The 52095-nt window shown below is 38.0% G+C and overlaps 3 protein-coding genes across 3 annotated transcripts; 1 reads left to right on the top strand and 2 right to left on the bottom strand.

The window, feature by feature from the left end:
- Positions 1-207: 207 nt before the first annotated feature.
- Positions 208-17838, bottom strand: LOC133516847 (uncharacterized). Its single transcript, XM_061849839.1, has 10 exons — positions 17635-17838; positions 17351-17542; positions 15476-15580; positions 11006-11261; positions 9880-10007; positions 8237-8431; positions 7872-8152; positions 4430-4520; positions 3364-3531; positions 208-461 (listed from the first exon to the last, which is right to left on the bottom strand). The coding sequence occupies exons 1-10, from the start codon at positions 17665-17667 to the stop codon at positions 294-296; spliced, it is 1617 nt and encodes a 538-aa protein (XP_061705823.1). The 5' UTR covers positions 17668-17838; the 3' UTR covers positions 208-293.
- Positions 17839-19568: 1730 nt separating this feature from the next.
- LOC133516850 (proteasome maturation protein) lies at positions 19569-22858 on the top strand. The gene is made up of 4 exons (XM_061849843.1): positions 19569-19740; positions 19851-20009; positions 20410-20511; positions 22450-22858. The coding sequence occupies exons 1-4, from the start codon at positions 19738-19740 to the stop codon at positions 22609-22611; spliced, it is 426 nt and encodes a 141-aa protein (XP_061705827.1). The 5' UTR covers positions 19569-19737; the 3' UTR covers positions 22612-22858.
- Positions 22859-22907: 49 nt separating this feature from the next.
- LOC133516849 (2-oxo-4-hydroxy-4-carboxy-5-ureidoimidazoline decarboxylase-like) lies at positions 22908-28199 on the bottom strand. The gene is made up of 3 exons (XM_061849841.1): positions 27664-28199; positions 27097-27250; positions 22908-24135 (listed from the first exon to the last, which is right to left on the bottom strand). Exons 1-3 carry the CDS (start codon positions 27848-27850, stop codon positions 23955-23957), a joined length of 522 nt encoding a protein of 173 aa, XP_061705825.1. The 5' UTR covers positions 27851-28199; the 3' UTR covers positions 22908-23954.
- Positions 28200-52095: the final 23896 nt, after the last annotated feature.

The raw sequence follows: 52095 nt of genomic DNA, 5'->3' as shown, positions 1-52095 counted from the left end.
CTCCCAAGTTTGAGGTCAAATATTTCCGCCATTTTAATTTTAGAGAAAATAAATTCGTACAATACAGCTTATTTTAGCTTATTATCTACGATAAAGTCATCAAAAATATGTGTCATAATAACATCACACGGATTACAAGTGATGAAGTCCTGCACCCCCTTTTGCACAAGTCCAACCCAGGCACGTGCGAATGAAACGTGACTCAAGTACAACTTAATACCATTTATTCGAAAATTAACTAAAATAAAATTACATTACCAAACAAGTTACACAATTTCACTTAAAAAAAAACCTTAAATATCGAGCATCTCCTCCATGCGTATCGAGTAAGGCACGTCGTGCACAGTGGTGAAGTTGACAGCACTGGAGCGCGCCACCACGTCCGACACTACTTGGTCGCGGAACTCCCGCCAGCGGCGCGCTGTCACGAACTCTTTGAACAGCTTATGCTTCGTGGGGATCTGCGAAACAAATTTATACACTGTCACGCTATTGTCCTTCCTTTACCCACAGCTTTACGTTTACGGTCGTAGACTGTGAAATTATCTCTGGAAAACCCTTGGTGTTTCAGCTGTAGTGGGATACGCTCTTTATACGAAGGTAGCACATGCAGGGTGGTCCATGAAAAAGAGCTTGGAGCGCCGATACATATATCAGCCAGAGTAAGGCAAGGATGCCTTCTATCACCGCTTTTATTTGTGATTCTCTTGGATGACGTCATGCGTAATGTGGTATCGACACCAAGAGGTATACCATGGGAGAAGAACGTTTTAGAGGACTTGGACTACGCGGACGACATCGTGTTGATTTCGCCTACTCTTGCTCGGCTAGAAGCCAATCTTGAAAGTCTTAAAGAAGAGGCTTATCAGCCTGCGGATCAACAGACGTAAGACAGTTAGCATGCGCGTTAAGTCAAGTATAACGGATCCGCTGTCACTGGGGGGGTGAGAACCTAGACTCAGTGTCAAAGTTTGTGTACCTGGGGAGCGTACTACGAGTATGCTGCAAAGGTGGAGCGGATACACGTTTGTATATATGTCAAAATTAATATTCGCACGGTAACGTTTATTTGTTTTTTTGAGCTAGAACGCTATGATAGGCATTACAACTAGTGGTTCTGTGAGCTACAGACTTCGCGCTAGTCGCGATAAGCTTCATTAAGCTTGAACAATTTAAAAATTAAAATACTTAATTGAATCATTGTCACAAGTCAACGACCTTTAAGTGCGTTAGACCCAACTGGCACTTAAATCCTTTATGCCAATTTCTACCATTTTGAAAATTTCCGAGAAACGAAACGACAGAAAAATTCTATCCATCAACTAGGTACCGAACCTGATCACAAAATCAGTTGAAAAATATGACCTGCAGAGAACATCCGGAGTATCCGGACATACGAAAGCGTTTTGCACAAGCAGAAAGGGAGACTTTCGCTGACGCTCGGTCAATGAGGTAGGTAGAGAAATTCCATCATAAAATGCTCAAAATATTGTATGGAAATCGCTTATTTTCTACTCGTCTACTGTAATGGTTAAATTAATATTTCATATACCAAAATGTAATTGCATACTTTTCATGTATGGGCTCCCAACTCAACTATAATATTCATTTTGACACGGTACCAATCATACTTGATGTGCTATAAGTATCAATTTAATTGATTAAATATTGAAAATACTATATTTAAATAACAAAATGGTATGAAATAATTTATAAATATCATTCGATAATTGTTTCTGCTATAGGTACATGACTAATATGACCATATTTAACGGATCCGTAATATCCGGATCCAATAACTCGTTGGATCCGGATCTTATGATAGACAGATATCCGGATATTTCAGATATTACATTAATTATTTAGGTTTTATAGTGAAAAAGTATTACCCGTTTTAGATGACTCGTACAAGTGTACAATAGTGCGCTGCGCCGCGACGCTCCGAAGGGTGCGCGACAGCCGCCACAGTCTCCTGGCCGTCGTGGCAGGGAGATGGGACAGTGCATTAATTAGGCACTGGACCTCCCAACATCTTAGTTTAGGTACTAACATAGTAATTTAAGTATATTTGAACTAACAAAATATGGATTGTGTCGTCCGAAATAAATGATTTTTATTTTTATTTTATTTTTATTTTTATTTTTTATTTATTTTAATAGTGATATAATTAAGCTTTTAAATACTACTCAGAAAGCTTTGCTGCCTAATCACGGTACTCGACTGAAAAGCTCTCTATTATATCACGATTGTACTAAAAACATGACACTTACATAAATACTTTGTTAACGGCACCAATCATGGAACATTTAAGATAAAATTTTAGTATTTTGATATTTCACCGACACCTGTAAAATTTCTGCCCCCTTATGCGTTAAAAGTTGAATGTCCTATAGGCGAGGGCAACCGGGGCTACCGCCCCGGGACCTCCACAATAGAAAATTCGGAAAATTTACCATTTTATTTGGAAAAAGTTGGGGCCAGGGGGCCTCCACTCCTTTATTGCCCGAGGCCTCCAGACCTCTAAATCCGGCATTGTTGGTTGCAAATATTATAAACAAAATAATATTTTTTTCTTCTGCCATGGGATGTACGGCGCTATTAATTTTCCAACTAATAAATGTCAATGAAAAATTATACAGCTCTCTGCTCTATGGCTCTTGTTTATGGTAAAATGTTGCCAGGAATAGGGTTCTTTCCAATTTTTTGAAACGCTTGTATTACGTTCTATATCAACTAAAACTGGCCCTAAAATTCAACTTTTATACTGAAAACGGCTTTAAATATGTTAAATTAACAAAATACATTTTGACAGATGCTTTAGCGCCCAAAACGCTCTTTGAAAACTGTGTGACGTCACAGTTTACGGTTTGACACATAACTACATAGACACGTAGAAGATACGAACTGTCAACTGACATTTGTCATTTGTTGTTTATCGCCTAACTGTCAACAGTGTCAATCCGAGAGTTGTGACGTCATCAGAATCTTCAAAGACGTTTCGAGTTTGGTCACGTGACGTGTGCCAAAAGATATTTTAAATTCAATATTTACAAAAATATAGTCATTACAGGTCCCCTAAAAGTAGTTTAACATGTTCTTATAGTCCAAAAGAATTTATTGGGATACAATTCTGCCCTAAGATTTGTAGATGGAAACAACCCTATTGTCTATACCATCCCATTACTGGTGCCAGACCCATCATAGGGGTGTTTACTATATAGATGCACGCAGCGTCTGTATGCTCGAAATTATGTGATTGCTATATTTTTGTCGTTCACAATTCAGACAAAATAGGTAATGCAAATATACTTGTGAAACGGCTTCCTAGAACAGATGGTTAATATTATAGTGAAATAAAGACACCTTCTTCTCAAGGTAGTGCTGTATGCGAGTCCAGATGTTGGCAGTGTTCCGCTGCAGCAGCCAGACCTTGGGCAGCAGCATGCAGTCGACGGGCGTGAGCGCGACGATGCGCCGGTCCCGCATGTTCTCACCGAAACCAAACGTGGACCCAGGGTTGAAGATAGCCACCTGCAGAATTACTTACTGATAGATAAACATTGCTCCTAGATCTCATTCATTGATGTCGGTATGTCAATACTAACTCCTTTATTCATAAAACTTTACAAGCATCAAATAAATTTATGATTTATCCCTTTCTTACAAATACATAAGTCAAAATGACAGGTTAAGATATGAAAAAAACCGTTAAACAAAAGCTTAATAAATACTTTCAATGAAAACTCTAGCGACCATAATCAGTCCAGTAGTTTTCGAGTTATTGCAAAAAATCTTCTCTTCTTAAAAGTAAAAAGACATACAAATCAATGCAAAGGTACTCCCTTATACTTGTAATTTGCATTATATCTACTTACTAATTAACTTTAGCCTACTTTTACAGAATGGTAACTATGAAACCCTACACTGAATATGGCCCGACATGCTCTTAGCCGATTTTTTTAGGGGTGGGTTTGCCAAATGAGTGGTTATGTCATCAATCATTATTAATGCAATTTTTATGACATTATGACGTTTATAACGACATTCCTTAACTTTAAATATTTTAAATTTTATATTTAAGGATAAAATGAAAAATTACGCTTCCGGCAACAACAACAACACAACAAACAACAACAACCAGGGATCGGAACCGGTTTTTTGGAAAAACTTTGAAATAAACATATATTTCGGTTAATTTTATACTCCAAATATAAGACTCGGTTGTGTTTTTAGATAACGACTTCGTTTTATTAGATTGCCCAGTTAGAAATGAAATAATTAACAAAGAACGAAAAAATACCGTTTTCGTTCCCATAGAAAAAATACCGGTTTCCGATCCCTGACAACAACATCACACAAGAACACAACACGCAAGAACAACAACACAATTGTGCTTCTGAAATATGAATTACAGCGGAGCTTGGCTAACCTGCATGAAATATGTTTTCAAATCAGCTGATTCCTGCTTTTCGGTGTTATTCGTATCCTCTTGAGAATCGACGGGGATTGCCACGCTTAATCTGAAATATGATGATGATTTCCATAGTCAATAAAGGTGTTTCAAAATAGAGAACTGCTTGATCTCCTCCAGAGCACCTACTCTAACGTCTAAAAACGAAATGAATACAAATAATAAAAAACCGGCCAAGTGCGAGTCGGACTCGCACAGGAAGGGTTCCGTACCAATCAGTGCCGGATTAAGAAATTTTGATGCCCTAAGCATTTCTAGATCTTGGTGCCCCCTCTGCCTAGGCTCATCCAGATTACATAGACAACATTGATTTTTTTTTTGTAAACTAAGTGACGTTCTTGGTCGCATTACTGCTGCAATTTGTATTTTCAATCCATTACTTATTTTATCAAGGAAATTAACAGTGCTGCAGCAGTAACGTTGCAACAGTAATGCTGGTGCAGTCGCCATCCTAATGTCACCTTTATCAAAGCATGCGTGAACTAAATGACTGAAATTACCTATATCTATGATTGTGTACTTGCCTTTCCGGCTAACTATGCTATGTGATTAAAACCTGCTTTGGTTCACTTCACAAATAAACCCTAGAAGTAACATGACCAAAAGTAAGTAGGAAAGTTACATAAGGACTGAGGCCCAGAGGCAATTGTAAATTCGTATGTGCGACAGGGAGACAACACGTCGAACGTGGTTCACGGTTGACACTCAGTTGTTTCTACCGTGGCGGGCAATCGTGCGAGGCCGAAGGCCGAACTGTAGGATAGCAGTGCTTGGAATTGAACCAATGGTGGAAATAGTCAAAAAACGAATCCAACGGCCATACTCATAAGGTTGAAGATCCGGAGTGGCCACTTGGCGCTTCCGAGCAAGACCTAAAGGCGGAGTTGCGAGAGAGCTGGGTTTTGTGACTGAAAAGATACCCAGTGTAAGCGAGGACTAAGGTCGAGCTCCACACAGGGTTGAAAAGAGAGCTTTTCTGAGAAGCGCATTCATGTGAGGCCAAAGGTCGAGCTTCAGCAGGGCCGAACTCTGGCAAGAATCTATGGCCAAGTGTCTTAAAAAACTAAGTCGAAAGCTGAGCTCTTCATAAGGCTGAAAGCGCGGTCCGATCGGCGCTTTTATGTATGAGGCCAAAGGCCACGCTGCAAGAAAGCAGAACTTGGAATTGACAAATTGTGTGAATGAGGCCGAAGGCTGAGGTCCTCATAAGGTTAGACGCCTGGGGAGTCTGATGGCGGCGCGCTATAAAAAAAAACCAATGGCGAATTGTAAATAAGGCATAATGCCCAGCCGCGAGAGACGAAAGCCTGGATTTGGACACATGGCCAAAATGTGAGGCTTAAGGCTAACTTTTGCATAAAGTAAAAAGCCGAGTATGAATAAGACCTAACGAAATCGAACCAATTTGATCATGGCTCTCCTGCTGCTCGGAATTTGGCCTCGCTCAAAAGGGCACTTGATTAGAGTTAGTTGCAGCCGATGAAATAGGCGTTTCGAACCGAAGATTTCCTTTGGCAGGATTGGCCCCTAGGAGTTAGGACCCAAGGGTTGATTTAGTTAAAAAGTGGAGCCACCAAGTTTTGTAGTGTACATTTTTAGAGGAGGGGGTGGGCTCTCAACTTTACCTTGATATCTACATCAGTTAAGCTACTAGGCTATGTTTGGTATCGTTTTCGTATAAATCGGGAATGCCGAACTCATTTACGATCACATTGACTCCATTCCGAAGTGAAACATGTAAAATTTTCATTTTTTTTAAATATTCCTCTTCACGCTTCAACCGCTGAACCAATTTAGTTGAAATGAAATTTGGTATAGAGATAATTAGTTTAGACCCAAAAATATAATCAAGAGTTTACAGTTTAGTCCCAAGAAAGGACAGGATAGTTTTACTTAATCTAAAAAAATCATCGCTAAGGATGTGTAAAGAAGGGTGGAAGTTTATGTGGGGAATCAATAACCGCTGCACCTATTTGAATGAAATGTGGTATGATCTACATTTTAGATTTTGTCGAAAATGAGAACAAACGTAACTTAGAACCTAAACTTAAACAGTTATTGACCTCCGACTTACCGACTTCGCCGAAGCTAAAATAAACCTGAATCAAAAATCTGGGTGGCATCACTTTTTAATTACATCTTAGGAAACCAAAGATTAATTCTGCTAAAGGAAACCTTTGGTTCAAATAAAACCGTATGCTTTTGGTTTTCGACCTTCGTGGGAAACGAAGCCCCGAACCTGCACTTTAGCCTTTGATTCCGTCATCAGTTTTTTTATAATAAAACTTTGACAATTAGTTCGCACGAGCTTGGCCGTGTGCAATACGTCGTAAACCAATCTGGTGTGCAAGAGCTCGGGCAGCATGAGTGACAAATTCCGATCCTCGAAAATTTGTTAAGACTTCGGTGCGAATCCGAAGGCCGAGTTGCAAGAGAGCGAAATTCGGACACGACATAATTATAAATTAAGACGAAAGTGTAGATCTACTATTAAATTCGACACTCCGAGAAGGCTGAAGAAAAAGCTCCACGTAGGGTTGAAGACAAGTAGATTTCTAAAACTGAGCTCTACGTTGGGTGTAAGGCCCTTTGGCCCAAAGGCTGACAGATTTGCAGAATGCTGGAAATCAAAAATCAACCACGAACCAATAGGTAAAGTATGATGAAAAAATCAGCATATTGCAAGCCTGATGGAATGGGCCCTCGTAGGGGCAAAGGCTTGCGTTGGAGACGCACTTACGTGCCCTATACACGACGCACAAAGTTTCATGTACTTACAAATTACCCGTTTTTTCCCACGATTTTGGTGCCCCCCTAGACGTGGTGCCCTAAGCAAGTGCTTATTTTGCTTAATGGTTAATCCGGCACTGGTACCAATTATGTATAAAAACGGTCACCCATCCAAGTACTGATCCCACCCGACGTTGCTTAACTTCGGTGATTGGATGAGAAACTCGAGGTTGGAAAGAAATATTTATTTTATTCTGTTTTTAGTATTTGTTGTTATATCGGCAACAGAAATACATAATCTGCAGAAATTTCAACTGGCTAACTATCACGGTTCATGAGATACAGCCTGGTGACAGACGGACGGACGGACGGGCGGACAGCGGAGTCTCAGTAATAGGGTCCCGTTTGACCCTTTGGGTACGGAACCCTAAAAATAGAAGTAATCTACGACGTCATCAAAACTGTTGTAGTTTTTAACGTGAAGTAATAAAATCGATACCGCCTAATAGGGCTCAGTTAGTCGTGATGTATGTAACCGAATGTGTTGTGTGTGTGTGTGTGTGTGTGTGTGTGTGTGTGTGTGTGTGTGTGTGTGTGTGTGTGTGTGTGTATAATTTTTTGTTTGTTCTAATAACTATGGGTTGAAAAGTGTGAAAGGTAAGAAACTAACCTGACAGATTGTCTGTGTTCACTAGGATGCAGAAAATCTTGAGTGCTTCTCTCACAAGTCGACTTGCTCGGTGCCACGTCCATGAGTGTTACCGATTGCTCTCGCTTATTCTCACTTCCTGTCTTCAACAAGCGGCTGCTTCTCAAAACCCCTTTGCTTGATCTATATTGAGATGTGGCTGCATCTATTTCAGATTTATCTTCAAAAGTACTTCTTCTCCTATTTTTATACGCCGCAAACCATTTTTCCTCTAAATCTTTTTCACTTTCCTCTTCAGGTATCTTAAAATATGGTTAACATTTTGATAAGTTTGGTTCGACCGAAAACACGGTTCAAGTGTCCAAAACAGGTACATAGATACTTACATAGGGATCGTACAACGTATAGTGGCTGCGTCTGAGGTGCTGAGTGACGATAACCTGGAGCGACTCAATCATCTGGCAGCGCCCGGACAGTACGAAATACACGAAATTCGACACTCCTATTCCATCTCCCAGCACGGTCTCGTTCCGTGCGTATGACTTCATTTTCGCTACTATACAGCCTTCGCGCCGGGCTACCTGATAAAATAACAACTTTTTTAGTACAATTAGTGTTGTGAGTTGGAGCTAATTTCGAGGCTGTTGCGAATGCAACTTATTATTCTATAAAAATAAATGCAGTAGCTAAACGCAGCCGTTGGGCTCGGCTAGTATTCGGAGGCTTTTTAAAAGCACCAATAGGAGCGCTCCACATACTCTGTATCGCGGCCAATTAGAAGAATCTAAATTTAAATTACCTTTTTGTACTGATCATATATTGCAAATCACTCTTTCATCATCCTCCATACTATCAACACCCACTTCTCTACATTGAACCGTTTTGACAAGAACCCTTGTAAACCAGTACCCTTTGGAAGATTATACTTCGCTTCATTATAAATCGAAGTTTTATTTAAGTCGTCGAGATCCTGACCTGCACGACGGCTACAGAGGCTTAAAGACTCGCGAATCTTTATGACTCCAAGGCCGTGAGGCTGTGTTTTCACCAAAGATGTGCGAGGATACGAAACGACGGATGTGTTTATTAAGAACCAATAGAATTACTTTATGTACCTGTACTCGCTTAGCGCAGAATAGGGGACAACATTATATTGGCAGAAACGCAGCCTCAAGGTGAATTCTCGCAAAACTATACACCTTGTTAAGAAAACACAAAAAAAGCTTGCATATGATAATATCTTAAAGTCTTTGCGCCTCGAGCTTTTAAGACTCGAAATTAGCTATTAACCTAAGTTCACTATAATTGATTTTCTTGGACTTGTTTCCAATCCGGTCATTATACCTATACAACATTAGCTCTTATACATATAATTACCTAGCTGAGCTTAGGTCATGTAGAGTTACAGGTTTAAAATAGAAAAACAAATGTGTATTTTTGTTTCAATACTTAGAAGCGCTGGTGGCCTAGCGGTAAGAGCGTGCGACTTGCAATCCGGAGGTCGCGGGTTCAAACCCCGGCTCGTACCAATGAGTTTTTCGGAATTTATGTACGAAATATCATTTGATATTTACCAGTCGCTTTTCGGTGAAGGAAAACATCGTGAGGAAACCGGACTACTCCCAACAAGGCCTAGTTTATCCTCTGGGTTGGAAGGTCAGATGGCAATCGCTTTCGTAAAAACTAGTGCCTACGCCACATCTTGGGATTAGTTGTCAAGCGGACCCCAGGCTCCCATGAGCCGTGGCAAAATGCCGGGACAACGCGAGGAAGAAGAAGACTTGGACGTGCCTTTGCAGTCATCTTTCGACAAGATTTTCCTATTAGCCGATCATAGTTAAAATACTACTAAACAAACTTTACACACCCAGCCTCCTAAGACCAATGATATAAGAAACACTGGCAATTAAATTTCTTTTGTTTTGAAATCGAACAAACCAAAAGAATAGCGACCCAGTTACAATAAAAAAAAAAATTTACATTTATTGAGGTAATTAGTACTATGATCCAGGAGGACCAGTCATCTCACCTCATCGAGACTATCGAAGTAAGTAAACGCCGACATGGCACGCCGCACCTCCTCCCATTGCTTCTGCACTGACTCCTGCAGCACATTCTTGAAGTCTTCCTTCATCAACGCCAACAACTCACAGTGACCTAGAGTTCAGGACAACGAATATCGATGAGATGGAAATGGTCGCCCGTGAATAACGAGACCATCAAGCGGAATTATCCCTGAAGGAACCTCACATTATTAGCACCAAAATTAGTTTTGTAACTTTAACGATATACAAAATCAAAATTGTATGTAACATTTATTATGATGTATTGGGATAAAACCGAAGTATAGTGTAAACCCAGTGAACCAACACATTTGGTTACTTGGTAACGGCAAACAAATATTGACCGCCAAGTCTCTGTCGACTTGCAGTTATCTTTTAAGGAAATGTGTTCACTGCAATTAACTGACTTTTGTTTTCTACTGCTCTTGTTAAAGTTAGATACCTAAGTATAAGAAGTACGAGTACGTATACAAAATTTCACGTATAGTAAGGATCAAATGAAGGCCAATGATAGGGGCAGAACAGCTATCGGTTAAATTCCCATGTATCTGTGCTCAGCGTAAATTAATGGTTTCGGATACACCGAAATTTGTCTACATACTTTGATAACCATTGTAGTTTCCTAAGCATTATTTTGTAAGGTATATTCGACTTATATTGATACTTTTTGAAATAATCAAGTTAAAAAAAATAAGGTTAGCGCGTAGGTATAAATATTTTAATGATTTCTCCGAAGCCATTAATTTTCGCCGAATATACTTTCTCTCCTACATGAGTAGGTAGTGAAATCGGTAACTCTAATGGTTTTGTTCCATGCTGAACTCGACACAGAGGGAAGTATGCACCTTATTTAATGACACGAATCTCAGCAAGAAGCTGTAAACACTACCAAAAAAATTAGGAAAAGGCTGCCTGTCCACTAGGGCGGAAACGAAAGAAGATGTGGCGAATCAACCAATGCTATTGGTTGTATTTTCCGCGCCGCAATTGATTGTAATCCAACGGAGCGGAGGTTACGACCAATGCCATTGGTTGATTCCCCACATCTCCGCTAGTCTTCTCTTCTCCTCAGCCTAAGACAAAACGCCTTACCGTTGGTAGTGACAGTAGCGGTCCTCGGTATATTATGGAGCAGAGACACCTCCCCGAACATGTCTCCGGCGGCCATGGTGCCGACGTCGACGGACACGTGCTGCTGCAGCAGGTCATCGTACACCAGCTGGCTTACGGTGACGTCTCCGGTCACTATGAAGTACATGGCGTGGGCCTCGTGGTGCTGCCGCACGATCACGCGGTTCGGACCGTAGTACTTGAAGTATGTCGCCGCCGCGAGTTTTCTCTTCACGTTCTTTTGAATAAAATCAAAATATCGGTGGAAGTTAATGTTGAATTATACAGGAATATAACAATGCTTAATATTTTTTTATATATACCCGTAACCCGTTACCCCGTTAGACCCGTGTGGAGTCAAGTTAAGAGGCTGTCAACACCCAATGTCCTTGAAATTGATGTTACTTAAACAGTTTTTTAAGAAAGACTATTTGTTTTAGTCAAGTAAGAAAAATATATGTTCATATTAATTATATTTCAAAGACCGTGGTTGTACTCGATACATGATTGAACGAAATCGGCTCGATAGAAAATAATTGCAAAGATGGGTCTTAAAATCACAATTAAACGGTTCTATGTCTTTATTGTTTTGACTTAGGTATGGGTCTGCAATTAAAATCACAATTTCAAAACATTTATATCTAAACCGCTGTTGAGTAAAATATTACACTAATAATCCACTTTTTTTATTTAAATATTTTTCTTATTATTCCCTTGCCCAGGCCCAGTAACATGCGACAGTGCTATCTCATTTACTCCGATACAAATAGACAGTGTGCGCGCTTTAGGTATTGACAGCCTCTTAAGAATTCCACCACGCCCTTTCCTCCCCTGGGTGTCGTATAGAAGTCGACTGTGGGATATGGTTTCAAGTGAGTTGTGAGCGATGGGCTGGCAAACTCACACACTGTCACATTGTGCAATATCACAGTTTTTTTTAAACCCCTTTATGGCTAGAAGTAGCATTGAAACTAGCAGTTTGCGTGCGTGCGTGCGTGCGTGCGTGCGTTTAAAACAATGTAATTCTATAGACAGAGGCGTAGCGAGGGGGGGGCTAGGGGGGCCATGGCCCCGGGCGGCACATAAGAGGGGGCGGCAAAAACGGTATTTAAAAATATAAAATTAAGATATCAATATTTTCAAATCAAGCCACGAAATGAACTAACGCACCGCGAGAGCGAACGGCATGGGGCGGGTGTGCGGGGGCGGTCAATCGCTACCGGAGTGCGGCGTTCCAAACCACCGACGAGCTTACTCGCTTGTCCGCTGGTTATAGGTATAACCTATAACACGCCTATAACCCTATATGACGTCACATCAAATTTAACACGGCGCCTTCTGCGCGCGATCTACAGCCGGGCGCCCTCGGCGCCATCATTCGTTCAAAAATAGTTGGGCGCAGCCCGATAAACGTGGCGCGATACGCACGATTCAATGCCGGGCGCCTTCGGTGCCCTCATATTGAAAGAGTCGGGCGTAGCTCGACGTAAGTGTCGCGCTGCGGGCGATCGAATAACGGGCGCTTTTCGGCGCCCTCATGCAAAAGCATCGGGCGTAACCTAATGCATTGGGCGCTTTGCTGCTGTAGGTACAGAAGGCGCCCGCCCAGCCACAAAAATAATGTAAAATTACTTTAATAGTTATTTTCTGCCCTCCGGGCGGAAAGCGTTAAATTTGCTCCCGCTGCGCTAAACGAAGTTGCCGCTTTCCGCCTCCGTAAAATAATTAAATACGAAATTATAACCCCATAATTAATAATTAAATGTAAGGCAGACGACTACTGAAAATCGCGCTCTAAAACGTATGAAATAAGAAAACATTCTCACCTGAAATAATCATTTACCTTTACATGAAGAGGGAAGAATAGCTTTGCGATCCTAGCGAAATAACGGTATTTTATCTATGAAATTACATTTCGGGAGAAAACGTTTTCCACTAACTAAATCTTAACAAATCACTTTGATTTTGATGTCCATCCTTCAGCATAGTTTATTATAGGTTTATAGGTTTCGCTTTTTTTAAGAATTATTTATGTGTTTATTGTTTTTAAATTTTGAAAAAAAGGAAAACCTATAAACTTAGTTTTTTCATTGTGTCAATAACATACTAAAAAATAATGGAGAAGAGAAAATATTTAGAAGTGGAAAAACGTTTTCTCTTTTTGTATGGACGATCCCGTGCTATATACTTCCCTCTTAAAGCTTATGACCGTAGCACACAACCACGGCTATCCTTTGAATATTTTTGTGAATATTGAATATATACAATGGGAATCCGACAGATGTTAAAAGTGTATTCTTGATAACATGTTTAGAAACTAAAATGTCATACAAAGTTTTCTAAAATCGGTCTTGTTACAAAGATAATGACAATTCTTGTGAAAATTCGTTTTTGAAATAACTCAGTCAAAAACGCCTTTATGGCTGCGACGACGCAAGCACTATGTGGTCTTACTAAGAGGCATTAAAGTTTTAAAGGAAACTCGCAAAATTTATCTGCAACTAAAAAAAAACTATTTATTCATTGTAAAGTTTTTTTGCCAACATATAAAAATAAATAACGTGTCGTGTGCAGAAAACACATACACACACTTTTTTTTGCCGAATTTGATCAAAGACAAATAAATTTTTTTGCTCTTTAAAACAGGAATACGTGGTCAAAATCTGACGGGTTTCTCATTCATACAGTGTAATTGTATACACTGTATGAACGTAATTAAGTAAATCATGTTACATTGTATTTATTTATTTAAAAGAAGTAAATATACAATATTTCTGTTGATTATTTCAGATGTTTTTTTTTTCTTTTTTCATAAGTTTATGAGCCAAATTTTCAGTAGTCGAGTTTTTGAAGATATTCTTTGTATTTTACCTTTTCCAACTAACTTTGTCTTGTACTTAGTCGGTCACAAGTTTTAGAAATAAAATGTTATACAAAGCTTTTAATAAAAAATGTTTGCCATGATTTGATTTGAAAGCTTGTTTTATACTGATAAAAATGTAATTTAATTACTTTAAAATGTAAAGCTCGTTTTATTAATTTACTACTTGTTTACTTTGGGATTGTCGTTAGACGCGAATACACACGAAATAAAAAATAAAATAAAATATAACTTTTTTTTCGAATATTACATATGTTTGAACCCGGATCCGTCTTTAAAAGTCATCTCGCTCTGTGTGGTAGGGCACAGCACAGCGGATATCATTCCAGATCTAGAGGAGGGCCCAACTGGGGAAGTACCTCCACCTTACAGAAAACCGCAACCAAATAACACTAGACCCTACTCATAGTGTTGCCGGTGAGTAAGGTTGGCAGAGCTAAATGAGGGTGCGGAGTGTCAGGGTCGGCAACGCGCATATAACTCCTCTAGAGTTGCAGACGTACATAGTCTACGGAGACTGCTTACCATCAGGCGGGCCGTATGATTGTTTGCCACCGACGTAGTATAAAAAAATGTTGAACACTTAATGCAAAACTGTATCTATAACTTTTTTATCAGTAAAAATCTATGTGACAGAACTTATGACCTGACTAAGTGATGTTGATCATAAATTAGGGCGGCAAATTTCTGATCGGCCCCGGGCGGCAAACACATACGCTACGCCGCTGTCTATAGATAACTTAAATAAATAAAATAAAGACTAGAAGATAAAAGAGGTAAGACTCGGTAGCTCAGTTGGTGGAGGGGCGGGCTGCCACGAGTATCCCGGAGTCGCGTGTTTGAGTTTCACCCAAGACAGTGAATTCTCCATAATCCTTTATTACTAAGCATGATGGGTGGAAGTCTTTCCACACGACTCCATTTAACTCAAAACTCGCGAATATAAGGTACCTACTTCATAAAATACACTCTCTCCAATGCCGTATTTAGAGGTCTGGAGGCCTCGGGCAATAAAGGAGTGGAGGCCCCCTGGCCCCAAATTTTTTCCAAATAAAATGGTAAATTTACCGAATTCTCTATTGTGGGGGGCCCCTCTTTTGTGGACTGCCCCGGTTGCCCTCCCCTAAATCCGGCCCTGACTCTCTCATATATTAAGTTTTCCAACAAAAACCAACTACAGCTAATAAATAACACAACCAGAAATTTCCTTGGCAAATATGTTGTATGGTGTACAGAGTTATATGTACATACTTATAAATAAAATCTACCATTAGATATATGTATAGAGCAATGGCGGATTTGCCCTAAGGCCCAGTAGACCCAGGCCTAAGGCGACCAAATATTAGGGGCGGCAGTCTATATGGCGGGACTGAGAAAGGAGCGCCTAGTATTCACTACAGGACCTGAGGGCCTACCGCGAACCACGTTCGACGTGTTGCCTCTCTGTCGCACTCGTTAATTCGTACGTAAGTGTGACAGGGAGCCAACACGTCGAACGTGGTTCGCGGTAGGCCCTCTGGGGTCTAGGGCGGCCAAGACCACAAATCCGCCACTGTATAAGAGTCACCTACATTAGGATAACGTTTGAAGCACTTCAAGCCACCCAAGATGCGGTAGAGATATTGCTGTTCTTGCGGTGTTCGCTCTTCAGCAAACTTGTTCAGTAATGCTTTATCCTGAAATTATTCAAATGAGCATAACGCGCAAAGCTTAGCGCAGATGGCGCTACAATCGTTTAGGAAATACAGATGACATTAGATATGCCAAATCTATAGAATCATAAACCAAAGATTACAGATTTTTTGTTCCTGACAGAAACATGCTGTATACTATGGGTTTTAAACCTCATTTATAAGTAAATCCCTGCCATGTAGATACATTGGTTCACGGCCCGATTCGAACTTTTTTTTATTTTTAGGGATTATTATAGCCTCATTTATTCCTTAATAAATCAAAATACATCACAATTTCATTCACGTGTAAAATAATTTAAATTGGCAATTTCACAATCCATTTTAACAATAAATTATATTAAAATTTAATGTAATTTTATCTTAATTTTTAAATTAATCATTAAATTTTACAATTGAATACGTTTACGATTTGAAATATACATTTTGTTATTTTATTTTTTTCAATTCAATATGTCATGCAGTTTAATTAAATTATTTCAGTATGTAGTAGAGTTTGAATTAAGGACCTCTCTTCGAGTGAAGGCCTCCTCCATATTATTCCATACAACTCTATCATTAGCTTTGGACATCCAGTCTTTGTCAGCTACTCTATTTATTTCATCTATCCATCTCTGCCTTGGTCTTGCTCTTTTCCGTTTATGGTGTGGTCCTGGCCAAGAAGTCACTATAATATATATATGCCCATTTCTGTTTGCTCATGCGTGCTACATTTCTTAAAGTTCGAATCGGCCCGTAAGATGTGAATTAATCTAAGACAATTTCGTGCTTTGAATTTGAGAGATAAACGAGATGGCGCTGTACAGCTCCATACATTTTGCGTATGGAAGGTAGAGGCAAGGAACAGAATCTCCTTATACTAACCAAAAAGTGTCCGACAAAAAACCATAAATAGATAGATAAATAAATGGATAAATAAATAAATAAATAATCCATAAATAGATGGATAGGTGGCGCTACAATACCTAGAATACTTGTAAAAAAAAAAACAAAAAAAATGCTTGATAATGCTCTAATATGATATTGTACACAAACTAAAGCACATACAAAAACTACACAGTAGGTACACAAATAATTTTATAAATTGCACTCCGTTTCGTCACATATACACATACACACCCATCTAACTTTTTCTTCTCTTCCTTTTCCTAATGTTTTTGTTTTGAAATTTGTTTTCTTATGTTTTGTTTTTATTACTAGGGACCGACTGAAAACCAGCGTTGCAGTACATTTACTGCAACTTTATGCTGAGTCGAGCCCCTTTTTAACATCACGCTGTTTATATGTCAGCCAACGCATCTCAGTATAAAATTGTTTTAGTAGTTTTAAGATTTTATGTTCAAATGTACCAATGCGATATTTGTGATGTTAAATAAAACTTTTCTATGTCTATGTCTGTCACTTCACTCCGTCAACAACGCCTAGGTTCTTAGCTACTCTAGCGCTACTCTGGAGAGATTTGGAACTATTATTTATAGCTGACAGCTGGACACTTTTGCAACAGTTTTGCCTAAGGAGATTCTGTTCCTTGCCTCTACCTTCCACAATTTTGCGGTAACTCTGATTGTCAAAAGTTGACGTTTGACAATTCAGTGACCGCAAAACATATGGCTCAGTACAGCGCCATCTGTTTTGAATGTCAAACTACGGGGCACGTTTTTTACTCAGACTTTACCTCTCTATTACAATCAATTCTCTTTGCTACTACAGTGCAATTTCTTCGTGCCATGTTATGTAATAAAAGTGACCTCTAACGTTTATATTCAGCAACTGTTTCTTCTTGTGCTTCCCCCTAACGGCTTGTTCCACCCGCCGCTTCACGTCGTCCAAACCCTCGTACTCGTCAACGCCCTCTATGAGCCAGTACCGGTTCTCGAGCACAAGCCGTCCGAGCGCCCGGAACAGGCATTTCGCGCGAAACTTTTTGCGCATTTGTTCCTCAGGATCCTGAGACGGTAGGAAATTTACATGAACTTTATATTTTTTTAAATCAGCGTCGCCAAAATGTATGATCTAGTAGAAATAATGATTTCACATACGTCTTTTTTGACCGCTTCTTTTTTCGGTGCCATTTTAAACTCTTAAAAATAATTAAATAATTTAACAAGCTTGATAAAATATATAACAAAGCAAAGTTGACGCAAGATAGGGTGTCATATATAAGTATGTCAAATATATGACAGGTAGGTTTGTCGATGGATCTTATCAAAATTTATATTCTGTATAGGTTTAATTACCTACTCGTATTTCAGGGGTCGGCAAACCGCGGCTAGCGAGTCGCATGTGACTCTTTGGAGGTCTAATTGCGGCTCTTCAAGTCACCCACAAATTAATATTTGACAGTTCTCAGTTGTCATGTGATAGGTCATTCAGTGCGTAGGGTTGAAAGAAAATTTGATTATTTTTGCGCTAAGACGGCTACGACGCATGGTTCAAGAAATACAGGCGATACAGATATGAAGAGTTTTACAGAAGAGAAAAAACTATATCCATCCCTTTTCGGTGGCCATAATACTAGCACAGCGAAAAGACAGTAAAATTCTCTCTGACTATGCACAAATGACAACAGATCCTGACCAAACTATATATTCCATGCTATCCTAATATCCCACATATACAACTTGTATATACATACAATTCATAGTCACCCTAATTAGAAAGAGATGCAACGGCCCACTTTGATTTCTCATGTGGACACACTTGTTGGCCAATGTAAACTGTCCGGATTATTTTCTAGGTCTGCGGTCATGACCCCTCATGATCGGCAGTGTTACCAACTTAGCATAAAATATGCAAGGTCTGGCATATTTTCACTCGCTTTGCATTCGGCATCATAATTTTCCATTAAGCATCTGGTTTTTTTTTTGCATATTTGGTCTTAGACAAGTTTGCACCAATTTGGCAGCAACAATATGCGTCATCGCCTTATGTAGTTTATATTTTTATATGAATTTTGACTTGGATGGACGTCGATAGATTATAATAATTTTAAGATGGCACCTAAATCCAATTAAATTAGCCGCTTATTCTTTTTCGTTTATTAGCGCGAATTTCATCCACCCTTCCCAATTTCGGACCGAAATCAGTCTCGATTTCGAGCCTGATAATCGTTTTCGTTTCACGGAATATCAAATATTAAGTCTGATAAAGTGTGGATGTAATTGGCACTATTGACATATTTGAGTTCTGTTTTGCATTCTTCATGTATTGCCATTAAACCCATTTTGGACCCGGGTATGTCCTTAAACTACGTCCACAAGAGAGGTATGGGCATTGTGAATGTCATCTCGCTCTGTGTGGTAGGGCACAGCACAGCGGATGTCATTCCAGATCTAGAGCAGAGCCCAACTGGGGAAGTACTTCCACCTTACAGAAAATCGCAGCCAAATAACACTAGACCCTACTCATAGTGTTGTGTTCCTGCAGGTGAGTAAGGTTGCCAGAGCTCAACGAGGGTGGGAGGGGGTTAGGGTCGGCAACGCGCATGTAACTCCTCTGGAGTTGCAGGCGTACATAGGCTACGGATACTGCTTACCATCAGGCAGGCCTTATGCTTGTTTGCCACCGACGTAGTATAAAAAAATTAAACAAACACATTTGAAAAAGTAGTCGATAAAGCAGTCAAACACCTACGGATTATTAAAAAATTCACAATTCATTGATTTTCTAGCTTTTAAGGATAATAGATTATTAATATGTTGTAACATGACATCACTATATTTGATCTCACATTGATAATTTACGCACACACTTGCATTTAATTTTTGGTCACACTTTTGAAATGTGACAGTCATTCTTGTTGATAAGATTGTCTTTTTTCTATGGATCAGATTTCTATGACTGTAGCAGAGGACTTACCACGAACTTCGATAACCGAAATTTTCACATATTAGCATTTTTATAGCATATTTCAAAAAACTTTAGCATATTCTAGACATTACAATATTTTTTTCCATATCCATGAGCTGGCAACACTATTGCCCAGCGTCGTGAATTGACAGATTTTTGCTGAAGTTGCTGAGCTTAATTTTGTCATTGCATCCTTGCAGAAGCCGAACAATTTTTGTTTCGTTACAACTGTTACCCGTTATATAAATTTATTTCACTTTTTAATACTGTTATATTGAAAAACAGGCCGCAAAATGGTTAGCAATTTAGTATTCGTGAATGATAAATAATGCTAAAACAATGTTCGTGATCATATTGGTTATGTTTTCTTGTGTTGTAGTAATGAAATAATGCGTTTATATTTTAGAGCTTCGGTCTGCCACCGTTGAAAGTGAAGCCCGAGGTCGGCAGTGACATCAAAGTCCAGGAGGGCCCATTCGGAGTCCCTGATCCGTTCACTGCAGGGCTGGGAGCGACCAAGGCAAATGTCGGCATCGCACATCCTTTGGAAGTGTCTGAACGAAATGTAAGTTCGCAAATCGGAATCGCACACTTACAACATGGTTTGGTTTGTTATACATTTTATTATCGATTGCTTTCTTGTTCTAATATAAGGAATTTATTTTATATTACTTAGCTTGTAAATTCAAATCATATCACCCAAAAAATTTCCTTTGCTGAACAAAAAGTTTTTACAATGTCGGGTTGTCATCTGTCCTTATTCAGTTCCCTGCAATCTAAAAAGAAAGTCATTCACAACACCGACATTGGCAAATTCACCCTGTGCAAATTGGCAGAAAGTGAAAGCCAGAAGAAAAAAATAAAAATATAAAAGAAAGTCAATCCATCCTATTGAGAGGATTTCCTCACACAACATAACTTTTAATTGGAAATAGCTGAGTAACCCTTTCTCATCTGTTTTTCAGTACCGCTTGAATGAAGAAAAAATGAATATGGCAATGCTCCGAAACATCCAGGGTCTCCATGCACCAATGAGACTCAATATGGAATTGAACTTTGTAAATAAGGTATTGTCTTTTTTCTATTATTTGAACATCATTAATCTATCATCTGTGTGAAAAGGACCCTGACCAAATTTTTGATCAATATATAGCATATTTTTCTAAAACTCTTTTTTGTGGACAAGGCAAGGTTTGAAAGAAAATAATTCAACCAGTTTGTGTCAATTGTAGTTTGTTTTTATGACATTTACCGTGCCTACAAAATTTTCTTTGACAATCCACTTCTATGTCTAATTCTCTATGGTTAATTGATTATTATAAAGTAAATTGTCATTTTAAAGACAACTATTTTTAATAAAGATAACACCATATGGAGGTGTGGTTTATTGCTTATATTATATCTAATGTCTATATGTCATAAAAACACAATTCAATTGAAACAAACTGGTTGATGAAGTGATTGCTTCGGTAATAACTAAAACCTACAGGTACAGTCACATCTGAAAATATCAGTAGGAAAAAAGTGCCCAAAATAAGTATACACTACCTTATTGTGCTATATTAAGTTAGTGTTTACATGTTTTTGGCACTTTGTCCGTATCAATATTTTCAGACGTGACCGTACAGTGTGGAAAAAATGAATGGGCCTAGGAGGGATAGAGCCATAAAACTGCATTAAAAACATTGCTTTTGTCGCCCAGTAACGCAACCAACTAAAAATTTAAAAAAATCACTATAAAATTGCTAGAATATTCACTACGTGATAGAGTTAATGTTATAATTTATCCAAGAAACATTAGGTCTTACGAAAACCCATGACGGATACTTCAAACACTATGGTCATGTGTGAAGAATTTAGATATTGTATTATAATTTATAATTAAGCAACTCTGTAAATGCTATACATACAATAAATAAACACTCATCGGACGTACAAAATATCCATAAACTCGAAAATGTGGCACACATGAATATTTTTAGACAAACCCATTGTAAAAAATCTTTAAATGCAGTATTGTTTTATTTTAAAAATAAAAGTTTTTTTTTTATTGATTCAAAGAATGTTTCCTTTAAGTAAAATGAGCTAACTTGAGGTTTTAAGGTAGTTTCCCTCCAGGGCCCATAAATTTTTTCCACCCTGTATAGTTATATCAGATACATTTACACTCTTTTTATGTGGTGATAACTTTTCTCTTACCATAGTAAATGTTCTAAAACTTAGAAAAGCCTGTCCAGTGAGTTACTCTCAATTCTGAATTTAAGTGTAAGTTGTGTTAAGTCCCTTGGCGATATTTCAAAAACATTTAAATATACATACAGGTGTAACAAAAATAGTGAGGACGCATTGAAAAACATATTTGGTATAGTATTTTGATTAGGCAAAAATAGAAGAAAAAAAATTTTGATGCGGAAAATACTTGTTTATTTTTGGGCAGGTCATCTAAAGTCGGCCAACCCTCCATAGAAAGGGCAAACATTTTTCGTATCAAAAAACGTTTCTTTTATATACTATACCAAATATGCCCTTAAACGAATCCCCACTGTTTTTGTTGTTGCTTTGTTATGAGTTACTAAATCTAAGCGTAGCTTTTCAAAATTCCAGAAGCACAATAAAATATTGGTATAAGTTGGGGTTAAAAAAACCGGCCAAGTGCGAGTCGGACTCGCACAGGAAGGGTTCCGTACCATTATCTATAAAAACGGTCACCCATCCAAGTACTGACCCCGCCCGACGTTGCTTAACTTCGGTGATTGGATGAGAACCTCGAGATTCTGTTTTTAGTTTTAGTTGTTATAGCGGCAACAGAAATATATAATCTGTAGAAATTTCAACTGGCTAACTATCATGGTTCATGAGATACAGCCTGGTGACAGACGGACGGACGAACAGCGGAGTCTCAGTAATAGGGTCCCGTGTGACCCTTTGGGTGCGGAACCCTAAAAATGCTGTAAGTTGTAGCCCCATACGCCCAGCACTTACATAACATATTTTGACTGTTCTAGGTGGGCCGCCTACCCTTCCTGCCCAGCTCTAACCTTCAGCGCGACGTCTTAACCGGCCGAGACATTGAAATAGGCTTCGAAGACATCCTCAACACTCCAGATCTGTGCGAAGTTGCCGGCCAACCCCACGCTGTGGTTGAAAGGTCACTTGGGCTTCTGTGAGATATTTCTGGATGTTAACTTGTATCTAAGCAAACTAATGAACTAAAAGGTGTCTGCATTGGGACTAGTATTCAAGCTGTCAGGAGCTTTTCACTTTTGGGTGTAATTTGGTTTCCCCCCATAGCTGATACCCACTTCCAGGTCAAAGCCATATTATTAGGCCTTGACCTGGAAAATGCCCGGCAATGCTTTGGTTGCCTACTAGTTCAATTATTTCTATTTACGTAATAAAAGTATGTATTTTAAAGATTTTTTTATTTATTTACAGAGGAGCAAACGCACACAACTTTTAGTTATCAATAGTATTATAATTAGTAATAGTACAGGTCGTTTCGCGAAAGTTGAAAAGAATAGAAGAACGAAACTTTCATTGTATGAATGATACATGTATCGGTATACAGTCACAGCCGCCATTTTATTGGTTAATGTTATACACGCAGACATTTATTTTTCATTCACTCATTTGTTCCATGTTATACACGCAGACATTTATTTTTCATTCACTCATTTGTTCCATGTTATACACGCAGACATTTATTTTTCATTCACTCATTTGTTCCATTCATGTCAGCTCTTCTGATTGATCTGTACAGTCGACGTCAATTCGTCAAAGATATGCTTACATTTTTCGCATTTACAAAGGAGTAAGATGTAAAAGTGTAATCTTTAACGTAAACTGAACAACAATAGCAATGATCGTATGACAGTTACACATACAGGATTAAATAGGTTACTTTTAAGGTGGTTCGATTTCCATACAAAAAAGAATTGCGTTTTATGAAGTCATAACACACTATTACTATTACTACATAAATATGTGCGCATCTATCTACTTTCGACTATTAGTTTGCGCTAAATTGATAGAAAAACTATGTTTCAGAAATGTTGTCAGAAATCACGCAAAAAACGTTATATTTTTCTATCAAAGTAACACCAAAATAACGTTTTTTGCGTGGTTTCTGTACGAAACATAGTTTTTCTATCAATTTAGCGCAAACTAATATTCGAAAGTAGATAGATGCGCACATATTTATATAGTAATAGTGTATAATGACGTCATAAAACGCAATCGTTTTTTGTATGGAAATCGAACCACCTTAACTAAACGCTCATTCATAGACTAACCCCCTTATTCGTAAAACTTCACAAGCTGTGAAGCATGTTTATGAAAAACGCCATTACAACTCATTGTGAACCTTGCCGGTAAGCAGTAAGGTTGCTATTTGCCGGGCAAAGGGTTAACCATGTCTTTCACGTGATTGCACTTTTCGATCAAGGATTGAGTAACCTAGTATAGAAAATTTGAAGCAGGTAGAAAATTTGTTTTTAAAAGTGACTATAATTCATTCTTGCTTGACGATATCAAGAATCCTCAGCTTGCAGATTTTCTTGACTTCGTTGATGCCTGTTTGTATCTCCTGGGCGCGGCCGTTGTTGTAGCGCTGCTGTAAGCCTTCTATTATGGAATCAATCTTGTTTTCTCTCGCACATATGATGAACGGGAATCCAAACTTGGCTTTGTATCTGTAAAGGAATACAATGCCGCCAATGAGAATTCGAAACTATGATTAGCACTACTGATTTGCCTTCGGAAAGTTGCCAAAACTGCGAAATTTCCTTATGTATAGGAATAGAAATTTCTCATTCCAAAAATGAAAGTTTCGTTAAGTTTGAAATTTCCGAGAGCTTAGAGAGAGTAAAAAATAAATATTTGGTGACAATCTGGCACAAATCGACTAGCTTAGCCCTAGCCCCAAACTAAGCAAAGCTTGTACTATGGGCAAAAAGAATTTGAAATAGAGGTGGATTGTCAACGAAAACTTTGTACACACAGTAAATTTACTACCATCTTTCGACACACGATTCAAACTTTTAGGACGCCATTTGACTTAGGTCCTTATTCTTTCACTGATATGTGTCAAATTTATGGCGTTCTAAAAGTTTTAATCATGTGTCGAAAGATGGCAGTAAAGATGGTTTCTTTGACAATTCACCTATATTTCGAATTGTCTTTTACTATGGGTGCTAGGCGACGATAAACATACGTATATAGATAAATACATACTATATCTAGAACCATGATTCAGAAACAAATATCTGTGTTCATAACCCAAAGCCCTTATCGGGGTTCGAACCCGGAACCATCGGCTTCATAAGCAGGGCCACTAGGCCAGACCGGTCGTGATAAGTAAGTCATAAACAATTTGTTTTTTTTTTGTGTGTATGGCTCTATTATTCTTTTGTCTATGATTATAGTCTATAATATGACAAACATTTTTTTAATAGCTTGTCTATAATTTATAGACAAGCTATTAAAAAATGTTTGTCATAGATTAGGGCGCTCTTAGCGGAATATGATGGAACTACAAGCATACCAACCTAACCATCAACTTCTAGTTCTTGAAAGCGTATGGTTGCTAGTAAACAATCATAGATGGCGTTAGTAACTATGTTCGCCTCTCCGTGACAAATTCTTTTCAGTCGTAAATAGAAAGTTTCCTAAGTCTTCCCTATAGGGATCGTGCGCGTTGGAGGGTCTAGATCGGAAACATAAACATGTACATCGACGTCATTGACACTTCACGCCAAAGCAAGTGCTGCCATCTACCGTTCTCGTACGTTTTCTTGTGCGTAGTAGATTTTGCCATCTTTTGGGCTACACAGGAAGCATAAAATTCACATTTGTTTTGTAAACCTCGCTTCAAAAATCTGATGTCTCCTGTGCTGCCCATTGACGTACATATCTAAGGACGGGCCTTACGGACAATAAGAATGGGGCCAGTACAGCGGTGTCACGCACACAAGTTCGAGCCAATCGTGCAGTCTAACGCCGCAACGCGATAGGAAGTATAAAATTCACATTTGTTTTGTAAACCTCGCTTCAAAAATCTGATGTCTTCTGTGCTGCTCATTAACGTATATATCTAAGGACGGGCCTTACGGACAATAAGAATGGGGCCAGTACAGCGGTGTCACGCACACGAATTCGAGCCAATCGTGCAGTCTAACGCCGCAACGCGATTGGTTGATGAGAATGATGAGTTCAACAATCTACGTAATTTGGTCTAGGGGTCACAAAACCGGTTTCACCGAAACCGAAAAAACCGGGTTTTTCGTCGATTGAGAAAACCGGCTTTCAAATTTGAAAAAACCGGTTTTTCGAGTTTTTCGGTTTTACACTTAAATACTTGATAGTTGTAAGTATTACTTTGATTATCAGTTTATTACTACTTATAACTTCTTCTATTTGTAATTTCTACTTTTTAGTTTATCAGTAAATATAGAACATATAATTGAATTAATAAAAATTAGCTAATTGCCATACCCTACGTATAGTGATGATACATTAGACATTCTCTCTATCCTAAGTTCCCATTATCAATTCGTAAAGAAAAACCAAAAATAATCGCTTGCCTTGATAGTTGATTTAGCCTACCAATTAGTTAAGTTATTAGCAATAGTCTAATACTAGCAGTCGAACTTTTTATTGTACGAACCACAAGGTAAATGCATACTATGAAAAATTTAAAATTATATGTGTGCAAACAAATGTGAACTTATCCCTGCAACGAATATCTCTATATGTGGGTTATTATAATGATTTATTCTTAATTGCCTGGCTGAAAGAAGGCGAGAAGAGGGATTATAATTATCTCCAATCTCCTGTAAGCCTGTAAGGGATCTCCAATTTAGTAACTTAACCTATGAAAACAATTAATATTGATCTCAAATGTTAAGTGTATTTAATAAGTATTTACTTTCGTAAAAGGAATATACGATGTTTTGCGTTTTGTCTTATTATGATAACTATTTGTAGTTAATTTTGCGTTCCAGAAGTGCATGGAGGTTATTAGTTTAGTTATTTTGTTTTTATTTTTTGTTTCTAATAATTATAAGATATAAAAAAGGTTTTATATCCATTGTTAAATGACTGAATATTAAAGTTTAAATTCATAAAATGCAGTTTTTTTCACTTTTTATATGTAAAACCGAAAAATCACCGAAAAACCGGAAGACCCGGTTTTGTAATCTACAAAAACCGAAAAACCGGTTTTTAAAAATACTAGCGGTTTTGTGACCCCTAATTTGGTCGGGTTATTTGTTGCCCACCGTAACTACCGTAAGCCACACTAAAATATACAGTGGGCAAAAAAAAAGTGTGACATGGACAAACAATCATAGCGATTTCTCTGCTACTCGTGCGGCAGTATGCCATCATGCCATGCCCCAAATATCTACGAAAGGTGTGTGACTATACGAATGGTTTCTGTGTAGGTACGACTATTAAAAACAAAGAGGGCCTTTGATGTGAACTGAATACAGTTTGATATCCTATTTCCAACCAGCTATACAATACAGTGACCGTCTCCTATCTGTCGTGGGTGGGTTATCGAATTGTGTTGAATCTCCTTCGTAACCAACTAACCACAACAAACCCAAACCACGAAATACATTGTCAGTACGCGGCTATCCAGTGATGCATACTTCTCGTTTCTGTAGCCTATGAGGGACGCTTGCTCGGCCGAGAGGCGGTCGAGGCCGGCTGCGCGCTGCTCCGCGGTGGACTCGCGCGTCAGCTCGCCGCGCGCCGCCAGCCGTCCGGCCAGGTCAGGGTGCAGTTTCAAGACCACTAACTTTTCTGAAATCATAGATGGTTTGCACTTTTAACAAATGAGTGACAAAAGCCAGGCCCTTATTCTGTAAGGCGATCCCTAGATACCAATATTCTGAAGGTGGAACTATTATACTTACGCTATGTTCTGTATCAACGGTTAATAGGTGCTTTGAGTTCTTCCCGCGACTTAGCCCAGATACCATTTGTGCCGATGGCAGTAATGGGAGTCGCGGTGATATAGATACGAGTAGGTACTTATAGCTAAAAAACTTCGGTTATCGCAATAGTTAAGAACAAGGAGAAGTTTTAAAGGAGATACCTATGTACCTACTTAGATTTAGCCCTCACAAAAAATATATTTTGATAAGGCACGGAAGGAGGAAACGGGCAAATAAAATCACACTTTATTGGACCCTTTTTATATCGCTATGACTCACCGTTTTCAGTAATCTCATCCAAATACGACGCAAACGCCTCGCACAATTCGTCTACACTCGCAAATGGCCGTTTCGTCTTCGCTTTAGCCGCAGCTTCCGTACACAGTTCTATCACATTACCAAACATCCACTCGAACTGGTCTTCAGATAAATGGTTAACCTCGGACACAGTTATTAAAGGAGACATGGCTTTAAGTACACGACTGTTGCGAGTCACTGTCTGACCGACGGTTCTTATCTGGATATTATCGAACGCAGTTATAAGGTCGTTAAGAGTTCAAATATAGTTAGATAATGGTGAAGATATTTTTGGCTTATCTTGGCTCTACCCGACTGCAACTCGCATGAAAGTTAAAGAAAGAGCTTTTAATGACATTCGAACGCCTTAAAAAAATATCTACACAGTATTCAATAGAATCTCGCATCTAATAATTAACTTCGAGACAAATGCATTTGCGTGCAGATTGCCGCCTCACAAAGTGCTGGGTTGAGGTGGTGATAAGTGCTGGGCTAAATAACCCATCTTCTCCCGTGGTCCTCTCTACACGCAATGTTTATGTAGTAAGTAGTTAATAGTTATACGTGTTTTTATGTAAGTACTAATATAGGATGTAAGTAATTCTGATGAACTAACAAAAAATGGATCGTATGTCCTGAAATAAACAATTTATTTTGTTTTATTAATCCATTGACGCAATTAGGTAGCCGGCGCCGGTTGGCTTATCTTCAAATGCAATTCACACGGCCTTCATCTTCGGCACTAAATCACAAAATCAATAGCTCCATCTCCCACCATATACATTTCATGAGGCCTGGGCTATACTATAACCGCGAAAATCGAAGTTCGTCAATTGCGGGCATTTTTCTCTGTCACTCTAATTTCGTCTTAGTGAGAGTAAAAGAGAAAGATCCCCGCAATTTGCGAATTTCGGTTTTCGCGGTAGACCCCCCTGGCTGCGTAGCCATCGTGCCAATCGTTTACGCTCCGTTGCGAACGAAACACAACTGTCACTTTCGCACTAATGGAAGAGTAATATTAGAACGTAGTGATTATATGCTCTTTGAGTAATATAGAGAAAGATGACTAGAATTAGACCAAGCGATTTTGATAGCCCAGCCTGTGCAAATGTTAAGTAAACGTCGTAATGTCATTGACGTTTAAAATAACACGTGCAATGTCTGGGTTGCCAAAATCGCTGCCAACTTATCTTGGTCTGAGTCTACGCAACGGTGGGGAGCGTAAAGATTGGCACGTTGGCTCGGCACGGCACCCTGTTCAGATAATATATTTCTTGTTATTTCGTTATGGATATGATCTCCAGCAGTTTTTTCTTCGATTATATAGTTATGGAAGGTAGAGGCAAGGAACAAAATCTCCATATATCAAAAAGTGTCCGACAAAAAACCATAAATAGGTGGCGCTACAATACCTAGAATACTTGAGAAAAAAATCGAATCATAGACAGCGCACTTAACTCCGTCAATAACGCCTAGGTTCTTAGCTACTCTAGCGCTACTTTGGAGAGATTTGGAACTTATTTACCTATAGCTGACAGCTTGATACTTTTGCAACAATTCTGCCTAAGTAGTTTCTGTTCCTTTTTGTCGGACACTTTTTGATATATGGAGATTTTGTGATAAACATTACTTTTGACACTGACGTATCTTATCTAGTACTGAAGGTGGAGGTAAGGAAATAAATCTCCATGTACCAAAAAGTGTCATCAAAAAACCTTAAATAGGTGGCGCTACAATACCTAGAATACTTGAACAAAAAAATCAAATTATAGACGACAGCTCACTTCACTCCGTCAATAGCGCCTAGGTTCTTAGCTACTCTAGCGCTACTCTGGAGAGATTTGGAACTATTATTTATAGCTAACAGCTGGACACTTTTGCAACAGTTCTACCATAAGAGATGTTACTCCTCTTAATTCCACACTCCATATTATCTAGGCCTAATATTTACCTGAAATTCTCAAATCTGTAAACGGGCTCCGGTCCTCTGTCCTCTTAAAGGAAGGAAAGGGACATTTATGTGTCAGATGTATTGCGGTGGCGAAGGAGGGATAAATCAGAGCGCTAACGGGCCCCGCGGGGCCCCGCCGCGACAAATGGCCCCCGGGGACTCCTCTCGCGAAATATTACAAATGCAAACTGTTTTAATAGCAATTTCGATTTGGCGTGCTTATTTAAGCATCGTGTTTCGTATATTTGTCTGAGTCATGTTTAATTTATTCGTAACATAAATTAAACATGACTCAGACAACAAAGTGGGTAACTAACTAAATGAAAATTGAACTTCCCCATTTACATACTTAAGAAATCATCCGGAATCCAGAGAATCTCAACTTACTTTGGCGAACAGACATCTAAATAATCTTATATCACACAAAAGTTATGATAAATATGCTCAAGTAAGGTACAGTCAAGTGCAAAAATATGGGCGCACACAAGGCTCACACAGACTATTTTACACTGTGGCTCTTATGTCCGCGAAACAAGAACTATGAGACATATTCAAAGATTAAAAAAAAATATTTGCACAGAATACACGTACATACATGCAGGTCATATTAAAAAAAGTCCAGTGTATTCAGTCTGCGTGCAAACATTACAGAGGAGCACATTCTATTCTAACATCAAATCATAAAGCAATACAAACTTGAATAAGAATAATATAATGATTATGTTTTGGTGAAAATGTCAATGAAAAATAATTTGTATATAAAATAAAGAATTCTAATTGCAAAGTCAGTTATTCAAATACTTAAAACATCTGTCCAAAAGCCATCTAATAGTCAATTTGCGTTTGAATATGTCGCCTCGGAGTATTTTTGAGTAAAGTGTAAGTTGTATGCATCTATATTTTTACACTTGACTGTACCTACCTATACTTATATAAAAATTTGATAAAAATAAATCATTACTCAGGATAGGGAAATATAAATGATACATACCTAGCCCATACTTTGTATGTAGGAACGAACGCGTAGCGTCTACTAAGTTATTACTAACTAGATACCTTCCTACTTGGGAGACGGCCGTTTCTCCATACAAACTTAGTCCCCATTTTCCTGTCTAGATATTGACATTATGGAGAATATTTTTACCTACATAATTTGAGATATATTAACTATGGCTATTATGTTATTTATGGCTCCTACGTTAGACTTTTTAATTTTTTTTATTGTAAAAATTAGGAGCGAATAGCAGATTTTATTAAAAAAAAATTAAATGCTCCTAACTTTTATAAGAATTAAAAAATCGAACGTAGGGACATAGCTGTGGTTGATATGATATACAACAAATTGTTTCAAAATATTCTCAATAATATTAACATCCAGAGAGGAAAATGAAAGATTACGTTTGGATGGAAAAGTGATTTCACGCGGGTCCTCGGCTTTCGTCTTAAGTGTGTAGGTATCCGTACAGTCGCCATGAATGAATGAATGAATGAATGAATGAATGAATTTTATTTGCGGAATACGGGTTACATAGGGTTGTTAAAAATATAGTATATACAAGTTCTCCATATTCTACTTAAACAAGCATGCAAAAATTATCTGTATTTTTGATGGATTGTTAGTGATACAACAAAATACAGAGACTTAGCCTATTAACAAGTTTTATCGAACAACATGTATACTATTACTATGTACATTTAACATTAAAAAATTCTTCTATAGTATAAACATTTAGGTCACATAACCAGGCATACAAATTTGTTTTAAACTGGTTAAGGCATAGATTTTTTATATTTTTTGGAATCTTATTATATATTTTTACACACATAAAATATGGACTATGTGTCGTTTGTTTCAAGCGAGCTTTAGGTACATATAATTGATCTTTTTGTCTTGATATCCGGTCGTTGTAGGTTTTAACTTCATAGTTTTTAGTAAAATAATTTTGATTGCTATGCACAAATACAGCCGTTTCGTATATGTATAATGAAGGCAACGACAGAAGTTTGTGTAGTTTAAATATGGGTTTACACGAGTCTAGTGGCTTAAGCGAAAATATAGCTCTAATACATTTTTTTTGTTTAACAAAAGCTTTTTGCATATCAGGGGAATTTCCCCATATGGTAAGACCATAGCGGAGTACAGACATAACGTAGCCGTGGTATGCTACTAGGGCTGCCTCACGAGATACAGATTGTCGTAACTGTCGGAGTGGAAAAATAAATTTATTCAATTTATTACATATATTTTCAACATGGACATTAAAGTTACAATGTTCATCCAAATGTATACCTAGAAACTTTGTGCTGTGATCTTTATCAACTTGTTCTCCGTTATAAGTGATGTCAAGTTCCTTAGGTTTGCTCTTTCTTGTGAGGAATTGTACATGTTTAGTTTTAATAATATTTATGGATAGGTTGTTGTTTTCTAGCCACTGTATAGTCTTTTGTAAGGTTTGCTTTATCTCTTGTTGATAGGTCAGATCATTCCATATCTATCGGAACGGCCGAGGTGCGCAAAAATAGCTAAAAAATAAAATAAAAAATCTGTTTAGTTCAGTGTTTTTTGTTGAGGTACAGTCTGAACTCAGTTAGAATCTCTGTATTTGAAGATTATCTGAACTAAGTTTAACCTTAACTAAGTATATAATTAGCAGTGATCGGAACTATGGGAGTAAAACTTTAACAAATCTTGTTAAGCGGACATAAAATAGTGCATACAGCCCTAAAAATATTCATGTCCATAGGGATAGGAATAGTATAGTACTTACAGCCATAAAAATATTTACATTCATAGATATTCGAATATTGTTAAGGCTATAAGCACTCTTTTTACGTCCGCTTGATGAGTTTTGTTAAAGTTTTACTCTCATAGTTCCGATCACTGATAATTAGTCCTGTTGGCAGTTACTGCTTACATGTTATTATAATACTATTTGTAACAAAATTAATTCATTTTAATCAGTGCTTTCTTAAGTGTACTCTTTATTTTATCAGGATGTTTTTCTAGAGTTTCTACTACTTGTTTGGGTAAGCTGTTCAGGATTGGGTAGCTGGACAGGCACTCTAACGCCTTGATAATAGAGGCCTGTTCTTGAGATATTTGTGAGCACCTTGAAATGATGTGCTGTTTTCTTTTCGATACTGTATTTTAAAACCAGCAGTTTCCTTATAAATTGATCCCATTCCATTTTAATAATAATAACATACTCGTACTGAATTTAAATTTAGGGAGTGGCATTAGGGTCCGTCTACCTGGATCGAACGACGCCCATGACCGCAGACGCAAAAAACGAAGGGTTTTAATCCAACATGTATGTTAGTTTTTTTTCCTTCTCGGAAACGAGTACATAAACCCTGGCCCTGTATGTCAGTACCTACCGATTTGCTATAATGGCCGATCCTAGCCGATATCTACGGTAATTTCAAGTTCTGAAAGTTTTAATCGTGTCGAAAGATTGCAATTTATTGTGACTACAAAGTTTATTTGACCATCTCTATTCCAAATTCTCTTTTATTATACTTATATTTTCGAATGAACTGGTTGCAATTGAAGCATTGATAAACGAGATTTACCATTATCCTGATACGATCACAGATATATAATTATAAGGAGATCGGGCGTGCTGACCGATTTGTATTGAGTTCGCCTGTCGCAAGTTCTTTAACCCACACAAAGCGCAAGTGATTGCAAGACAAAACACACACGCACGCACATTACCTAATGATATTCTAAATCCAACCATACCACTTACCTACCTAGGTAAGTTTTTGCTATTTTTTTATGGCGAACATATAGGTTCCTCGATAATCGAAGATAGCTGGACTTATTCAGAAAATTCATTTGTTTGATAAATAAGTTTCGATTGGTGTTTCCTATCCACCTTGTCATCTCGCGTACGCCCAGGTTGCGTACGCCTTTCAAATCTCAACATCGAGAGATGTTTAAAATGAGATAATTGCTCTTGGGAATCATGGGATATCGGCGAGATCAGCGCTAATTGCATCGTCGCCCAGTCGCTAATTGTCTGACTGCGTAGCTGTCTGCTGTTGGCAACGAGCCTTTAGACCACTGCGACCTTGGTAGTCTCCGACCGTGTAGGTAGGTAATTGGGTGACTTTGGACCGTCGGATTCGACAAGCCGTGTAGTAGGTACGGACTTTAGATAGGATCTTGCAAATAACTGTAGGCACTGAAATTTATGGTTTTGATTGAAGTTTGTGTCCGAAAGGTCTTTTACCACCAAGACTATTCGGTCCAAGAAAACATCCTATACATACCCACTACATCACATCAAACACTCCATCCGTTTTTGTATTAGTGCCTCGTCTCGCTTTATCAGCTCACATCGCGCCAATGGAGCAAAGCTCATCCCCACTTCTTAGATACATGGCACACTTATCCCCTTATTCATAAACGTGTACTAAAGTTACGAAGCCGCTAATAATCGTTTGTCCCTTGGTCGCCTTCACCGCGGCCCCGAAACCTGGCCCCGCTCAAACGGTATCACCAGGCTAGGGGTCGTGGGGTTGGATAACGATCGGTAGCGAAGACCTGGCCCACACCAGCCACACACACCGTCCCCCAAATGACGGCCATTTGACCTCCCCACCAGTCGGTGGGGAGCGACCCGCAACAGCCGCCGCGCGCCGCAGCCGGAAGGCGGAAGCGGCCCCTCATACCCCCCTGACGGGGGGTATCGAGACATCCAGTCGTTTGTCCCTTTCCGACGTATTGGTATGATGGAAAGGGACAAACGATTATTAGCGGCTTCGTAACTTTAGTACACGTTTATGAATAAGGGGGTTAATGCACACCAAGAATCGGTAGCGAGAGCTGACCCACACCAGCCACACACACCGTCCCCCAAGTGACGGACAATAGACCTCCCCGCGACCCGCGACAGCTGCCGCAGCCGAAAGGAGGAAGCGGCCCCTCATACCCCCCTAACGGGGCTATCGAACGACGTCCAGTCCAGTCCAACAATAAGCGGACATCCCGCTCGTTTCTTTCCAGAACGTGCAGAATGTGGAATGAGTTACCTTCCTGAGGTATTATTTCCTTTGCACTATGACATGGGGTTCGGGTTCTTCAAGAAGCGGGTATTCTCAAGAGTCGGCAACGCTTCAGTGGCTGTGAAGATACGCGACGGTGACCGCTTCCCATCAGGCAGCTCGTCTGCTCGTTTGCTACCATATAGAAAAATCTAAAGAGTCTAAGGCAAATCAAACTGATAAGCCTTAAATACGCAGAATTATTTAGATAATACAGACCTACTCATAGCTCAATCGAAACAAGACGAACCTCGAAATCTCTAGAACAGTCCTGAAGACCTACCGCGAACTACGTTCGACGTGTTGCCTCTCTGTCGCACTTGTAAATTCGTACGTAAGTGTGACACGGAGGCAACACGTCGAACGTGGTTCGCGGTAGGCCTTCTGAAAGGACATGGTGGGATAAGGGAATATCTTGTGGCTTAATAGCATTCGGTCTGATTTTTTTTCTGATGGTGTGCCACGTCATTAGTAAGTGCTATACTAAATTTCAGTATTCGCCTCTTCTTATTTTTGAATAAAAAATAATTTAAAAAAATGTTTTTCCATTAATATTTCCGTTTCAATGAAACGAATTCTTTCGTTCTTTACACATTAAAATCAGACCGAAAAGCACACACACAGCACAACGCACAAGATGTTCCCTTATCCTGCCACGGCCTATGGCATGTATGTTAATTAAAATACCCTATTTCATGTCCACAGTTCCACACCATTTGACATTTAGGCACCTCGAGGGACCGCCGCCATCTTAGAAAATTCAATTTAATTCAATAATTTTTATTTCGAATAATACTATAATCCTTATACCATTACCATTATTGGTATTATATGTATCATTTTGGATAAATTCGTGTTTAACTCTGAATCTGCGTTCTTTATGAGAATGTGATGTAAGACAAGATTAAAGCTTTCTGACAAGCATACGGCTAGTTCAAAGACTGAAGTTATACATACTAGAAAATAATCGATGAAATCCTTGTACAAGCCTGTAAATATCGATTTAAAAATAGCGCATTTTACTATACACCGCGCCTTAAAGTGTACGCACAGAAGTACTGCATACTATTGCGGAAAAAATATATCTTCCTATAGAAAATACTGAACCAAATGCTGTTGTTTTAATAAATTAGTGATCTAATTTAATAGCAGGGTCTATCTTATTTATATTCCTATAACCCTTAGGTAACCCCTAAAGGACAGTGATATGATAGCACTAAAATAATTATGGCCTAATAAACTATGAAATATATGCAACTCCACTGGACACTAGACTTTAATTAAGTGAAAAGTGGCGTAACAATTAAGCAATAATAATAACAGCAGCATAAGATAATGCCTAAACAAACATTTACCGAATAAAATATTATTACAGTGACACTCTGGAGAAATCAAAATGTATGCTTTAAAATGATATCGAAACAATAAACATAAAAGCTGTGTCGTGGTTCATGTGATTGCTGTGAATTAATTATAAGAGTGGTTTTCATTAGGGATATAAATGGCGCCGGGCAGCCGGTGCGTATTGATGGATTTGGACGTTCTGGATGAGTCGAGTTTATGGATCGGCCAGCGTAACTTGAGCTGTTAAAACAAAATCAAAATATGTAATTAACGTCCGTAACGTAAAGAGGATGTACAGAAATGCAACCTATAAAGGCATACAGCTCATGCCACATAACATGAAAATATAGGAAAAGGTGATTAGAGACGCCTGAGAAATGTGAGTGATATAACACAAAACCAGTACGGGTTTATACACTTTGCCAAATGTGAAAAAAAGGTGTCTGTGGACCTCGAAAAGGCATACCACCGAGTATCCCGATAGGTGGTGGGCTCTGAAAGAGAAATGGTTGCCTGGGAAGTATGTGGAGCTAATCCGGTTAATGTACCTATGTACATTAAAATCGTTTGTATTATATATAACGATGTTATACACATGTCCCGTCCGTTCCTAGCACCACCAATAGATACAGTGTCACGGTAGGCTTGCACCAGGCATCGGTTCTAAGTCCTTATCCTTACCTACCTGTTCCTGCTTATTATTAGACAATCTGTTGTCAGACATACAGGAGAAGGAACCCTGGTGTATGCTATTTGCCGATGACATTGTGCTTGTGGCCCTTGTGGGTGAAGACGGACTCGAGGTGCAGCTGCATTGCAGACTTGAAAAATGGCGGCAAAAATTGGATAATTTTGGCCTGAATATCAGCAGATCTAAAACAGAACACACGTTTTGCGATTTTTGCGGTCTCGACGGCGTTACATTGACGGTCTGAAGGATATTATTTATAGGTAAAACAATTATAAAACCTATCGTTATATATGGATCAGTGTTGGGCCCTAAAGGTGACGGATGAAAAAAATATTGCATGAGAATGTTAAGATGATTGTGTGGCGTAACGAGAATGGATAAGATAAGAAATGAGTAAGCCTGAAAGTTACACCCGTCATAGAAAAAGTGAGGGCACATCGCCTAGCGTGGGAATTTTATTCGACGCGAGGTATAACAAGCCCTGAGTTCATAAAGCGCTCTACTCGTCTATGCAGAGAGCCTTTGGAATGAGACCGGTCATGGCGGGTATCCGCCATGTTCGGCCGTTGGGCGGGGCGATCACAGATAAAGCTCGGCGCACGGCATGCCAAGCGGCGGGACTGCCGCCTTCTGCAATGGCTCGTTCGACACTATGTGTTGTGATGTTGAGACGAGTCGCAACTATACTTTTACCTGTCCCTGCCTACATTGCCTATAACCCTGTCGATCGTCTCGGGTTCGAATCCCGGTAAGGGCTTTTATTTTTGTGATGATATTTGTTCCTGTCCTGGTATTTTCTAAGTAGGTATGTACAACATACCTATACAGAGTGAATCAGGAGACGTGTATATATGTATAGTATATATCGTCACTTAGTAGGTACCTACAATAGAAGCTTTGCTTAGTTCGGGGTAAGTTGATCTGTGTAAGATGGTCCCCAAATATTTATTTATTTATCTCATCATTCAGTCATTCATTATATTCATTATTAACATAAAATACAATAACATAATTCATTATTAATCTGTATAATAGTAGTATATGAGTATATATGTAAGTAAAAAGGATACCCTAGAGAGAGTTATTATGACGGGCAAAGATGAAGGCACCAGATCTCAGGGCCCTCCCCCTACTAGATGGTGTGCTCAAATTACTGCACCTATGCAATTAAAACTGCACGAGGCCATACGCTTGGCGAGGAATAGAAGCGTATAGAGGAATCTGGTCTTCAACAGAAGGACATGATGTCACGATCCTCAGTATTGAGGGACCGACTGAAGAAGAAGAAGATAGGTAAGTACCTACCTATAATTAAGTTTGCCATACGTTCCGTATATACGGGACTGTCACCATATTTAAGTATCACGTCCCGTATCTTTTCTCGTCCAGTTTTAAATAAATGGTTGCAATCATAGGTGTTTAAGCACCTATGTGCGTTAAAGCTATGGGAATACGTTTTTGCCCCCCCCCCCCGTTACGCCTTTACTACCCCATTGTCCGGTATCACTTTAATTATGGCAACTTTACGTGTTACGTGCCTTTTCCGATGACTGATTTATTCTCACACAAAACGACTAATCCAATCCAAGTCAAATATAATAAAAGTAACATTTCACTTATCGCTACATCGTAGACGATCCATAAAAAGTAAAAACCCCTTAATGCGGCGTGACGCCGATGCAACCCCAGAGATTTACGACCGACCTACGTATTCTAAGTTTACTTAGACAATCCGGGGCGCGCACAATACCCTGGATAATTTATTTACATGCGGCGGTAAAACCTTTATCTCTTTGTTGGGTTTTAGGTCAGATAAAACAGATAATGTGCCCGTAATCGTAAAGACGGCGTCGTGGGGTTTAGAGTTTATAGTGCTCAGGTACCAATACCGAGGAAGGGTTGTGTCATTGATCGGAATAAGAGTCCAGTGCACATGTGAACTAGTTATACTGGGTGATTCATAAGTCGTGATCAGAAAAGAATCATCAATCAATCATCAAGATCAGAAAGAGAGGTATGGGCATTGTGAATATCATCTCGCTTTGTTTGGTAGGGCACAGCACAGCGGATGTCATTCCAGATCTAGAGCAGAGCCCAACTGGGGAAGTACCTCCACCTTACAGAAAACCGCAGCCAAATAACACTAGACCCTACTCAAGTGTTGTGTTCCTGCCGGTGAGTAAGGTTGCCAGAGCTCAACGAGGGGAGGGAGGGTTGTTAGGGTCGGCAACGCGCATGTAACTCCTCTGGAGTTGCAGGCGTACATAGGCTACGGAGACTGCTTACCATCAGGCGGGCCGTATGCTTGTTTGCCACCGACGTAGTATAAAACAAATCAGAAAAGAATATTCAAAAATCTGAAGGCGTATTTATACTCGTATTCAATTAATTTCTTAACTTACATTTAATATTTACCGTGTCTCATGGTTACCCTAATTGTTACATAGAACATTAGAACTGTCACAGACTTATAGCATATTTCATCGAATTATTCAATTCAACCTCTTTGTATTTGCTAGTTGGAAACGTAAAAAAAAAGTTGCAATTAAGCCACGTGACTAGTAGGGTGACCATAAATGTAGGTTTATTTTAGCGAAAAAGAGGCGAGAAACAGAGTACCTAATATCATGCTGTACAATTTCTGGGACTGCATATTATATATATATATGGTTTCTGTCATAACTTACAAACTATTACCTAGCCTGAGATATTGCTGTAAGTTTTCTTTTAAGTCGGTATTATACAGAAACTCTGTTAACACGACACAGTAACACAGGTAATATTTAGTATACCAAATGTAGGCAAAAGTAGCTTATACCGAATGTTAGTATTTAACCGATTTAAATAAACATATCTACTTAAACAAATACTTAACAAAAAACAATAGAATATAAAATGGCGTATCTTATATCAAGATATGGTAAGTATCGCTAACTCGCAAGTATCTAGTGATAAAAAAAATTGAATAGCCCAAATTATTTTGCTTCAAAACCCGTTAGGACTTTCATTATTTCTGATATAATGTATCTTAAAGACATGATAGAGATAAATCAATGACAATCGATCACGTACTGTAAAATAATAAAAACAGTTTTTTTTTTTCGCAAACAATTAAGCATAAATTATATGCACGTTTATGCATAAGAATTAAGAATATTAATTTTTTAGCCAGGAGATTTTAATATGGCATTTTGGCCAGCCCTTTGAAAAACGTTGGCACATTATAAACATTTTGAATTTCACCCCTTTTCTACTGACAAATTGGTTTGGCGTATGTCAGTTTGTTCGCAATATATAACGATAGCGTGTCCGCGATGTTTCATGATTTGCATTGGCAACCATGATCATCAATGCATTTCGTTCTAGTTGTTCAAGCACCTGTGCACAATAGCCCCCGAGCTTTTTTAGTACCTACCTATTGAATCTTGGCTTTTCAGCACGTTGCCTTCGTTGAATTCAGAGTGTTATGAATATATTCTATGATCTCTGTTTTTTAGAGATTCAGATTCCTTTTTAGTTTAAAGACCGTGTGAGATGGCCCTTATTGTGTTCGCTAGAGCCACTTTGACCGAGCAAAGTGTAGGGTGCCATAAAAAACATCATATCTTTTAGGGCACGCTACTACTTATTTCACAGGTCTAGAATGACGCTTAAAGATTACACGCTGAAGTGTGTAAAAGGGAAGCCATCACTTACCTATATGAAAATTTAATGAGTGCGAATGAGGCACACTACAAATGAAAAAACGTGACCAAACGTGGAAAATACGAAAAGCTATATACATATATTCAGGTGATGCGGTGGGCGATTATAACTTATGACTGCTAGAATAGCAAATAATTTAAGCAATCAAATATCAATACTTTCAAATCTTCTAATGACACTTATTGAGATCATTCAGATTCTGGTCGCACTTTAGATATTTGACATGCGATATTGTATGTATGTACATTGTAGATCTGTGACTTATTTCCACATTGCGTCATTGCAAAGTCTGTACATAGGTACTTGCATAGTTAGGTCGGTGGGACTAGTGTTTGGAACATGCCCCAGCCGCGTCCGTTGATTTATTCTCTGGCGTGACGCGGCAGCGGGCGCGGCAGGTACGCGGCGCGGGCCGTTTATAGCGGAACTGTTATTTACGATCGCTCTAAATTACGTGGATTTACTGCGCGCCTTTATTGGCCCGCTCCGAACGCCCTGGCTGGCACTCCCCTCCTACTTCCCTCCTCTAGTCGCTAAGAAACAGCGAAATGCAGGCTGCACTGTCCGCCTTCGTCGTATCTACAAATATATAGGTAGGTAGTTAGAATTGCCGAATATGTCTTACAATTTGGACATCTAAAAAATCTAACTATTATTTGTTCTTTTTCTGCTTGCGCTAGTTGAAACGGATTTCAAAAAACTATTTTTGTTTGTACGTTTTAAACAGAGGATCACGTTATCTAATATGTGTTATTTATTATTATTATTTATATTTATTATGTACCCAAGTACCTAAAAGCGGGTACTACTAGGTACTATGTAATAGTGCTTTTAATTGGTAGGCACTGCTAGGCGCTGATAGATAAAACATGTTCTAGCTAGGTGCCTATAGTTTTATATTAAGTATATAGGTATTACCTACTATATAATTAAATAATATATTATGGGACAATTTTACACAATTTGACCTAGCCTCACAGTAAGCACAATAAGGCTTGTGTTGAAGGGTACTATTAGACGACGCTATGGGATAGATAGATATAGATAAATAAATAATAAATATTATTACCCCGCTCATGAACGAAATGGAACAATATACATATATATGTGTTGCGTGACGCGTAAATTTGACCACGTTTCTCATTTTCGCATGCAACTCAAGGCTCCCAATCCGTTATCGTCGTAACCTTCATATTCTCTGTCTTCTTTATAGTGTACTCTTTAATCCCACTGCTCCCCGTTACCTCGAAGAACGCTTTAGTTATTTAAATTTGAGTAGATCCTCACAAAATTTGCTTCTTTCTGTCCCTCCTTCCTCCTCAAAATTTTATAACTGTTCTTTCATATTTCGGGCTGTTCGCGTGTGGAACTCTCTTTCTATCGAATTAAGACGCGCTCAATCCCTAGCTATTTTCAAATCCCATCTTAAAGACTATTATCTGTCCCTTCCTTAGTGTCTCTGGTCGCGTTACTGGCAATCAAACTTGGCTACAATTTATAGTATTGTAAACGTATATATGTCTGTATTATATATGTATGTATATATGTATGATGTATATGTAAGTAGTATGTATATATAAGTATTGTTATATTGTTGTAGATTTAGTATTTATAAGTTTTTTCTTTAGAGATTTGTAGTTTCCAATTTAGTTTTTTGCACCTCTAAAATAGTTAAATTAATATTATCCATTACCTAAAGGTTGTCTGGTAGAGATCGCTCTTTAGCATGAGACCGCCTGTTGTCACCTCTGTCTTCATGTATTATGTATGTCTCTCTGCAAATGTTATTTTAAGGTTGTGCAATAAAAAGGATTTGTATTGTATTTAAGCCAACACTAACTATTAGCTAACTTAATTATTTCATATACACTATAAAGATTTGCAAATAATACATGCTTATATAATCACTAATCATAATGAAGAGTGGGACTAACCTAACTAAAGGATCCAACGTGATCAATTCAATATGCTCATATTGCCCATAATTACTGCTGCTCATAGGGATGTTGCCTATGAATTAATCGACATTCATGCCAATATCATTTCTTCCTATTCGCAATTCTACACAGTCTAAATTCCTCACAGTAAGTATTTAACCACATTCGCTATTGTGCACAGTCATTATTTGTGTACAGTAGCGATTCAGCCTTTTCGCAATTCTGCACAATCTGAATTCTACACAACGGCATTTCACCACAGTCGCTACTGTGCACAGTCATTATTTGTGCACATTAGCGATTCAGCCTTTTCGCAATTCTGCACAATCTGAATTCTACACAACGGCATTTCACCACAGTCGCTACTGTGCACAGTCATTATTTGTGCACATTAGCGATTCTCCCTGTTCGCAATCTCGCACAATCTTAATTCTACGCAATATCATTTTCTCAAGCATGCAATGAAATATTGTCATTCTGTTCGGTATTTTAGGCTTCAAACATTTCGTTTCGGGCGGAGCACATCCAAGAAGCCGGCAATTAAATTAAAGGCCTAGGCCGACTAAGTACTATTTTTTAATTTTCATTTCACAGATATAGGAACACAGCATCATGACATTCAGAAATGAAAAAAATAATTGAAAACAATATTTCTTATTTAATAGTTGTTTTTAATTTCATTGCTAGTTTGAGAGAAGCACTATACATACCTAGGCGTGAAAAAAGGTTGCCTGCCTCATAACTATATGCATTCGGCCGGCAACCCCTTTCATCCCGGCCTCTGTAATAATGTTCTATTAATAGAATTTATACTATATTTTTTAGCTTTTAGTCGTCTTTTCATTATCCTAATAAATAAATAATGATATTATTATCACATGATATTGCGTAGAATTAAGATTGTGCGAGATTGCGAACAGGGAGAATCACTAATGTGCACAAATAATGACTGTGCACAGTAGCGACTGTGGTGAAATGCCGTTGTGTAGAATTCAGATTGTGCAGAATTGCGAAAAGGCTGAATCGCTAATGTGCACAAATAATGACTGTGCACAGTAGCGACTGTGGTGAAATGCCGTTGTGTAGAATTCAGATTGTGCAGAATTGCGAAAAGGCTGAATCGCTACTGTACACAAATAATGACTGTGCACAATAGCGAATGTGGTTAAATACTTACTGTGAGGAATTTAGACTGTGTAGAATTGCGAATAGGAAGAAATGATATTGGCATGAATGTCGATTAATTCTTGCCTATATGTATTAAAAAAATAGTTCACACCATGCACGAAATAATGCATCAGTATCCCTAGTGTAAATATTTTCGACAGCGAAACGTGACGTACGCGTTTGCGTTAAGTGTCATTTTGTATGAGATTTATGACTTTCCAAAACGTCCCGCTTGGCGCGCTGTTCAAAAACCCATACAAAATGAGAGTTAACGCAAACGCGTGCGTCACGTTTCGCTATTGACTAAATTTACACTAGGGGTACAGATAATTAGGTATTCGAAAATTCTAGACAGCAGTTATTTTTTACGTAATTACTAAGAGGCCGTTATCGATTTTAGTCGCAAAAATGTGAAATTGATAGATTTAGCGCATGAAATTGTACACCTTTTGTTAACTATTAGAGATAACAAGTACTGGTTTCTATTAGCACGTCTTGTTATCTTTCATTTTAATAAATCAATTTTTTGAAAACAGAGTCACTTAAATAGTAATGATTTTTTTTCTCATGGACGTTTAGGTAAACGCGCGTAAAGCAGTGATTTTGTCGATCTTATTTGTAAATTTCGTAAAGTTTGTACTGCTAAAAATAGTAATTGTGTATTACAAATATCCTGTACTTCAACTTTAATAAACTACATTTTTGTTATTATAAATTTGAAGTAGTGTAAATGAAAGCTAAACGAAATAAATTTTCTCCAGAAATTACTTCAAAACAAGTGTCAATTTCTCTGAAAATTGACTTAATTTCAACGTAATTTTGATATTTAAACAATCTACAATATTTGCTGAAACTGTTCTTATACATCATTTTGTATAATTTACTACCATAATTTTTTGATGAATTTTTAAAAACTGTCCCTTCTCGTCACCTATTACCGGGGACGCACGCTTGCGACCCCATTATTAAAAGGCAAGATGAAAAAACGTGCTTACAGAAACCAATACTTCATATTTACATATTACGTAACAAAAGGTGTACAAGTTCAATGAGTAAATCTTATCAATTTGAAATTTTTGCTCTAAAATCGTTACCGGGCTCTTAAATCGGATATAATTAAAAGAGTTGGTGACTTGACCGTTACGCCACTTGTGTAGTTTTCATATAAATTCCATAGTGGCTGATCGTTTTGATAGTTCGAAAATAGTACATTGTGATACAAGTGTGCTAAGCTGGTCATTACACACGAGGCGATATTGTGCTCGCGGGCTGCAAGCGAGGTCGCAATAAAAAAGCAGATTAACTTGCGAGGAAAAAATAAAACTTATAAATTAGATTTTTTTTTGTCAATAGAGTTAAAGTACAGTTTTCAAAATGGTGGCTTACAGAGATGTGAAAAATACTTTATAAAAAGTATTTAAATACAAAATTAAAATACTTCCTTGATATACTATTTCAAATGCAAAATACAAAATAGTTTTCAAATTTGTATTTAAAATACTAAATACAAAATAGGTATTTTCAAAATGCTTTTTTAAAATACAAATACTTTGCGATAAAAGATACTCTTAAATAGTGAATACCTAGTCTGAATTAAAAAGTTAGTATTGCTCGGAATTTACAAGTTGGAAAGGCTTTTTTTATTCTTTAAAAATAGTGTGTATATCAGTCCTCTAGAGTAAAAATTTTGTGTCTCCTCATGTTTACCGGTTGAATGGACTTTTATTTTAAGTGATGGTTTTTAACGGTCAATTATTAAAATCATTAATTTAGATTTGTAATGTTTTACAGCTAGTATATACCTCTCTTTGGTTGGTGAAAACGTCTCGTTTGTGTTTCACCAGGGCAGAAAAGTTTGTTTACCTCTCGTGCCTTGAAACCCTTGCAACGCTTAAGATTCAACATTTTTAATCTCTCGCTACGCTTGTGGTCATTTGCGGCGTTACTAAACAGATTCACCAGTTCCATGTTAAAATAATAAATAAATATTATAGGACATTATTACACAAATTGACTAAGTCCCACACTAATGAGCTCATTAAGGCTTGTGTTGTGGGTACTAGACAATGATAAATATTTATAAATACTTAAGTACATATACATAAGGTCGATATTTAAACGATAGATACAATAACAGCTTCGACAGGAAAACATAACTAAGTGATCGGTCCGCGCGATCTTGCCAACTATTACATAAACCCTAGAGGTTTTCAATAGTGGCTTATTGTGTTAAACCCTGTTTCAAAAAAATCATAGTGAATAAATACACAAAAAAAAACAGAAATCACCCATGACTCAGGAATAAATATCTGTGTTCATCACACAAATAAATGCCCTTACCAGGATTTGAACCCGGGACCATCGGCTTCATAGGCAGGGTTACTACCCACTAGGCCAGACCGGTCGCCATAAAAGAATGAGAGAGTTGCAAGGATTGTAACGTCAGAAGAGATTGTAACTCCTACTTACTTCACCTAATAAAAAGTATTTTGTATTTTGAAAATAGAAAATAGGTCCCAAAAACTATTTGAAATAAAATACAAAATAGTTTTCTTTAAAAGGTATTTAAATACAAAATACAAAATAGGTATTTAGCATTTTGTATTTGCATTTTAAATACAAGTATTTCAAATAAGTCACATCTCTGGTGGCTTACAGTTTTGTTCATTGCACCAAAGCGTGCTGGGCTTGTAGGCACTTTCGCCAGTTCATTGAAGTAAGCTATCAACACACGTTTTCCAAGAAAGACTGGGCGTTTTTGCAGAATTTCCATTGAATAATAGTTTCATATGCCGCCAATTATTTTTCACCCGATTTTGATGGTAAAAGGCTATCGTTCTTGGCTTTTCTTCTTTATTTTCAATGCTTGAAAATGACATTATCATCATTAAATAAACTAAAAACATGCAAACCTATTCAAATTGTATGACAAATGCGGAAAATGGCTGGCGCGTTATTTTTTTACGCACGATTCCAATGCGCGCGCATGGCAAAGGCGCGAACGAAATCGACAAACAGCCAATTAAAAAAATGTAAAAAAGCTAATATTTTCGTATTTCTATTCGACGAATGGAGATCAAATCGATAAAATGTTTAATTCGCTAATGTAATTTAATAGATAATTTAATCTACAAATTGTGTTTGGTGTGATAAAACCTCTTTGAACTGACATTTGAAACCTAACAGTTTGTTAAAAAAATATATTACTCGACCAAAATGGCTATGGGAATGGCCCATGCATATTATTATCAATCAGTTACCTTCTTAACTCAGTCGGATAATATATTAAAAAAGCACGAGTGTTATAATATACTGAAAAAGTACGCGTGTTAATATCTAGGATTATGAGTCAAAAATCGGTGGAATAAAAACGTCGTTTTGAGCAAGTGTGTTGAAAAATAAACTGATTTGACTAGTACATAGTACCTAAAAATGTATCCTATTGGCGAGTCGAATTGGGCTTAGCGAATTGGGCTGTAACAGTGATATACTCGTATATCGGCAGCTTACGAGCTTATTAACATGATTAATTAAAATTTACAATTAATAAAACTACAACTGAATAGTTATATAGACGGCTATCGGTTAAAAATTACAGATTAACCAAATGAAATGAGTCCCTATAACTCATGCGTAGACGACGACAAAAATGCATATATCAGGGCAGGAATTTATCGAGTAATCGTGAAAAGCTCTCTCCCTCAAGGCCACGTGACATCCGGAGAGGAGATCTCAGAGAAAGCGGATGCTGCGGCGACTTCAAACGGATCCCTTTGTCGGCACCGCGTTAATTGTTCTCGCAAAACTTAATTACAATTACCGTAATATTTGTAACAAGGGGCTTTGAAATTTGCTAGGAATGACCATGCTTTTACGCGTCCAGGTAACGAAAGTTCAAACAACTGCATACTTACCGCTTGGTTTCAAAAAACGAACAATAACCTACAATAATCTAGTCTTCTCTAATACCAAAAGGATACGTTTTAAAGAAAATACAAGTTCTGGTATCTTCAAACAAAATTATTTAAAGCTGTTTGTTTTGTTTTCGTTATTAGGGTTTGGTTAATGACTTCGGAAAGGTTTTATCTATTGTTAGGTAAAGGGATTACTATAATACTGATATGGTAATTGGAAAAAGGCAGCCGGGCCTTTTTTTATGATCTTTGACGCGACGGAAAATGTGTTACTGCCTTTGAAATAGGTAACAGGGTCAAACACATTTTAGAAAAAAAAGAAAAAGGCCACTTATGAGGACAATATTACAAAAGTTAACGACTCTGGTGCATATGTATACCGTTTTTCTTATTTGAGTCTCAAGTACTCAAAAAATTGAATCCCGGCTATAAGTTGGTACAGTAAAAATTAGCTTTAGATTTTCTTAACTTTGCTGTCTACAGGAAACACGCGAACGAGTTAACCCCATACTATAAAATGTGCATGACCCAACAAAGATATCAACGAGTCGAACACAACCAGGTCATTAATAAAAATGTCAGCGATTTAATATTGAACTGACGGAGGCCATATCGCTAATTTTATTGTAAGTTTTGAGTATGTCACTTAACCGTCACCTTGGTCTAGTCTTCCAAACTTCAAACGTGAAATTATTCTTCGAATCGAATTGATGCACAGAATATTTTTTAGATACTCGTTGTTCAAACCTAATGAGAACTTCAGCTATGTATTACATACTCACATCGACGCATGGTCCTGAGAACCATTTAATATCAGCCCGGACCGGCTTTTAACTTTAATCTAAGCCTATTAAACATCAAGAAACCCTCTCCGGTTTCCCGTGAATGCATTTCCAAGTATCCGACCCGGTATAATTATAAAAAAAGCCCAGGACGGACTACAGACACGTTTTACCTAAGGGTAATTTGCATCTGGCGTGAAATTACGTCGTATCCGACTGTGTTTCGGGTCAATATAAATTGTATCTTATTAATATGGGTATAAAGCAGGTTCTTTGTTGGGTAGGCCGTTTGATATAAGGTTTATAGTGGCGGGTGTATGGTTTATAGCGTTGGCGGCTGGGCAGTAATTGGAAGCGGGATGCGCGAGCGCCGTAAAGCGGCAATCGACCAGAAAATAACGAGCCCTCGCCGCCATTATATACGCACATGCCTGCTATATACAGCTGCGCCAACGACTTATTTTAACTCCCAGTTATTTATTCCTGCTAATTATAGTATACAATACAACCCAAGGTAGCCATTATAATAATGAAAATTATAAAAGCTGCGAAAGTATTTAAAATATATGTTCTCTAGAGCTAGACGCCAATCTCTCTTCGTTATTTCTCGTCGTAATGAAGTAGGTACGCCTATTCCTAATTATCAGTGCCCGCTGATAGTTTTATTGTTGTACATATATGTTCATTGTTGTCATGCTGTCGTTGGGTTATATTATGTACTCGCAGTAAATACAATTTTAACTAAATGTTCTAAAATCTAGTCATGCAATTAATACACAACAGTTCAGTTTTCGCCTACACTAGGTGTAATATCGGCTATAGGTATACATGGCTATGTTAGCACACTAGTTACCTAAATGCCAGTTGGCCATGGGGCCTATTCCAAGTTCCGGTATTAAATAGGTTAAGATGTGATGGAGGCAAAACAGATAGAGTACTTGGGTAAGTTTCGTAAATAAATAATAACCAAATACTCCTTACTTTTTAATTTGGAGTAAAAAACATGAAACCGTGTGAATCGGTAGGTATACGAATGACAAAAACTAGGTACGCTTCGTTGATATTGTTACAGGGGGCAATAAAAGATATTTTAATCTTCCTTAATCTTAAAATTGTATAATAGGGTTGTTTCCATCTACAAATCTTAGGGCAGAATTGTATCCCAATAAATTCTTTTGGATTATGAAAACATGTTAAACTACTTTTAGGAGACCTCTAATGACCATATTTTTGTAAATATTGAATTTAAAATATCTTTTGGCACTTTGCTTTGGCATTCTGCTTAGCATCGACACGATTTTCTTGCGTAGTATGGCTTGAAAGCCGTCCGTGCGAGCCTCGGTGAACATACCCGAGGCACTACACCACCTCGGTAACCCCAACAGCATCCTGAATGCATTGTTATATTGAACGTGCAGGGCGTTAATGCCCTAATCTATGCCCTCTATGGTATTATGAGGACAAATGTAGCCACGAAATTATAGAGAGAACCGTGTTACATCAATAGAAGCGAATTTGTACCAAACGCATTCCACAATATGGTTATGGACCGTATCAGTGGACGAATGGGAGAGTCCATACAACTCGATGATGATTCCATAAATTTATACAGTGCTCAATAAAAAGACAGCGCGGAACAAAAATGGCGTCACCCCATTTTATGGACTGCACGGGCACTAAACGACTCAACGTTCATTGTTTCTATCGTCTAGTTACAGAACAAGCGCCAACAATAATTACCGTAAAATTGGTGAATAACCAAGTTTATTGGCATTCAGTGATGCAGTATTGAGCCGGTGAGGTAAACAACGGCCAGCAGCCTTGACACGGATGACGCGCATGGGACGGATCCACATAGATTCGTTGGCGTGCTAATGCTAATTAAACCGCAATAAAAGCTTTATAAAGTGACCGATACAGCAGATAACCAAGCCTTGTCTACGTGCAACACTTGTCCAACTGCGCAGATGTATACCTACTATTAACTTGTCGGTAACAATGATTTTTATAATCTTCCTCAGTAACTCAATAAAACTTGTTATTGCTGTAAGTTCATAAAACAATATACCGAACTAAGTCAATCCTTTTTACGATTTTTATACATTTTAGTAGCTGTTTAAATATATTTGGTTATTAACTTATATATGACAGCTGTTTGCATTACGCAGTTACCTACTGTGATGACATGATTTTATTGGTATAAATACATAGTTTACTAGTTTTGCAATAGTTGTTACGACATAGTTATCCTACTCAAATAAACCATTCACGCCGTCATTAATTAAGTAAAAACACATTGTACATTTATTAGGAGGCTAGATTTTTATGTCAGGACAAGACTATAAACGTGTGTCTTCTGTAGAATATAGGTACATAACAGCATACCAACATAGCCTCCGCCTATCCGCCTGTGGATAGAGTTCCCTAAAAAATATCAAGAGAGTGGATTTATACGAAGGAAGGATTGATCAAGGTTCTCTATTTATTTTTACTACCCTTATACATATTTCTTCCTTACGGTAATTTCTACTTCCTGAAGGTTGTCTGTGAATAATCTTCTTACTTTATGTATGTAAAAATTCTGGCAACATATCCTACTCTTTGTTTTTCCTATTCTCCTAGACTCTTCATATATTTTGAAGCCTTTAGCCTGTAAACATGTATTAATTACATTATGTACATAGGGCAGGCGTAGGCGGCGGATTACACGTCAAAGGCGCACTTGAAACGCGCCGATGAATCTACTTATCGCTTTATTGTTTGCGTCAGCGTTATCCTCTATATATCAACCAACACGTGGACACCACACGTATGGGCATCCTGTATATCATACAGGTATAGGATTGGACTCACTCGCTCTGTTGGTTATCTTTTAGAGAATATGTATTTAAAAAATTAGTAGCCGGTTTAATATCAAATTAATCTACATAAAATAAGTTTAGTCCGTGACATGTTAATTAACCACTTTAAAAATGTCTTACATCAAACAACCTGCAATTGTTTATACTTTACAGTCAATGTCACAAAGGCGAGAGAAATTTCGGGGGTCGGAAATGTGCATGTAACTCCTCTGGAGTCGCAGGCGTACATAGGCTACGGAGACTGCTTACCATCAGGCGGGCCGTATGCTTGTTTGTCACCGGCGTAAAATATATATATAAAAAAAATTAGTTGGGAACTTGTTCCTTGTGTCGGAATTTTGCCAGGAGCATCGTATAATTGCAAAGCGCACTGAAATGGATTTATTTGTGTGTTTTTCACAATTATTTATCTGTTCCTGGATGTGTTCTGTATATTTACCTATATAAAAAAAAAAAATTAAAATTAAAATGTAATCTGTTTATTTCATATCAAAAAAACATGCATTTTTCTAACTTAACTACTAATCTTAAATTAAAAAGATTTTTTGAGTTAAGGAGTCTAGGCGTGTAGATAATTCTATTATACAGTACACTTCATCTTTGTATAAATTTTCATTTCATCTATATATATACATTTTATATCGTCCTCCTAATAGTTCTCATGTGAATATTATATGTTCTTATTGAGCTTACTGAGATTGTGCCGTAATATTTGTGCCCATCAAAAACATTTTCATGTAAAATGTTGCCAAGACGAGTCCATAAAGGCTCGCACTGTGAAAAAGTTATCAGATCTCTTGTAGAGCCAAGCTTCTAACTCTACAAGCCTTAACTTAACAAACTCTATACCTTAGTCAACATGTATAGCTTGGCCGTTTCGCTACCGTCACATGGACGTAAGGTGAAAAATGTATTCACTATTAATTATTTTTAAGTATACAATACTTCTTCCTAGCTATACTAGCTGGCATCCCCGGTGTAGTTGTGGCAGAGGCAGACCGAGAAAGAGA

Source organism: Cydia pomonella, chromosome 4 (genome assembly GCF_033807575.1).
Source record: "Cydia pomonella isolate Wapato2018A chromosome 4, ilCydPomo1, whole genome shotgun sequence".
Lineage (NCBI taxonomy): Eukaryota > Metazoa > Arthropoda > Insecta > Lepidoptera > Tortricidae > Cydia > Cydia pomonella.
Note: the sequence above shows the minus strand (reverse complement) of the source record. Positions and strands in the feature narration are given on the sequence as shown.

Coding starts and splice junctions, on each gene's coding strand:
- LOC133516850 (XM_061849843.1), top strand. Junction 20,010..20,409: donor TGGAAGTGTCTGAACGAAAT/GTAAGTTCGCAA, acceptor TCTGTTTTTCAG/TACCGCTTGAATGAAGAAAA. Junction 20,512..22,449: donor AATTGAACTTTGTAAATAAG/GTATTGTCTTTT, acceptor TGACTGTTCTAG/GTGGGCCGCCTACCCTTCCT.
- LOC133516849 (XM_061849841.1), bottom strand. CDS start 27,850: ATGTCTCCTTTAATAACTGTGTCCGAGGTTAACCATTTATCTGAAGAC. Junction 27,251..27,663: donor GGATGAGATTACTGAAAACG/GTGAGTCATAGC, acceptor CTATGATTTCAG/AAAAGTTAGTGGTCTTGAAA. Junction 24,136..27,096: donor ATAGGCTACAGAAACGAGAA/GTATGCATCACT, acceptor ATTCCTTTACAG/ATACAAAGCCAAGTTTGGAT.
- LOC133516847 (XM_061849839.1), bottom strand. CDS start 17,667: ATGGCACCGAAAAAAGAAGCGGTCAAAAAAGAC. Junction 8,153..8,236: donor ATACGTTGTACGATCCCTAT/GTAAGTATCTAT, acceptor CCATATTTTAAG/ATACCTGAAGAGGAAAGTGA. Junction 4,521..7,871: donor GAACACAGACAATCTGTCAG/GTTAGTTTCTTA, acceptor ATCATATTTCAG/ATTAAGCGTGGCAATCCCCG.